Source organism: Ruditapes philippinarum, unplaced genomic scaffold, assembly GCF_026571515.1.
Source record: "Ruditapes philippinarum isolate M1 unplaced genomic scaffold, ASM2657151v2 ctg5503_1_1_1_1, whole genome shotgun sequence".
Taxonomy (NCBI): domain Eukaryota; kingdom Metazoa; phylum Mollusca; class Bivalvia; order Venerida; family Veneridae; genus Ruditapes; species Ruditapes philippinarum.
Window position 1 is genome coordinate 1 of NW_026852077.1, and position 72,089 is coordinate 72,089.

The window sequence follows — 72,089 nt, forward strand, 5'->3', positions numbered from 1 at the left end:
AAATATTTATCTATTTTAATCTAAGTATGTACATGTTTGCGACTACTTAAAATGTAATTTTTTACACATATTCTCATAAGCAAAAGTTTGTTTTGACCTTAAGGCCGATAGGAAATAAAGTGCAAACATGTATATTACAAGTTGGAAATTTTCGTTCAAGTATTAAACGAAATATTGAACGAAATATTTATAATAATAGTTCATAAAACTTAAATTCTGGTACGTTTTTAGGCAATAATACTAGTTATAGTAACAAACAAACGTTGTGGTACATAAGGGTATTTTTTATAGTTTAAATAAATTCGTAAAACAAGACATAATTAAAACACCTCTCCCCACGCACAAATGTCAAATATTGAAATGTGAGGCCAAAGAAAATAGGTCAGGTTCTTGTTTCCAACCCATAACAGAACATCTCTTTAGTTAATATATTTATCATAAACATACATTATATTTTTATTGTAATGAAAGGATTTCGAGAAAATCTGAGGGAAAAAAAACAATTAAAGTCTAGGGTCGAAAGTTAAAAAACGGTAAGTAGGGAGACCTGAAACAGAACTCTCTCTTGTGGCCTGACAGACGCATCAAGTAAGACCTCATTGTAATTTGATCAGAAAACATTCACTCCAGTCTTGAGTATTTCAACATATGTATTTGTGTCAGAAAACCCTAGAATTCTTATAAACACAGGCCAACTCATGGATTTTTAATGTTAAACTGTCATTTTCACAATAACTGACCATTTTGGCAGATTCTATTCACTAAGAAGAATTATGAATTAATGGTCACTATGGCAATAAGAGTCAACACTGATGACGTCACAGCTACCACAGAGAACACTTTGGTTGATCTGGATTCATATAGCTTCCAACTTTACAATTAAATGCCTCAGAAAACCCGTGCGAATTTCTCAACTCTCCTAGTACCCTGAAAATTGAAAATAATACCAGATTATTCTAATATCCCTATATTACAACAAATGCCTGTTACTTGTTAATAAAGGGTGTTATCCAGTTGTGCAAAATAAAATAATTTTTAGTTTTTGCCATGAACATTTTGCCGTAGAGAAAAACACAATGAATTGAAGACGAAGAAAGCGACACTAAATTGTGGCGTGTTGTTGCAAAGGGAAGGAACTCAAATAATACAAGAACGCAATAGTGTTCTACAGAACAACTGTGCATAATTTTGTCTTACTGCACTTTAATTCACACTGTAAATAACTCTATACAAGTGAGATAAGAAAGCTATGATGACCCTTGTCATTTATGCAACTATTTACATAATTTTAAAGAGCTATAACTTCCGGTGGCGTATTATGGCAAAGGGAGACAACATAAAGAGTACACAAGAACGCTATCATGTTCTACAGAACTGACAATATTTACCTGAACATTGGTAGACTATGAACACTAGTCAGAACACTTCTCCTGGCAGCTTCATCTGTGAACTTCGAACACCACAACTATCAAATAAAGAAAAGATTACTTTTAAAGATATCTTAGAAGCGGCAACAAATAAATGTCCACCGACTTTTCATAATATTTGCATTAAATTTTTGGGACATGTTCACTTAATAAAATAAAAAAGTACGTATATAAAGTATAACTTTTTTTCATGAACCGGTTGGATTTCTTGAAAACACAACACGCATTTAGCACGAATGTTTTTAAACATTTTCAAATAGCACACATTAAAATTTAATTTCAAATGTAATAGTTGTTACATATCAACATCTAGATTAATGTTCTTTGCAATAAAGTATATGAACTTACACTTTGAAATATGTATATGTTATATATTCCGCGAATAACAGTTTTCTTTATATCAAAGTTTATTCAAGTTTTTTTTTTAGATTCTATTTATTTGAACTCTAAAGCTTTATCTCCCTATTTGAACGTGTACAAAACAACATTAGACAACATACCTGTGCCGTGTTGATAAAGAACAATTGTTCATCGGAATATTTTGAAAGACCTGGTAGGCGTTTGTCGTTATTGTTGTTCTCCTTCAACCATAATTTGTAGGCCTGTAAGAAAAATTCCTTCCAGTTTTCTTTGTGGTTTTTTTTTTTACATTTTATCTTACTTAAGTATAAAATAACATTTGCTAAGTCTATCCTTAAATACCGGAATAATTTACAAAGATAAGTTGCAGTGATAGTTGAAGGCAGTATTTGTATGATTTATTATCTCAATTAAACACAATGTCATATTAAAATGTTGTATTATGTTGAAGCCGGTGCTACAGGGCGTTGACAGGTCATTGTTCTTACCACTACTCTCATTGATAAGCTTTATTTGTCTGTAAAACTTTTGATTTATTTATTTTTGCTGTTGTGAAACGTTTCAAGTGTCCATGTTGTCTATTTTAGTCATAATCAGCAATTACAATACAAAATAATGTCTAACTTTGCTTTGAGATTTAATTAAAATTATATATAACATGAACAAAATACTATAAAATATTCAATCACTTAAATGAATTCAAAAATCTGATAGAACTTTTGATTAGAATAACGAAGTACGAGAACAATGTTCTACGGCTTACCAGATGGCTCTGCTTGATACCTCCTATATCAGCGATATTTTCACTCAATGTCTTATTGCCGTTTATCTAAAATAAAAAGATAAATAAATAAATAAATAAATAAATAAAACTCACCATGTAGTTAAGAAATTTGATTATCAAACGGGCTCAAGTTAAAAGAGACTACTCATAAAAATCATATTCATTGTTTATACAATACTCTTTTTTGGTAATTTTACACAAATAAACATTTTCAAGAAAAAATACTTTAAATTGTTAAATATTAATAATATTAATGAAGCAATGGAAGAATGTATAAACATATATAAACAACTTTTTTTAAAATACATGTATATTGTTGTTTTAGACATATAAACACGAAACCCTTTAATGTTAAAAAAGTTCCGTTTATTTGTCATAATCTTATTACACAGGTATTATCTTGTTCTTGTGAAATAAGCAGAGACATTCGTTGTCTTCAGTCAAGTACGGTCAAATATGATCATCAAACAAAGTAAGTGACGCTTCTCTTTCAAACTGATATAGATTTATCAATTACAAAAGAAAACAAGGGGAGAGAACAAATGAATAAACTTATGGCAGGGAGATTTAGAATTTTGTAAGAAAGAACAACAAAACTTACATTCATATTAATGTTAGGAACTGTAAATAGACTGTAGTGGTTTATAACACAAGCTGCTTTCTCGTTATAATTCTCCAGGGAATAATTGCTCCACCAGTTATGAAGTAAACCTTTGGCGTCAAATGCGCGACCTGAATAATAGACGACAACGATGCAAAAAGGTAAGGTCAAAAACGTAATAAACATGGCACCGGTTATGTTGTTTCACACTTTGGTATTTTAGACTGGAACACTTTTAAAGATTTTTACCAAAGTACTCATGAAAAACAGTTTAAAAAATCAGATCAGATACTTTAAAAATGAAATCCGTGGGTGGGGTTTTGTCCTTAACATTTTTACTTACCAACAAAGCAAAATCATAAACTGTATGAAGTGCTCAGATGCAAAATGATACTAGTATGTTCTATTCCGAATGAGCGCTTTCAAAATTTATTGGCGACGCCGGTGAGCGGCGTCGTCTATTATGGAACGCTTTTTATTTTTGCCTATGGAAGGAGCTGTTATTATTAGCAGTTAATTTCATGTTGTGTTAATTATATTTATTTTGATTCGTAAAAATCAAGTAAACAAATATGTTGTTATATTTGTATTTAATAACTTTATATAAAAAGCATGTGCATTGTGATATTATTTTCACGAAATTGCAGGCTCTGATTAACAGCTTGTCCCTTTGTTTTATTGACAATGCTAAAACCCGGATTTCGAATATCGTTGTGGTCTACATTGATGTTCATTCATTTATATATTTTCAAAACTTTCTACAAGAAGAAAGTTCACCTGCAAATGAGTATTAGGATAGGTAATGGACTGTTGTAAACGATTATCCTATTGATTTTATCCATATTACGTTTATCTGTTGAACAGAATGGTTGTTTTTACAAAGTGTACCAGTATCCGGATGTTGACAGCTATCCGATTTTCTGCAATTACTGCTGTCACATGGCCATCTACTTTTTTATGAATACTTTACCATTAATTTGCATGGCATTATATAAATTAAAATGAGCCTGCAACATTTCTTAATTTTGATGTTTAGGGTGTTCTTTTGGGTTTCATGTTTTCTTTTATTTCAAGGGGAAGTGACTCATGTTTACTAAATTATTTGTTCTTTTCTGTCAATCTTAGGTATTACTTACAATTTTTGTTTTATAAAATTTACCAGTTGTAAGGTCATCAAAAGCATAGAGGCCCTGATGAGTGAATATTGATATATATATACTTTTACTGGCTTTATATAATCAATATTTCATATTTATTTAATAGAAACTTGGAATTATTAATGTTATGTGCATACATTTATATCTTAGTATATTGGTATGATGAGACTTACAATATTTCTGAATTTAAAGAGTTGCAGTTATGTCATTATTATTAAAGGGATGAGACTTTCATTTAAAGTTATAAATGATAATACATGTATTGATTGAAAATGTCCTGAAACTTGGATCAAGCAATATAATTGATAAAGCCTCAAAAAATCATGTTCTGAATAGTTATTCTAATTTTTTCTAACATGTGCATAGTTTGAAAAGGACAGCTTCTGCCTTATCTGTTTGTAATGGAGGGACACCGGTCTCAACCTCCAGGTCTCCTGAGTCAACCCGACAACAGACTTTTCATAGAGTAGATTGATACTTGTCCTTGAATAAATTTGTACACTAAATTTTATAGTGGGTGATTTGTGCCACATGAAAACCAACCAAGTACAAAAAGTAACCGGGCGCCAGATGAAAACATGAAAATACAATCTACCACAAAGTGGTTCGTTTGTTGCATTTTCATGTTTTCGCCCGGTGCCCTTGATGTAAAATACAAATCAGCCTTCATAATATTTCTTATAGATATTGTACATGTATTAGCACAGTTATATTCACTTTCAAATTGAACTGTTATAAATAATGGCATAACCAATAACTGTCTTAGCCCTTTTTAGTAAAAATAATTATACAATAATAATTATATAAATTGTTATTTTAATTAAGACTATGAGTATGTAAGGTTTTTTTCTCTTATTTATTAATTAAGAATTAATTATCTGTTAATTTAAAAATCTAAATATCTGTCACGGTTTAGAACTGTTCACTATTTAGGGGAGAAAATGTGTAAGCGGCCAGATAGCTCAATCGCTACAGCCGCGGTACATTATTCTGTGGGTCACAGGTTTGAGTTCTGGTCAAGCTGAAAGTTTTTCTCATCCTGTTACTGCAAATAACCATTAGCTTAATTTACTATGCTCTGTAATAATAAAACATCAGAAATTCAAGTACATGAATCAATATAGTGGGGAAAAAGGTTTAGGTTTAGAACTGTTTCATTATTATAGAGAAAATGTGTAGCCGGCCGGATAGCTCAGTTGGTCTTTTGAAAGTCATGGGTTCGAGTCATGGTCAGGCAGTTTCAGTCAGGGTTTAGAAGTGGTTTTTCAACTGACACATGTTTGATTCATTTAATAGATTGCATTTAATTTGAAATGGACAAAGGCAGTATTGCGTGATACTTTTAAATCTACAAAAAGCATTTGGTACAGTTGATCACACTATACTGCACACGAAGAAGTTCTTTTTTCTTCTTCTTCATGGAACTTCAAGCATCTGCCATATGTAATGACATTCTTGCATGGTTCAAGTCTTATCTCTGATAGCAGCTGGTGAATGTGGCTGGTACTCCTTCTCTCTGAATACCTGGTGTCCCCCTGATGTTTATTTTAGGTCCTCTTTTATGTCTAATATATGTCAATGACATGTCTGCAACCCTAAGCAATAAGCTTTTATTATATGCACAGGCACAAGTATCAGACCTGGGAAGAAAAAATATTACCAGATTGATAAAAAAAACTGTGTATATCTTAAAAGTGTCACAAACCAAAAAAAAATGTAAATGATGACCCCCTTTAAAAATATACTTAAAGTTAATAGTATATTTTTAAAGGGGGTCATTATTTACATTTTATTTTTTGGTTTTTGACACTTTTAAGATGAACACAGATTTTTTATTAATCTGGTCATATTTTTTCTTCCCAGGTGTGATACTTGTGCCTGTCATTATATGATGATGACTCAGGTATCCTTGTATCTGGTAAAGTAAATCTTAAGATTGTTTTATTGACTATAAATTGTCTTTGCATCTTGGCAAGACAGAGTCTATTCTTTTTGGTTTAAGTTTCAACATAAACTGGGCCAAGCCTCCAGGTCACATGAAATGGTACTGCTATAAAGTACACGTCTTTTGTTAAGTTATTAGGTGCAAACCTGGATCAAATTCTTTTGGCGTCGCCCTTTGATGCTTTGCATCAATGCTTTTCTTGTATATTTTGAAGTCATTATTTATCACCCTCAAGCGGCAGTTCAATTGATTTATGACTTTATAAATGGGAGAAAAAAAATGCTGAAATATTTTCTAGATTGATTTTCTGTCAACTTCTTCGCCTACATGCTACATATATTAATAAGTCTTACACCGCCAAGTTCTTATAGTGGATTTGCTAGAGAATACTGTTATTAAGCGTGTATAGGCCTAGAATTTGGTCAAAATGACAAAGACAAATATGGCTGACTACACCGGGAGTGTACACGAAGTACATGTAGTTAAAAATAAACATAATCTTACCGGAAGCATCGTAACCGTGCGTTATTTCGTGACCTATCACCAAACCTATACCGCCAAAGTTAATAGATCTGGAAAAAAATAAAGAAACTTGTAAAATAGTGATTGTGAAGAACCTCCCTTTTTCAACTCTTTTCCCCTTTTTCATGCCAAATCTAACGTCCAAATTAACAATGAATTTTGGTCTCTAGTAATTTCATAATTTCTTTCCTCTATTCTTCTGCTCTCATTTTTTTTATTCATTTTTCATTATTTTTTTATTTATTAATTTTCGTTCTTGAGACCGCCTTTGGAATGAGTTTATAATAAGTTACAGCAAAAGGGACAAACATAAAAGAATTCTTAAGAAGACACTTTAATTCATTTTCATAAAAATTTTATCATTTTCACTGGTTAAATTTTTATCTTCGGAACATCTGGAATCAGACGTCCTTCATTCCACGTTCCCTTTGTCGTAAATCTAATTTCTAACTCTGGAATGATTGTCAGATTTTAGTTCTAACAATGGATCAATCTTGTGACTTTATGAGGAAATTTGCAGCTGTAAATTTATAGAAAAATTTGAATGTATAAATATATTTTTTTCCCATGTTTAATATAAATTTTCCGCTACATCACCATACATTAGAAATCATAAATTTATCAAACACCTGATGCCTGTCCATCTCAATCATGTTCGTGTATTATTTATGCCTACCATATACCATCATACAAAAATAACTTTCCATACTACGCACTAAAATCATAGCTCGAAAAACAGATTTTTAAGATTACAGTTTTATTTTAAAAAATCCGTGTCGACATTATGATATTGATATACTTACGAGGGATAATTGATATCGTAATATGGGCTCTGCAAAATACCAGCAGGAAAGACTGAAATGAACAGAAACATGAATTTTAATCTCATTCAAGGGAAACAACTCGACTTAAAAGCTATTATACATTACTTTAAAAGTTGTATCCCTTACATATTTCGTATGTATAACAACTGTTAAAAAAATCTAAAACTTTGAAAATTATCTTTTTCAAATTTATTTTTTTTATATGACCCATGTTTAAAACGTATAAATCAGTGATATTGAACGTAATCTTTGTATGTAAGCGCTATGTTTATTGAGCCAGTGCTAGGGGGCGTGGATATATGAACAGTTTCACTCCCTACAACTAACCAATACTAGCATTTTCAATTCTGATACCTGCATGCCACAAGATGATCCAAATTAGTTCAAGCAAAATTAAACTTGTGAAAAATGAACTTAGATTTTAAAACAAGTAAAATGATTTAAGATTCAAGTAATAATTTACAAGTTATGTGCGATTGATGACTGGCATTGCAATATTCATCACCATATTTCTACTGCGTGACTAACGCAGTAATGGCTACTTTTGCATATTTTGTCTTCTTGTTGGTAATTTTCGTGGATTGTAAGAGCTATTTGCAAAGGGTAATTTTAAAATTACATTCTTTTTTCACTTCACAATATTTTTCTTTTTAATAAAATGTCTAAATATACATACCTATAGCATTAAGGCCACTGTGATAGTATGCATTCACAACAGCGGGTCTTTCTGGCCACCTGATAAATTAATATAATATAATATAATATAGATCTAATATGATATGATATGATATGATATGATATGATATGATATGATATGATATGATAAAATAAAATAAAATAATATAAAATAAAATAAAATATAATTTAAAATAATATAATATTATCATAATATTATATAATCATTATATTATATTTATAATATAATATAAAATATTGGCTTCCTTTCTTCTTACAAACGGAAAATGTCCCTTAATTTTTTTATTTGAATTACAAAAAGTATTTTTAGTCAGATTGAAAAAGACGTGTTAAGTGAATTTCTTTCAATGTTATAACAAAAAATTCATAAACATAGAAATAAAAAATCTTTACTTTTCTGACATATTCGTTGAATTTCTTTCCTCATTATTGTGTTAACTGATAGTTTAGAAAGTAAAATAAGTGCGAAAATTGAACAAATAAAATTTTCTCATCACATCAATATAAACAAATCCATTGATAGATAAGCATTATATATTGCAAATTAACATGCACTCAGACAAAAAATTTAACAATTCAACTTCGGATTAAAGAACAATGATATATAACTCTTTGTCGGCTGACAGCCACAGAATTTACCCACGTGACCACTGTAAACCATGGTTGGCTTGAACGTCTGTGCCGTTTAGTCTGCACTATTCGATATACAGTCAGTACATATGTTTTAAATTTTCAATCAAAATTATCAATGGAAATGTCCAGAATAATAGATGTATAAAATTTAAAATATTAAGTAAGGTAAGGATGGAATAGCTATCGTTAAAATTACAGTTTTTTAAATAACAACCTTTCATAACTGGGTTGACGAAGTTCTTCAAGTTGCTTCAAACCAACATGACGTCGGATACTTTTCAAGTTCTCAAAGAAATTGGTCGAGGAAACACTAACCTGTTCGAATAAAAACAAACATCAAACATATTCTGACAGTATTGTAGTATCTAATGTTTACGTGAACTTATTTTTGAAAATTGTCCATAAATAGATGACTTCCTACTAGAATAACAATGTATGCCTGGTCGCAAATAACTACGAAAAGCAAATATCAATTCAATATTCACGAAAAAAAACAACAGTTTCATTTTATCTTAATTGAATGATTATTGCTAAATTAAAATAAAGTCCATGATGACTTTCAAAGTCTGTCTTCATTAAAAATAACAAAATAACAAAAAATATCACTAAAAATATATCGTATACTTATCACTAGATGTTCTTAATGACTTTAAGGGTTAAATTCTTGAATTATTGAGATTTTTGAAAATTATACAATAAAATGAAATAATAAATTGCTTCTAATATAAATAAAACTGTAACTTTTCGCATGCAAACTTACATTAGAATAGGACTCCGTTAGTATGGTATCATTAAAGATAAAACTTGGGAATCCTATAAGAGCCTTCATTGCCTCTAACTGAAAATAAAGAAATATATACTTAAATACTATTTACTTATATTTGTTGCTTTGTCGTCGTTTTTGTAACGCAAAGGCATTAGCATGAAAGCGGTATAAATCAGTCACAATCTGATACAATGTATGTAAAATTAAACATCTGTGTTTTAAAAAATATAAAATATTGAAACAGAGACAAACATTGTGGCTTATATTTATCGCTTTCTTGCTATATCTTTTGCGCTACAAAAATGACAAAGCAACAAACATCCACCGTTACTCGAAAAAGTCACTTTAACGCTGAATATAATGGCGCGTTGTAAATGAATTGCATTTGTTGTGTCGCGTCAAACCGCTACGCAGTGGTCATTCTTTGCTTCCCCACGTAGCCATTCAAATCACTGTGAGGAGTTTGGTGTCGCGTAAGAGAAATTCGTAAAAACAACTTGTCTTGTTGTCGCGCGAGCGGCGACGCTTATAACGAGCAACAATAGGACATTTTTAGAAAGTATTATACATGTATGTTAATCTCTAAAACCAAAACAATATCTGGCAGAAAATTTAATGTATATACAACACTATTATCAAGAGATTCTTTTCATTAGTGGAAAACTCCTTCATATTGCACCAGTTATAACTAAAATGTTCCATCAAAATTCATTCACATACATGTGATGCATAGCGAAAATAATAAGACCTTTCATTTTTATCACACAATATCTATTCTAATACTCTAATGCAAGATTGTCAATGTTTTATAGGAGTTGAGAACAGTGGGGTAAATATAAGTCAAAATCATATTTTAAGACAATAACACGGGGGAAGTGTTACACGAGGGATGTAAAAGGTGGTGCACATATCGCAAGAAACACATTGGCAGTAACAAAATTTATCATGTATCACACGAACTCCGGGACATTTGAAAAATCGGGTATAAATTTGTAAGCCGGGGCTTTATGTTTGCAATTTTGTATTATCATTACGTAATCATGTATGGCAATGATGAAGACTTGAAATAAACAGGTCAATACTTGCGAATTAGCAAATTAATTTGAATTTTTTACACAAAACTATTAGATTTTAAGCAAAAGGCGATGAAAAATGGAATATGAATTAGTTTTTGACACATAATACAATATGTACAATTTAAGATCTTAGACGTTTATTTCACAATGGCACATTTTGTTTTATGTGATAAATCCAGCAATGATTATTCAACGGCTCAGCTTGCTTAGTGTAAAATTTGCTATGCAACAAATATTGCAATAGGCTAAAATTACAGCTTTAGCCGGTGCTAGGGGACGTAAGAGATGTATCTCTCATAAACAGGCTCAATCAAACTGAGTCTGCAATTTTGCCTTTTTAAAGTTTTTTTTATTTTTCTCGAAGGTTCTGCCCTGTCCCAAAATGATAAGGATACGACACGCTTTGACAATAGATAGAACCACACTTTAACAATGGAAAGAACCACACCTTCGCAATGGATAGAACTACACTTTGACAATGGATAGAACCACACTTTGACAATGAATAGAACCACACTTTGACAATGGATAGAACCACACTTTGACAATGGATAGAACTACACTTTGACAATGGATAGAACCACACTTTGACAATGGATAGAACTACACTTTGACAATGAATAGAACCACACTTTGACAATGGATAGAACCACACTTTGACAATGGATAGAACCACACTTTGACAATGGATAGAACCACACTTTGACAATGGATAGAACTACACTTTGACAATGGATAGAACCACACTTTGACAATGGATAGAACCACACTTTGACAATGGATAGAACTACACTTTGACAATGGATAGAACTACACTTTGACAATGAATAGAACCACACTTTGACAATGAATACAACCACACTTTGACAATGGATAGAACCACACTTTGACAATGGATAGAACCACACTTTGACAATGGATAGAACCACACTTTGACAATGGATAGAACTACACTTTGACAATGGATAGAACCACACTTTGACAATGGATAGAACCACACTTTGACAATGGATAGAACTACACTTTGACAATGGATAGAACTACACTTTGACAATGAATAGAACCACACTTTGACAATGAATAGAACCACACTTTGACAATGGATAGAACCACACTTTGACAATGGATAGAACCACACTTTGACAATGAATAGAACCACACTGGACAATGGATAGACCCACACTTAAACAATGGATAGAACCACACTTCGACAATGTTTAGAACCAACCTTTCACAATGGATAGAACAAAAGATATAAAAACGCACATTTTACGATTCCAGCTCTGTTGGAAGTTGAAATTTTATATTTTAAAGATGCAGATGCACGCTGTCCTTGATAACAATAATTTATGTGCTAAAGATTTAATACCGCGTAAGTCGGTGCTAGGGGGCATTGAGGACGTTGGACCTTTGATTTTCTCCAATAGCCGTAAGTCGGTGCTAGGGGACATGGCGACAGGGTTGCACATTTTTATTATCTCTCATCAACAGATAATATTACACCGAGTCTGGCGCTTTTATTTTGTTTCCATTTCTCTTCAAGGATCTCCCGTTTCACAAGAATTGTGATATATTTGCGTAATAACAAATAACAATTATTGTAGGCCTTCGTGAACCAATTTCTCAGAAAGTCGGTCGTTTTCATTATAACATAATCATATGATAAAATCTTACAAAATTCACACTAAAAACAAACGCTTGCACCAGGTAGGAGATTTATCATGTGTTTATATTCACCAGTAATGCATTTTACACAACTATGAAGATAATGATAATGTAAAAAACGTTATTTGTTTAGATAAAATGTTATGTTAATCAGCGACAATTATTATGTGTGATTTACAACTTGTGCTGTTAGAACACGGCAATGCTCGCATTTCTGAGACAGAAATTTCTGGGGAATTTGATTAATAAAAGAGGACAGGAATAGCGGACGCCCCAGTTCGTATCGTTAGTAAAGAATTCGTCCCGATTTGTAATCAGTTGAAAAAAGTACGAATGTCCATTAAAATGTTTACTTTTCTTTAAAACCCTTTTGGGAAAAAATTTTCGTAAATATTTTTTTTTTTATCACTTTACTTTTTGTGGCGTACATTTTCCCATTTTTTAATTCCCTTTGGAAAATGGTTTTTTTTAAAAAAATAAATTAAAAAAAAACCCAGTGGGAACCCTTTTTTCAATAATTTTTTGAAAAATAAACAAAATTTAACTATCATTTTCTTTTTTTTTTTTTTTAAATGTTTGGGACCCAACTTTGAAATTTATAAAAAAAGATTACGATTAAAAGTTGTAGCGTGTTATTTTTTTTTGATCTCATATTGTTTTACTTTCTACTGCACAAATCGTGATAATACAATCAATCATTTCACTATAAATACCGTTTTTATTTCTTTACGTGCTGATAGGTTTAGTGAAAGCATTTTAAAGCCAGTGAACGTTTCAAAACGAGGCAATGTTCTATACCAACCTACTTACCATCCTCAATCAGGCGAATTACAGCCGTATAAATATTGAAATGATTCAGAATCAACAGTATATTAACAGAACTCATTCCAGTATTGAAATGGCATTGTTTAATTAACGAACTGACACGTTCGTTTTGCAATGATTTGATGAAACTATACAATATTTAATTAACAAATTATTATTACAAATATGATTTTCTGTGAAGACATCTGTAGCGCCGATATATGTCCAAACGTCGAAAAATGTCCAAACGACGATAATTGTCCAAAAATTGACGATAAATGTCTCAATCGCCGAAAAATGTCCAAAACTCCTTTAACGGTAAATGTCCAAAAATTAACGAAAAATGTCGCAACAAATTAGGTGCTCATAAATGTCCAAATCGGTCAACGATAAATGTCTCAACTTTTCATATATTAATTGCACTCATTTCTATGATCAACAGTAACGCATCAGCCAGTTATAAAGGTTTCCATAGTGATTAAAAGTACCGATTAAAGAAGCGTTCTCACCAGCATCCCGGCAAAGCCCAGGACCACCCCAGACGATCCGGGATGAAAATATTATTGCAGTCTCAATAACCCAAGTAGCACTACGGCGATACCCAATGTCCATACTTATATCAACCAGGATGAAGTCCGGACCATCCATGCAGAGTCCATTTGAAACTATGGATAATGCAGATAGTAAGTGGACGACGGATGACCAACGTTGTTAAGTCTTCGATCAAAGAGATAATAAAAGCTGAGATCCATGCTAGCACAGCGCCAGATGATGTCAGCAGAGTCCCGGATGATCCCGGCAGAGCCCCGGTACGGTCAGATAGAGTGCCGACAATCACCGATAGAGCCCCGGCAGAGCCCTTGATCACCCCGGACGTTGCCGAAAGAGTTACGGACGTACCCCGGTCGTTCCTGGATCACCCGACCGACCACCGGGACTCTAGCGGGATGCTTGTGAGATTGTTAAAAAAAATTTTAAAAAATGTATTTGAAAATAAGTTGATTGTTGGATACAGTCTATCTCCCTAACTATTAAAAGGGAAAAAAATAAGTTAAACCGAGGTGCATTGTACTGGTGCTTTACACCGGGTACTTAAAAGAACCAGGGTCGCACAATCTTCAACAATCTTCAGGGGACGTTGGTCATATGGGCAACCGGTACCAACGATAAAAAAGTCAAATAAAATAAGTTATTATGCCCCCCTTCGAAGAAGTTGGCGAATATTGCTTTGCCCATGTCGGTCGGTCGGTCAGTCTGTAGACCATGCCATTTCCGCTCAATAACAAGACAATGCTTTGACTGATGATCCTCATATTTGGTGCGGAGGTTGGTCATGACTAGTAGATGACCTCTATTGATTTTGGGGTCAGTAGGTCAGTAGGGGTCAGTAGGTCAAAGGTAAAGGTCACAGTGACCTCACTATTAAAAGCTTGTTTTTAAAAGATATTTTGTGTGTAACTACAGGATTTACTCATTCATGGACCCATGGATCATATTGGTTCTGCCCCATGGCAATGAATATACATGTATTCCTTAGCAATTTTTCTATGCATTTTTATACACATTTAAAAATCTAATGTTATTATCTTAAATTGGCTTGTGTTTAGGGGGCATACATGTTTTACAAACATATCTTGTGAACATCTGCATTGCGCTACTCCACACTTATAGCTATATTCAGTGTAAATAATAGAATTTAGAATGGGCCAATCCTTGGTTTGCGACTTCGGTTATGTAACTGATTTATATTATTCATACCTCAATATATCCTTCAATGTAAAACTCCCATAGGCCTACAATGTGTTCTGATCGAATATCACCCTCCTAGAATATATTTCCCGGGGAATATTTCTTATATCACCCTGGGGTACATAACTCTTACATAACTATGTGTTATTTATATAATATTGCTAAGTTAATATTTGACATATAATTAATTTTTAAATGTACATGTTTGTATCCAACCAGCACAGCAAGAAAACATACTATTACGTCAAGTGTCTATTACGGTGGCACAGATATGGCACATGGGTGTCTTTTTTTATCTTGTTCACACGAGATATTATCATGTTCCCACAAGATATTATCGTGTTCCCACAAGATATTATCTTGTTCCCACGAAATAATCATCTTGTTCCCACGAGATAATATCTTGTCACTACGAAATAATTATCTTGTTCCCACGACATAATTATAGTCAATCAGAAGCTGTAAAATATAGCAGTTACTTCCCCTTATTAAGTTGAACATTTACTTGATTATTTATACATTATATTCATGTCACCATGTAGGTTGATCCTGAAAGTGCCACACTGTAGGGACATACAAAACCTTAACTGCCAATTACTGGTGTTTAATAGCGCACACCCTCATCTGGTGACGCATTTGCGTGCAAACTGATCTGGGTAGCACTGGAGGGATACATGTAAGTAGCCTTTCAAAACTCTGTATTTATAAGGCGGTGGCCCCGCAGTGGCGTTCAGTCCACCTCGCGCGAATGAGTAATAATCAAATACAAATGTCTTAAATCAATGTAGCATGAGAAGGACCGTCTTCGCAGCACTTAAGAGAAAAGTCACAAAACCCATTTAACACGTGTTGCGTATATGCTTATTACGACCATTGTCGAACCATATCCCCCGACAAGCAAATGCGTCATCCTGTCAAGGTCTGCACTGTTCGCTGTTGAATCAGTAGGTCAGATTTTAACTGTCAAAGCAGTTAACCCCTTGATTAGCTCACATGGTTTATACAGGTTAACTGCTTTGTTTGCCAGATAAAGTTGCATATTTTTCTTAACTTTTGACCACTTGGCAGTAAAGGAAAATGCAACTCTGTACACGCCCCTATACCGTTCACAAACTTTCGGGACGGACACTTAGATACTCGGACGGACAATGGCAACGCTATATGGGGCACAAAAATATTGAAGAACACAAACAATGCTAAAACGTATTGTTTCGGTGAGTTAAGAAGGCACATGCCCCCGCGCCCCATCCGGATCTGCAACTGGCCATGCACAATAATGTATGATACATTTTACGTCGGGGGTAAACCAGAGTGTTAAAATCACGGTTAGTTGGATAGACTGTTACAGTATCCAATACAATAAATTACAAAAATAACATATGAAAAATTAAGACATTTATCGTTAACCGATTTGGACATTTATGAGCACCTAATTTGTTGCGACATTTTTCGTTAATTTTTGGACATTTATCGTTAAAGGAGTTTTGGACATTTATCGGCGATTGAGACATTTATCGTCAATTTTTGGACATTTATCGTCGTTTGGACATTTATCGACGTTTGGACATATATCGGCGCTACAACATCATTTCAGCAGAAGAACATTTAAAAACATGTTTATTTTTTTATTTTAATTGTCACGTTTCTGTCATTCTTTGAGATCCTTATTCATTATGTTTGTATCAATTGATTGTATATTGTATTGTCGAGGCTATTTATAGCTTTTACTATGCTATTTATAGCTTTAACTATGCTATTTCTAGCTTTTAATATGCTATTTATAGCTTTTACTTTTCTATTAATAGCTTTAATTTTAATACTTTTACCTTTTTCAGAGCCTCTTCTTTGGTTATATCGTCCATCCAGTCTGCTTTGTTTACAATGTCTTTAAAAACTCGTCTTAGATAACTTATAAGCTCTAGCATCTGGTAATATATAAATAAACATTTATCTTTATATGTATCTTGTATAGCTAAATAATTGAAAATTTGAATATTGAAATTAATCTGTGTTTATCTATGAATCCTTTTTATCAATATTACATCATGAAGTTCAAATAAAATACTATTCATGTAAATATAGCAAACAGTGCAGAAAAAATGGTCGGAAATGATGATATCGCTCGTAATATAGATCTATTAATCTGGTTTTTACATTTCATGTTAAATTACCTATTTGAATCCACGAATTTTAAATGAAAAATTGGCTAGAATGGATATTTATTTTGAAATGATATCGATTGAATTAAAGAAACATTGTGCTCATTTTTTTCATTGTCAAGTTGAGTTAAATTGAACACATATTTCAAAAGATTGACTGTTATAATAGTGATTGGCCAACAGTTGATATTGGAAAATGTTGAGGATAAAATATATAAATATAAAAAGACAACCCCACTCTTTTAATAAATTGAACGTTACAGGTAAAGTCCAATGACTATTTATAGAAATTTATGGAAGTAAATCATAAAATTGAAAGGAATTCTGGCAAAATGATAACTTATTATGAATTATTATATGACCAATTCATCATACCTCAAATTTACAAAGATATAAATTTCCCATTTTGTTCAATTTGATTAACATATATTTAACATATAAAAGGAACTCACGTGATCTCGTTCTTTGGGTCCAAATATTTTTTCAGCATACATACGTCCAGTGGCATGGTCCAGATATTGATTAGTGGACTCAGAGCATCGCAGACCTCTCGGTTTTAACTCCTTCACACCCTCTGTACTCTAGAAATACAGTTTGTGATTGAGTATGATGTAGAAATTTTAATAAAATGCCAATGCAAAATGAAATTGCATTATTTTAAAACCACATATGATATATTGTCTTGCATTTTCGTAACAAATTTGGTAAATACTTTTCAATCAAATATGTTAATTGATATCTAAAGTGAAAGAAAAGATTTAATAAAATTTCTAAAAGTATGCCTTTTATATACGGCAAAATACTTATACCATATCATGTTAAGCGGATATAAATGATATTCGAGGACTTAATTTATAACCATTTTATTACATGATATAATGCGGGGTTGCTTTGTTGTTGCTCATTGTTTATTTACATCTTTCGGCTTTTTTATTTATAATTATGTACTTTTTTCTTTTATACCTTTTCAATTCCTAATACATTTGCAATAAGATGTTATTTATGATTGGCGTTGAAAGTACAGTGAACACCGTATTAAAAGACCAATTTCTAATAAAGACCATGAATGTCAATAAGTCGCTAAAACCCATATTGTTTTTCTACAAGAACTAGGTGAATGGCAAACTAAATTCCTTTGAACTACCAACGTTCAGCTTTACTCGTATTTATAGTCTAGTAATCATGTTTTGTTTTGTTCCATGTTTCCATTTTAAATTATGATATTTTAAAAACTTAAGATCATGGTAATTTTTCACAAGGTTTTTTTTGGTATGATGTATATTTCCTTGACTCGCTGTAAGTCTATTTCCATATTATGTCTGATTTCCATTATCATTATTATATCATTTATGTCTAATTACATGTTATGTCTGTATACCTTTCTAAACTGTAGGTTCATGAGACTAAATTTTCCCTCCATGGTGATAAATTGTGGTGTTATCAATCGCCAGACGATGTAATTTGCGATCGTTCTGAAATGGTTTGTATATATATAAATTAAAAGTATAGATGCACAAAGATAGTTTGACATTTTATGAAATTCCATATACGCAAAAAATCCAGTACCTGGATGCTATTTACTTTCTAGTGCGCTTGAGAAGTTTTAGAAGTTGTATAATAAACCCGGTAACCAGATTCAAGTTTCAAATAGAAAACATATACAAAATAAACTGCAATACTCTTTAGAAAATGTTTTACTTAATTTCCATATAAAAATGATTTTCAATATAAAAGACATTGTACACCTCAATTTCACTAAGTCAGTTAAAAATATTTTCATGAACGGAATAGAAAGATGACCTATGTGTTAATAAGCTGTATGAAAGTTTTGTTATTAAAACTGCCTGCTCTATGAGAGATAATTTAAGAATTTTCGAAAATAAAATTTACGAATAAAATATAACTGGATTAATAAATATGTAAATATTCACAATTCAAATGACTCATTGCACATCATTTATGAAAAATGTGACCGAATTAACTATTACCGCTATCGACATTGCAATTCTACACTTGTTACTCACGTCTAGGTGCTATTATTTTATATAAGAAAATTAAATTAAGTGTGTGTGTTTATCAATTTTTAATCTCTTTTATAAGTAAACATGACAAGTTTTACTTCTTCTTATTGTACAGATTTGAAGGAATGCTGCCTAAAAAGCGTGAGTTCAATCAAAAAAATATACAAATAAATAATGCCGAAAATTGTAATAATTGCAAGTATGCCCAAATTAACACATTACACCTATAGTCAATTACAAACATAAATAAACTTTTAAGAGATCAAGAATTAGATTAATTCAAACAAACAATTTTAAACATATATTAAAGATCAAAGGAAGATAACGTATCTTTCGTCTGCTGCTATCCCTGATTAAATATCGCGTACACAATAACAGCTAAAACATACTGTCTGCAATCAGATTGATATTGAAGATGAAGTTCATTGATTTCTTTAAGCTGTTCAAAATGGAGGGTAAAAATTTAACAAGGAAAATAATTATATTACTTTATAACCTTTCATCTAGGCAATTAAGAAATTTAATTCTGTCTGGTAATGAATAGAGGCATCCCAAATGTCTGATTTAATTCCGGTTTCAAACCGATGCGGCAGGAAGGGGTTGGGGGTTGGAGGAGAAAAAGTAACATTGTAAAGATGAGAAATCGGCATCCAATCGAAATTGAAAAAGTCGGAACATAAATACATGTATGTAAACTTTGTTAATCTACTTATCTAGTGATATCAAAGATCAGTTCATGGATAAACTCCTATAATATATTATACGTAATCACTGAGTTCCATTTTTTTGAGAAAGAACAATTGTGTATTCTTTTAGCATAGCATTTTAGAAGAGGACAAAATACAAAATATAAGATTTTCAACCGCTCCTATACTTGCCCATCTACTTAGTGTTAAGAAGCATATTTGCACCAATCAAACTGCTGTGGCCAAAAATGTTTGCTTACCAGTTTTGGTGGTTGAAAATGTATGCTTACCTTTGGTTGGTTGAAAGTGTATGCCTTTCATTTATAGTTGGTTGGAAAATATACTTACCTGTTTGGTTGGTTGAAAATGTATGCTTACCTATTTGCATGGTTGCAAGAAATTATGCTTAAATGATTGGTTGGTTAAAAGTGTATGCCTTCCATTTATAGTTGGTTGGAAAATTTACTTACCTGTTTGGTTGGTTGAAAATGTATGCTTACCTATTTGCATGGTTGCAAGAAATAATGCTTAAATGATTGGTTGGTTAAAAGTGTATGCCTTACATTTATAGTTGGTTGGAAAATATGCTTACCTGTTTGGTTGGTTGAAAATGAATGCTTACCTGTTTGCAGGAAATAATGCTTAAATGATTGGTTGGTTGAAAGTGTATGCTTTGCTGTTTGGTAGGTTGAAAAAAGTTTATTTACCTGTTTGGTTGAAAAAAAAACATGGTCATATTAACCTACCTGTTTGGAGTTTTTTCCAGTAAAGGGAACAACTGGTCATAATATGGTTTCATCCACAGAACAACGGGTTCGTTCGCTCCAATGGTAACAGTTGTGCCGCGGAATGTTGCTTTTAGGTAACGTAACCAGTCAAACTGTTAAGATAATTGTTCACATATTTATCAATGTTAATGATACATTTTACAGCTGTGTCTTTAAATGTTGTATGCCGGGCGCTTATTTTTTGTATGCCGGGCGCTTATTTTTTTGTATGCCGAACGCTTTTTTTAGGAAGTCATTACAGATAAGCCAAGAATGTTAAAATATTATATCATCTTAATGTTAACTTCAACAAAAAACCTTCTTATTATTCAAATATGCATCAATTGGTTATGTATAATACAATATGGTGGATGTATGTAACGTTTTTGTAAATTAGGGTGAAAATTTATTCATGTCAAAATAGCATTTATACTAATGACAGGAAGCGGAAATGCCCGATGTCTTCCGGTTATTTTGTTATCCCATAACCCTGTAATCTGAACATTTTTTATGTTTTACGGTATATTTTTGTATACCTTTGGGTACAAATTTGCCAGACTGGATACATTCATTCTTCTGTAATTGCCTTCCATATCTCGTCTGTCAGAAACTGCCACAGTAATCTGTAAGATAATATCAAATATATTGTATACATTAAATAGATCGTTTATAAATGAACCATTCAAGTAATAAATTTCAATTATACAAAGCGGTGGTTCAAAGCGATGGGAAATTTACACTGGAATCTTTAAAAAAAGTTATAGATCACGGTATTTCGTATTTTTGTTGGGTTTTACGTCTCACCAACACAGTAAAGATCATATAGCGACTTTCCAGCTTTACTGGTGGAGGAAGACATCAGGTGCCCCTCTATGCATTATTTTCAAGCACGAAGGGCACCGACGTTCCGTAAGCTAGCTTGATAACTTCCTCACATTAAAGAATCCAAAGTCCATTTCTGAGTATAGCCCCATTAGCGTATACCCAAATATAGAACGTACTGCTTATCTTTTGAATAGTTTATATTTGAATATGCAACTTATTCCGAATATCTGATACAATCTAAAGAACAGTTTTACAAACTAATACAACGATTGCAATAATTTTACTCATACATTTTCTCTGACCGGACATATCAAATATTGCCGAGAAACATTATGTCTTTTATTGTATGTTTTATGTATTGACTTCAGCACGTTTTTCACGACATTATACCAAGTACTGGCAATAGCATCATCACAATGATATATCTACTTAAATCGTTATTTAACTGTACTGTATACATGACACAGTGCTAATACTCCGTCCAAGTACTTGATAAACTGTATCTTTTATGTATTGGCTTGACTGTATTTTTTCGTATTTCATTAAGTGTATACGAAACCTTGAAACTTAAGTTCATCATACATGCACTGGGTACTGTCGTACGTTTTGCGTCAATTGTATTGCTCAAAACGCATTGCATGTAATTTTATAAATGTTACAATTGCAAAAGTAAAACACGATAATTTAACCAGAGATTTACAAAATGTGGGAGGCTTATACATTACTTTATGACGTTCAAATAAATTGTGGTATTAATCCCCCGAAGAACCCACTTAAACAGACACGAACTAAAAATTGACTCAATTTTCTTAGATGTATTAATGCATTGCTATAAATTATATCACTTAATGGAAAACCAAATCTTACAATTATATCTTAATGATTTAATGCACATCTATGATTCCGTTATCTCTCTTTATGTAATGGAAAGCTTCGGATATAGACCTCTTAATGGATCTAAAGATACTTGAAGATCTATTGAATAAAAAATACAACAGCAAATAGATCGTAAATGAAATAATGCATTTCCATTTGAACTGCTGGTTTAAAACAAGCACGCGATGAGATAGTAAATATGCTGAAAAAAGCTAGCCTAAATGTCGAAAATACTTTCAAAAACAATTAAATCGCAATGAGGTAATAATTTATAAAAGTTGTCAAAATGGACTTTAAGAAAGACTTTAATCCCTATGTTGTCTATTCAGTTTGTAGCTCATTGAACATAACATAATCATCGGTAATGCATATATTAAACTAATATCTTAGTCGTCTACATTTACATAATACCATCATCTATAACACATATACGTTATTGGTAGAACCCGAGTTATATAAATATTAATTAAACAGTGTCCCAGTTTGTTTGACACTGGACTTAAGGGTCAATATGGTCAGCTGTAGAGGTGTTTACCCCCTCCCTTTCCAACCTTTCCACAACTATTAAATGGTGTCAAATTAACCTGTTTTAATCAATATGATCTCCATTATCACGTTTAATTACAAAGCTTGCTCGTACTTATTTCACAACCGGCTGTCTGTTAATATTTTCATTAAACATTATTCAATATTTAAAAACTTATTTCATTATTTATTATTCAAATATTATCAATACCTTTGCAATTTGCTTTTCAAACTCTACAAGTTCTTTCATCTGTGTGGCAGCAACAGAAGGATCAGCACCTAGGGCTATAGCTATATCTGTTGTATACTTGATGTAGGCGGTGATCAGCTGGTCGTCCTGATACATGTCTCTTCCTTCCATTAACAATGACGGCTGATCTAACTGTTGAAACATTTCGTAAATTATAGGTCCAATGTTACACAAAAAACAACAATAATAACAAAAATAAAAATAAGCCGCGCCATGACAAAGCCAACATAGTCCATTTGCGACCAGCATGAATCCAGACCAGCTTGCGCAACCATGCAGTCTGATCAGGATCCATGATGTTCGCAGTTTCTCTACTTATAATAGAGTTTATAAGCGAACAGCATAGATCCTGATCAGACTGTGTGGATGCGCAGGCTGGTCTGGAGTCAACCTGGTCACAAACTCACCATGTTGGTTTTGTCATGGCGCGCTCAAATAATAAAAAAAACTTAAGAGTTTTCTGTGCCGTTTGCTATCAAAGATCTTTTACTACTCTTTCTTCTCCAAAAATACGTATTGTTAAATTTATTTATAAAATAGGTGAAACAAACTGAAGATAGGCCATGATTGTAAAATTGAAAACGTTGCAGACTCGATTCAATTGAGTCTGTTCATGGACGGTAGTGGCAAGCGCAAGCTACCGTCCATGCCCCCCTTGCACCGGTTTAAACAGAATTCAACATTTACAAATAATTACAGATTGATTGGGATACTTCTTCCTTTTATCAAAACAAGTTGTCAAATAAAGTATATAAAGTATGAAACGTTCTTATGTCAATTGAAAATACAATGAAAGAAAGACCATCTAAGTTAACAGTCTAGTGTAGCTTATGTATTTGAAATAAAATAATTAGGTGCCCAAAGTTTAAAACATTGTACTTACATAAAGCACGTGTTTTCCGTACACTTTATAATCGTTTAGTATGTTAAGACCCATCATTATACCATGCGGTATGGGCCACACAAAATTTGTCGTATACTGTCGTGCTGTGGCTATACTGTTTTCCAAGTCAAAGTTACTACCTTTCCATGATCTATTGAGGACAGGCCAACCACCAAGATCAGATATGAATTTTAACATATACTGATTTCCCTGGCTTTCTATAGATTCTGAAAGTAGAAACAAATTGCTTGTATTGCCATCTAAATAGGACCACATACAAACTAAAATCTAAAATGTTACTTTGCTCAAAATTGAGAATAGCAGACTCAAAAATACATTTGTTAGCATTTAAAATACCTGTTGTCGTGAATATTAAGGTTCTGGAAAGGGGAAATCCCGAAAAGCAATACAATAAAATTAATTGAATATTGAACAGAGGTTGTTTACAAGAGAGTTTGCACATTACAACATCCCTCCGGAGCAATCATTATTGCATACAATTAAGTGATAACTTGAATAAACATAGTGATAACTTAGTTTAAACATATTTATTCCCGAAAGTATATATAATGTACATACATACAAATATATAACAAACAAAACATTTTACACAATGGAAAAGGATGAGAATGAAAGAAAAGTCTTATAGAATTCTTCTCCTTTGGCGAACTATATGGTTTGTTTTAAATAAGTTTATAATTAGTATATACTAGACAAGGGAATAAGTATTAATTATACACACATAAAAATATATATTTATATATTAACTTTTATAGAATAGATTAACTACAAGTAGATGTCTAAAATGTAAGAATATATATAAAAGAAGAAAACAAAATAGTGGAAAAGAGAAGAAAAAGGGTGAGAGAGGATTATAGTCTCAATTAGAATGGATCTAAGTAAATCTTTTCGTTTTTTCTATATAATTTTGTACATTTGTAAATATAATAACGTTGTCCTGGTATGTAAGAGATGGGTCACCAAAGAGAAGTTTATGAAGGTTTATGCTGAAGTCTTGCAAGTTAAGGAGGAGTGTTCTGCGGACGGCATCGTATGCACAGCACTCGAAAAAGAAATGTTGGGTAGTTTCGATTTGCCCACAATTACACAAAGGGGTAAGAGAAATGTTTTTCAAAAACAGGTGGTGATTTAATGCGCTGCAGATCGTTCGAAGCCGAGTGTGAAGGACCTGCAGTTTACGACTACCTGTATAAAAGTATGTTGGTGTATATTTTCTGTCCTTGTTTAAGAAAGTTTTAAATGAAGATATTGTAGGGCTGTTTCGTATTATAACAGGCAAGTTGTTCCAATCACGAATAACTGATGGTGATAGTGATAACTTGAATTATCAATGTGATTACTTGAATTATCATAGCGATAACTTGAATTATGAAAGTGGTAACTTGAATTATCATATCATAGAAACTCAGTTCAAAATCATTATCGTTTTATTTTATCAAAATGGAAGAAAAACAAATATTGTACGAATTAAATACGAGAAAGCTTTGTTTAAAAGATCTTTTAATTGTTGTTGATTTTATATAACATACGTATGCCTATTTACATAAATACATTTAATAATGTTTTGGTTATTCGGTCTAATGATCGAACCTTTTTGTTGATTTATTCGTATCAATTGTTTTGACATCTGCTAATACATGTCTCAGATTACTTTTTTTATTACGATAACGCAACACGTGTGAGTTTTGCTTATTCTTTATAGTTCATTTATCGTATGTCATGGCATAACCAACATAGTCCGCGCAGTCTGATCAGGATCCATCCCGTTCGCTTACAAATCTTATTACAAGTATAAAAACTGATAGCGAATGTCGGCTCATTTATCATGTGTCATGGCAAAAATGTCACACGTTTAGTTTTATTAACTTGCATATGGAAGTGGTGTAATTTACAAGCTGTGCATAAAATCTACCTGATACAATTGATTTGATTGAACCAAAAGCACAGATGCATATCTGGATTCGGGAGAGAGCGTAATGATTCTACATTGTCAAAAGTGTTGAAAAAACAACACAAAGTAAATCCTTATTTAAATCGGCATTATATATGTTAATCAAGCATTTTTTATGTAGTCGATGGGTAAGAGTCGATGACTTCTAATCCAGTTACCTCTCTGGCGTGGGTTCGATCCCCGGGAGATGCTTTGGTAGTTTAGCGCGGAGGAAAGTAGTCTAGTACTGGTGTAACTCTCCAGGAACGCTGGTTAGGATATTACTAAAATACTGTTGGGAAAAGGCGTAAAATGAAACAAACAAACATGAGTGTGTCATAAAAATAGAAAAATATGATCAACCAAAAAGGCGGCGTTCAATGAACGCAAGCCCCACAAGACCCAGCAACACACGACTATCGTCAAGGAGCCACGCAGGACAACACACAAAAAACAGGACAGGGCACAGGACAAAGCACAGACGGGTCAACACAAAATCGGCAAGCTCACTATGATGTTCACTAAAATGATACGTTTTGCTATGTTAATGTGTTGTGTACCTTTGGTTCTTCGTCTCTACTTACAAAAATAAAATAAACTATTTACCTTTGTCCATACATGCTTTGTAGAATGTCTTGGCTTTCGTAATTGGCTCAATATCATTGTTGTCGGGAGAACTTAGGAGATCTGAAAAGAAAAAAGAAACAATGTCAGAGCATTAAAGAATGAGTGTAGTAGACAATTTATTGAGATGTGCCTTTAAAGATGGTATATAAAATTAAAATAAAAAACCGGAAGCCTTGAATTAAGATTTTTTCTTCAGTTTGTCTTAGAAAAAGAAGGCTTTAAGGATTATTGTGAAATTTTGAAATTCAGGATATGTCCTAAAAGATTTACCCACGTAAAAGCCATAACAAGTTGTTGTCTTGCAATCTTGTATTGGTTTTAGAAATTAGAAAATTTCTTTTAGTGGCTATCCATTTTGACCACTTCTACTTATCATTTTCAACAAAATATTTAAAAGAATTGTACTAGAAGTTTCATCCTGAAAACAAATTTTAATTTTTAAAAAAGATAGGAATGGAGTTTGTAAGCCATGCATTAACAGAGGCACAGTTAACATTTAATAGGTCTAGTGTCGTCAAGGTCAAATATATAAAAATGTTAATTATGATGCTCTTATTGATTATTTCGGCAAAGTTCCAAAAATAAATGTTTATTGTAATTGTTTATTATTTATTAAAGCTGTAATTGCTGATTTGTCTACTAATTTCTGCTGTATGATAATCCTTACTTCATTTATTTTTATTTATTTATAGAAAAAGAAAGGCTTAGTTATTGCAATTAGGATACAATCGAACCGTTTACCCTTAATTTAATAGAGTAATTCAATCGAAGTGAATGATTCAAAATGAGTTCGGTTTTAAATGTCGGTGAAATGAACAATATGGATATATATCAGCTTTATAAGGCAAACGTAGTTTTTATACAATAACATATTCACTTTAACACTACCCAAACTTAACAAGTTGTCAATTTTTTTATCAATATTCTTTAAATTAGACTTTATATTAGCACAACAAATAAACAGAGAAGAACAACAAATACCTGTTTTGAATATATAAGAACCAGTCTAAAATTAAAACACAATTTGAGTGGTCAATAGGATGTGAGGAGCTCTGCAATATGGAGTGGCTCTAAATTAACAGGTAGAAATTGACTCGATGAGTTGATTATTTAAAAAGAAAACAGTTTAACAAATGTTATTCATTGTAAGATTTACGAATATATTTTGAAAAATAAAAATATCCTCAAAGAAATGCATTTGAAGAATGTTAAAACGTTACATATCAGCAGTACTCACATGCCTCAGAATGATTTATTTATTTACTTGTAACATAGTGCTCAGATATTCAAAACATGGCATCCGAATTAATTAAATAAAGTATTTAAAGGTAAGATAAATAAAATATAAATTGGATTAAGATAATAATACATTTAGTATTTTATATTTATCTGATAATTATTTCATTAACTAATTATTTATATATATTTTACCATTATATCAGAGCTAGCCCGATTATATCATGACTTTTGTCGGTTTGAAATAGGTATGTTGTTAAGACGATATGTTTTATGTCATTCTTGACAGGGAATCTTATCTTAGTTTGATAAAAAGAATTATACTCTATTAGATAAATATATACACTTACATATTAAATACGTATTGCAATTTAGTTCAGCATAGTGATTTTGGTTCTGAATGTTTTAGAATGTTGCCTCTTAAACTCTTCAATTTTTTTCTGTTTTGTTTTGTATTGTTTTTAAATTACTACACTTAAATAACATATTTTCCTTAGCAATGTATATAAAAATGATCTTTCGGAATCAGCAAAAACAACAAATTTATATAGAAAATGCAGAGTTGGTTTTATTAAGTCTGTTAATGATTGATAAAAAGCAGGACATCTTTCAAGCCCCTTAGCACCGGTTAAAGCTGTATCCAAGACGGTGAACAAATCATAAACATTTTGACATCATCATTTTCATGCTTTGCTATCTGATATAGGTCCGGACATGTCGGTTATCTTTATCATGAGCATTTCGTTGGTTTTAAATAACTTTAAAGTAATTATATCTTTAAATTCTCGACTTTAAAGAACATTTTTCCTTTGCCAAATTTTGATTTTTTGTGAACGTAAGCCTTTTAAATGTTTCTTGTTCACTTTTAAACCTGTTGTACTACTTTCTTTAAACGATAATGTTTGTCTTTTATATTTAATGACGCTTGATTTGATTTAGATTTTCATAGTAATTTAAATACGTTTTATCTTTTATAGAGTCTATTTCAGAAGTAAATTACATTTATTGCTTTAGGAAGAGATATTATTTTCATTTCTTTCGGATTTGTTTTTCTTAACAACTATTTATAGCATATTAAAGTACTTGCTAAATCAAATCTTATCACTAGCTTTGTTCATATCTATCTTTTCATAAAAATGTAACTACATGTATTTAAATTTGCTCTTTCCATTATGTCAAATGTTCTTGCATTACTGGGTAGACATTAGTTTTGTCTCAATCGTAACTATTATTATACAATCATATCTAATTAAAATCACCTCCCAAATACGTACAACTCACTTCGCTTTATGATCTGACAGTCAGCAATAGGATGTCACCTCGGATGTTTAAGTCAATCAGTTGTCGTTAAAAGAAGGAATCACTTTCTCTGCTTTTACCAAAAACGTGTACGTGATTTTCACGACTTTTAAGTTTATTTTTATTGTTCTAGGTCTGCCTACTAGTATATTGGTTTCTTTGAACGTGATTTTTTTCTGTAACTCTGATATACGTAGTAGATGGAATAGTCTATAAATAGTTCATGTCATTACAAAAATCTAGTAACAAATTGATCCCTCGGAAGCATTAATCACAACAAAATTACATAAGAATTGCAGACTCGGTTTGATTGTGTCTGTACATGAGGGATAATTAATAAGTGCAACATCCCTCACGCCCCCTAGCACCGCCTTGAACAGTACAAGAACGTAATGCTTAAACAATCATCATTTAAAGACAAATATGAGAATAAATTGCATCTTTATTCTTCCATTTTTAGCTATAGACGACATTCATTGTAGCAACAAAATACAAAAAGAAAACAGCAAAACATTTGTTTAATAATCATGAAAGTAAATTGACCTTTTTACAATACGATTCTTCCACAGTAATGGATGTTTCATTACGTGCATGTGCATTCTGCGTAGGGCAAACATGCAATAACGAAAAACTGCAATTTATCATTAAAATACATTATTTCGAGTTATATCATCTAGAAAATAGTAATTTTGGAATGACTTAAAGCTGTCAGTATTTAAAACGTGAATTGATATATTGAGCCTGATTGGCTGTTTAAAAGATCACGAGAAGGTGACAACCTATTGGTGATCGTCAGATCCTAATGCGTAGGGTTATTTATGAGATGATTTTGATCAGATTGCAACGAACCGCGTCGTAAAAAGGTCTTTAGTAAAAATCAGATTAAAAAAACACCATTCTCGCTTTTATTTGACAAAATTATTATATTTGTGTCACAGCGGACGATCACAAGTTTTATATTAATTGCCGTAGGGTACTTTCCTTCTTAAAAGATGTAAATGAACTTTGCAATCTCACCAGATTAAGAATAAAAGGATCATATCATATATACCTTCTGGTCAAAAACTTTTTTATTCATGTGACGTTTTAGTGAAATTATTTAGCTATATGTATAATACGAGTACTTATAATCAATTACAGATTATCTATTTGATAATTATTCATAGAGTCATTTCATTGTTTATCAGATGCATATCATCCTTTGATTAACAAACACGTATGAAGAATTACTTAAAAGTATGTAAATTGTAAAGCAACGTTTCGGAATTGAACATTATTTCATATTTTAAGTTTAACCTTTGCTTAAGACGGTGCTAGGGAGCTTGAATTGTTATTGGCATTTACCTCTACTTTCTATGGACAGGCTACTATAACATTTCAATTTTGCATATAATAAATATATTGCCTTGTTCGGCTTTATTTACGGGTTTCCATTTATCTCTTTCAACATATGATTTAAACTGTATTATAGTTATTAACATCAAATGTACTGCCAAGGTATAACGAATAACTAAAATTTACGTGATAAAACGGTGATAAGTTTTATGTTCATCCCTTATTGTTATGAAAAACTGATACCTAAATAGAGATTTTGAAATGTACAGCAGCAACATGAACATGAAAAACAAAAACAACAACATAAACATCAACAACATTTACAGCAATAATAACATGAATAACAACAACATTTACAACAACATTAAAAACAACAAAAAAACAACAACAATTACAACATCATCAACAACAACAATAATAATAACAATAACATTTAAAACAACAATAGCAAGACCGACAATAACATAAAAATTAACTTAAACAACAACATTAACAGCATTACCGAAAACAACAACAGGACATTTACAACAATAAGCAAACCATCACATTATACATATTCTCATAACTTACATTATCAATTTTGAAATCATTTCATCATCACTTTAGAAATATTTATTTCAAAACTTATCAAAGTCAAAGAAAAAAATCAACTTAAAATGGCTCTGAAGTTTGCGACCAATAGGTTAATACTCGTCACAGAGGACAATTAAATGTTTTAAAGTAACCGCCTTTGGGAACTGTCCTGATTTCAGGACACACATATGACACTTGAGTAATACTATAACCGCTATATGAATATAAAAAAAATAATAATATTACACCTTTAGGATAACAGCTGGTTCATTTCTTTTCATCAACAGATCGAGTTAAGGTGAGATTAAAGACACACAATGAAATATAAATATCAACAATTATTAAGATAAAGTTGTCAATTATTGATATGGTCTTTTCTCTTTTGATCATACATGCCTTACTCTTTTTAATGTACAAATGTAATTTGTTGTTTGCCTATTATTGGTGTTGTTGCTGTTGTTGTTTTGTCCTTTGTTTGTTATTGTTGTTATTGTTGTTGTTTTTTGTTGTTGTTGTTGCTGTTTTTTCTTGGGACAGGGTATTTGGTGACGGGAATGAATGTATAGGTTTCTTTCGGGTTGGGGTGTGAACTGTTTTATTTTGGGGGAAGGGGTTTACTTGTATAAATTGTTTAATATTTTACCATCAGCCATTTATCACATTTGGTAAAATCATCAGTTGAGTAGGTTAAAACTTTTGCAAAAGTCGGATAAATGAAAAACAATTCACAAAGCGTTCACATTGCTAACTAACCGTCAGCATTTTAAGCTTCAGTTCAAACTCGCGACATTTGTGTGCTTTATCTACAGATTATTTTTAAAACAGTATAATATAACAGACAGTTCCTAAGATGAGCATAGTTCTCAAAAGCACGTGCATTGTCTCTGAGCCGTCCTGATTATATTTCTTTCTTGTATTGATTTTAATTTTAATTCAAACAAGATAAATTTTGTCTTGAAAATGATAGCTAGGGAAGTTTAAATTGTCGACATGTCCAACAAGATTTTCAATTTTGCCGTTTTGAGCGTTTGTGTGTGTATTTTTCCCCAATCAAAATATTGTAAGTACTGCCATTGTCTTAATCATCTAATGTCGTATTTAAATAATCAAATAACAAGTGTTCGATGCATAATGTTTTTTTCTTAAACACGATGGGCGCAACTAAATTATTAAAATGTGATACCATTAAGGAACAAACAAAAACACCAGTAAACCAGTATACATTATTTCAAGCACATTGTTTTTCATTGCTTCCGAGAATTCAACATTTCATATGACATGTCGGATTTTGGAAACATCCGCAGAGGTGTCCATACGGCGGTTATCATGGAACCTTCGTTGTGACACGTTAGTGCCATTCCATGAAATAGAAACGAGAAAACAATGGGCACAACTAAATTATTAAAATGTTATGCCATTAAGAAACACAACAACGAGTATGGTTTATTTCAAGCACATTGAATGCATATAGCTTAAGCCGGTGCTAGGGGGCGTAAGGGATTTTGCACTTTTCCAATATCCCCCAAGAACACACTTTATCAAACCGAGTCTGTAATTTTCATGTTATTTTGTTTTTTTTTTGTATTTCATCCGAGGAATAAACCCATTTCCAGATCCTTTTAAATAAACAATTACAATGAAACAAACTAAAATGATTGTTAGAAAGATCATATTTATAACTTGATATATAATAAGATAAATATCTTATTTAAATCAGTCTCAAGCCAATGTAGTTGCTTTTGCAACAAGAAGTCAAGAAGCAATGTGTTTCATTTAATTTAATATGTTTCCAAAGTGTTAAGACACCCGCCGAGTTTCAACCGTACCCGTTTCCATATCAACCTTACATACATTTTATGATATTGATATTAATGGTTTTTTATTTAAAACAAGTCAGTTTGATTTCCGTTGATTTACTGCATGTTTCATGATACCATTGAGTTGTGTTATGAATATGCCAGACAGTTGATAAATTATCTCTACTTATCATGAATGGTTGATTTATCATGTAAAAATATGAAGATTTATATTAAAGACACATTAAGCTTTAGAAAGAAATATTTTTTTACGCCTTTAGAACGGGCAAACATTAATTTTATATTATGTTTTAATAATAATGTGAGAAAATGTTAGATTCTTGTTACCTGAATAAAGTCGCGATAAATGTGAAATAATTTGTCATAAAAGTTGAAATAATTTGTCATAAAAGTAGCCAAATATAAACAAAGTAGTATTTTGACTTCCGTACAAAAAACAAATATTCACCATAACTGTACTTATTGTCATAAAGCAACATATGAAAAAGATGGTTCAGGTAATTGGCGCATGAAGAAGTTTCAAGAAACTTTAAAATACAATAAAAGTCCACAAAAATTAAAAACCTTTTGAGAACTACAGATTAAAGCATGTCTGAAGCATTATGGGCCTTTAATATTTTACTATCATTGCATTTCGAAATGGCTTCTGGAATAAGCTGACATTAATCTGTTTGTCCGTCAAACAAAATGGACAGGTATCATTTCACATTGTGAAGTATGATTAATGATTTGAAATAGGTATTTTATTCTTGTATCTTTAGGGAAAATATATATCCAAGGACAAAAATTGCATTGCTGTTAATTATACTATTATACCATTATACGTTTAATTATTTCTAACACAGTTTCCATTGTTTCGAGATATTATCTTCATGATTTGATTTTGTTACGATGTCTTTCAATAATCAGATAAAAGAAAATACACTTTGAAAGAGAACTGTGCCTACAATATAGTACATATTCTAGAGAAAACATTATATATCTGATAAAAGACAAAAGAATATTATAGGACCTGTATAAAGATGATTTTTAAGAGAAAGAATATTGTAAAAATATTAGTTTTATTTTCTACTCGTGCAAACCTATGTATATCTCATACCAGCACAAAGTGTTTCTAAACTGTTCTAAAAATATGTCTTCACGTCTTTATGTTCTTTTAAAAAATCAGATCATTCCACTTTTGTCTTAAACAAGCGTTTACTGGTAAAACATTTTTTCTTTTTTTAATCAACTGAACAATTGTTTCAACATTTCATAGTTCGTGTATTCTGTAATACCGTGCCTGATGCTGAAGTGTATCATCTTTATACAAATGCTTCACGGAATTACACAATATTTCTTAAAATACTAGTATAGAATGATATACAGTGTCTTTTCATAGATTGTTATATTGCGTTGCACGCACTTTGGAAATTTCAAATTTTAGACACATTATGAATGTCTTTAAACTTTTTTCCTTAATTCAAAATTATAGCATTTCATGTTAAATGTTGAATTTGGCTTAGCCGCTAGAAGGCATGGACGGTAACTTGTATTTTTCAGTTGCGTCCCTGAACAGGCTCATTTAAACTGAGCTTGCAATATTTTCAATGCGTTGTTTGGGGATTCTTTATTTCTCATAGAAAAAATCTTAAACGTATTGGTGTTAACATAAGTGTGTTGGCAGAAAAGATATTTCGGTCGATTAGAACATTTTCTCGTCAACTAAAATTGCTTATGTATAATGTTACATATCATCTGTAGTAATATAGAATTTCCTATGAAATGAAATTCTTTTCAAACTAAATTTGATATATATCGATCTCTTTTTTTAATTTATCTAAAACATTATAGTTGCGTATAGTTTTGTTTCTGATTGAAACGCTATCATTTGAATGATAATCTTTCAAAACACGATGATGTAAATCTATTACAATGAAGGTATTAAAACCAACCAACTTTATGTAACTACAACTGAGCTTGGAATTATTATTGGTATCATACGTACAAACGAAATATTTTCATTTTTAATATTACAATTTATTTAACGTTCGATTTGACACATCTTTATTATACATATATGTTCAGGATATAAATTTCAAGGCTCATTAAAAATAATAAAGAAAGATGTTATTGCCATATGTGTAATGTAAGGTATTAAGAAGACGAATATCATTTTCCAACGGATAATTTAAACGCATTATCTATCGAATCAAAATTGATTTTTTAACCATAAGTATCTTGACGCAGTAATTAGCGTTTACTGTAGTAACCTTATTTTGGGTAATCGAAGGAAACAAAATCCCTTTGAAAAAAACACAAAAAAACTTCAAACCTAATTATTTATGTACTAAAATATTTAAATTTTGTAGAAATGCATATATCTCGTATTCAGCATAATTGACGAAATGGATAAACATCATCAAATATATCGCAGTTCAAAAACGTCACATTTGCCTCAGCATCCTGAAGTATTGTTATTGATACATAACTGGAAGCTGGTGATAATGTAACATTGCCTAGTGGATGCTATAAATATTATACCCCGAGGATAAACGCTGTTCATTTCACATTCATCATCAAACCGATTTGTCTGGGATATTAGACTTGCAATGGTAAAAGCAAATAATTCACCCTCGGGTAAGATGGAAACTTATACGAAATAAATGTACTTATCCTCAATAATTACGATATGTGGAACATTAGTTTAAATGGTATGTGGTCATTCTTCTGTCCCTTCATATAGGTTACATGAATGTTATCCTTTAATTTATAAAAAAATAGAAAAATGATAGTTTAATTTTTTTCCTTTAAAAATTAAAGTTTGGGAAATAGGATTTATTAATTTAAATTTTAAAACCCACGTATAAAAATAGGCTGTCTTTTTCAATTCGACAAAAATTTTAAATCAGTTCGGGGTGAAAAAAAAAACTTTTAAAAAATTAAAACAGAGTGGAATAGTGCAAAACCTTTAAACGGGCCACAGTAGGGGTTTTTCACTGGGTTTGGGCATAATCTATTTCCAACCCAAGGGGGAAGGGTTAAACCTTGTGTGTCAATTCCTTTAAAATTACAAAAAATTTTTTGAGGGAAAAAAAGGGTTTTTGAAAATGTTTTCAATGTTCAGGGGTACTTAATCTAAAAACCCCATTTAAATTTTTGATTAAGGCCGAAAAATTTGTTTAAGTTATACATTACTTTTTAATTTCCCTTCCCAATTGCAATGACAATTTTATTTCAAACGTTTAATAATTGTTTGTATAAGTATATGTTTTCTAATACATTCTCTAAACTTGTCACAGTAATTATTTGCCGAAGGATTGTACAACATACAGGCGTCCTTGCTCTAAAGAATCCAACAGAGTGTTATAATCCTACCCGAAAATGAAAGGGCTGCAAGCTCAGTGGTATTTTCTGATCCCTGCAATCTAAATCGTACTGTATATCTGATTGTGTTTTCCTGTATAAGTTTATTTTATGTACTATAAGTCAGTCTTGCAGGGCACCAGAGTTTGATACATACGGAATTTTTTGCATAAACGATGTTTTATGTTAATTTTTTATGATGAGTCACACTTTATCCTTGCATATCGTGGCTATTTTCCTTAACAAAGACACTTAAAAAAAAAGAATTAAAAAATGTTGACTCGACTGCGATTTGAACTCCAGACCTCTCACACACTAAACGAGCGCGTTACCCCTGCACCACGGAGAAGTTTTAAAATCAAAAAGGCTGAATAAAATCAAGTGATTCTAAATTTAGAATTTCCATTGCATCTTTTCGGGTAAGGTAATTTCGAGGTATTTTGTTCAGGGTAAACCTGTTGTTTTAAAATTGAAGTAAATAATTTAGCAAAAATCTTCTCGCCCAAAAATTCCAAACATGTAGAAACTATATATTCAACTACTATCGGCAGCCAGATTTATTTGTGTATATTCGGAAAACGAAAAATCGTAAAAAAAATTTTTCCATTAAATTAAAAATCATATTCTTTTCCGCTTTGTGGGGTTGGGCGTTTTTTGGAAAACCCCTAAAACCCAAACGCTTTTTAAAATTTTAAAAGATTAGAATTTTTTGGCCCATTGTAACAAAAAATTGTTCTTTTTTTTTAAATTTGCTTTTTTTAAGCAGTTTTGAGTAAAGAACAAATTTTTGCGTTTTTAGGATTTTGGGAAAACTTTTTTGTTAAAGACCGGGGAAATTTGTATGTTTTTTTGATCTGCGTCAGAAAAAAACAAAAATTTTTTGCTTTAAGTGAATTTAGGTAGGATTTTAGAAATTTTTTTGTTTTTTGGGTTTTAAAATAACTATATTTTTAATGTTTATAAAATTATTTTGCAATTTGTTTTAAAATCAATTTTTTAAAATTTAAAAAATTGAAAAAAAATTTTAAAAGTAAAAATTCCCCTTTTCTAGTGAAAAGAAAATTGCTTGTAAGTCTTGTACTTTGTTTTTCCTTATTTTCCAAAAATTCCAAGGGAAGCTTTAAACGAGTAATCGTTTTCTTTCCAAAAAATACGAAAAAGATATTATTTCCCTTGTTTTAAAGCTTTTAAATTAAACAATCCCTTTTTTAATTTTTTATTTTTTTTCTGATCGAGAACAAAAATAAAAAAACTGACATTTCAGAAACAGCGTTCCCGAAACCAAAACAAAAAAAAATAGTTCTAAAAACCTTTTTAAACAGCGACCTAAAAAGGGAAAGGAATTTTTAAAAATTTTAAAAATTTTAAAATTTATAAAAATTATAAAAATTTTAATTAAAAGTTAAAAACAGGAAAAAAACAAAAGATATTGACTTTTGTTTAATTGCAAATTAAGAAAAAAAACCAAGAGCTTCACCCCTTTTTTTAATTGCGGACGGAACAGTCACGAGACTCCTGATTATTATTTAAAAAAAACATGCATGCATTAAAACAAATTGAAGATCTAAAATATGATTGAGACTAAAGGGCAGGTGAAATATCTGTATCACGGGAAGAGAATTATGGGATGATGCTTTTGAATGTTTGATTAATCAAACAATAATATTTCACTCAACTGCGTGGTAGAAAATTATACTAAAAGTTTGCCTCAAGCCAATGCTTTATCATTTATATGATGTTCGTATCATCATGTACCAGACGGAAAATTGCAATATTTCTTAAATAAATCACAAAATTTCCTTTTTTTGTCTACGAAAAAAGTGTAATTATTTTTACTAGAATGTGAATCATGTTTAATCTAAATCTCATTTTAATAAGTAAAACATAAATAGTTACAGTATTTGCTCCTGCACACATTGTTGGATTAAAACGCGACGTAAAGCGCAAACAACGACGTTTTCGTATGCCCTTTGAAAAAGGGCACCCTTTAATCTTTCTCTGTTTATAGCTTTCTTTGATAAACGGGGGTTATAATTTAAACAGAAATTTCATGACGGCAATATTTTAATTAAAAAAAAAAGAAAAATGGTATGGAACAAAAAAAATGGGTGTCTTTTTCTTTTTGTTTTTGTGACTATTTTTGTGGATACTCTCTCAAAATAAAATGTAGCGTCACATTTTTAAAAACTTCGTCTAAAAGTTCAAGAGATGGACAGACAATAGTAATGAGAAAGGATTCGCTAAAGCACTTCCCAAATCAAAGTTGTCAAACGAAATAGTTCAAGTAAATGTTTGTTTTTACATGTTCCTTCCCAATACACAATATCAACTTTTTTATCAAGTTTTAGATATATAATTACACATAGATTTATCTTACATTTTCATATTTAGATCAAAGGCTTATTTTTCTATTTTAATAAATACAGAGAAGTTGCAATATTTTCACAAAACTTTCGTAAAGTTTGTTGTCGACGATCTAGAACTTCTTTAAAGAATTATTGGTAAACGTTGAACATTCAGAGTTTTGAAGATTACACACCCATAGCCCCAGATTGCACACCCATATATTAATATTTGCAGAAACCGTAATTCAAACGCTTTACTTTACGTAAAACCCCAACGGCTTACCAAAATAAATGAAAAAATTTTAAATTTTTTTAGTTGTTGAAAAACCAAACCCCAGTTGGGATCTTCTATTTTTTTTGGTATCCGTTATTATAGCTGAATAAACATGGAAAATCCCGGCCCAAAATTAAGTAATATTTTAATTTCAAAAGGGTTTCAATTTACTTTAACTTTTGAAAAATTTTTTATTTCCACTATCTTATACTTTTTGTTTAACCCTTTTAAAACTTTAAAAAACCCCTTATCATGTAGAATCTTGTAGAAATATGCAAAACTTTCCTTGAAAATTTTTTCCAGCCTGTAACACGTTTTCCCAGGGTACCCAAAAAACCCCTTGTCCCCCGGGAAACCCTGGGAATCCCCCCTTTGGGGCCCACATGCAAATTTGGGGAAAAATTTTAAAGGGGATAAACCTAGTGGCCCCCATGATCCAAGTAAATTGGAAGCTTTAAAGAAAAAAAAAACCTTTTTAAATATATTGATTTTTTAAAATGGAAAACCAAAAAAAAAACAAAAAAAAAGTGACAGGTAGTTTGATTTGCCAAAATCTTTTATTTATCATAGCCCCCCGGGGAAATTGGTTTTTCCCAAATCAAATTTTTAAATCCTTTTTAAAGCCCCACTATGGGGGACAACCAAAATAGGATACCCGTAATGCGAGTTGTGTGGATTAATCCGAGCCATTTTTGGGGGGCAAATAAAAACCGCGGCAATACCCCCAAAGTAGGAAGATACTTAAAAAAATCGCTTCGCTTTCCCCTAAATGTCCCCCGGGGGGAGCCGGGGGTTTGAAAGTGACTGTTTTAAATTGGGGTTTTATATAAAAAAAATTATTAAAAATCTATATGAAAAATTTTTTTACTGAAATTTGGGGTTTTTTTTTGGTAGGGTTTTTGTACATGTTTGGGGAAAAAAAATTCTGTCTCCCAGTTTTTCTTGAATTTTTTTTAAAAATTAGATAAAAGTGAATTTTTTTTTAAAAACCTTTCCCAGTGCATTTTTTATTCGATCACCCAGTTAAATTTTTTGTATCTAATTAGTGATCTTTTCGATATATATTTTTTCTATCTTAAATTTTTTCTTAAATTTAAACTTACTTTTATATTTTTTCTTGAGGGGGATTAAGTTAAAAAAAACACGATAAAAAGCAATTTAAAAAAAGGGTGATAAACGATTTTTTTCATTTTTAAAAGAAATTAAAAAGAAATTTTACTTACCTGTTTTAATGCAGTAATTTATCATCGCAAAACTTTTATCTGAAATTTTGGAAAAAATGATTTCAAAAGGGTGATATTTGCAAATTTTATTTAAAAAAAATGAAACATTTTTTTCAATTTAAATTTTTTAAAAAAAAATTTACATTATCAACTTATACCTGTTTTTATATATGTCAAAACCTTATTTATTTACGTTCAAAGTTACAATAATAAGATATAATCATATAAGAAAGAAATGTTTGTCTTATTATGTTTTTTGGGTTGAAATAAATATAGAATACACTGTAGACATAAAATACTCATTGGAAAAATGGGTAACCAGGCTATGTATCAATGCTTGCAACGTCAATTTTAAAATGCACATGACAATAAAAATAAATATATTACAATTTTACAGTTTTACAGTTTTATTGCAAAAATGTACAAAATTAATTAAACAATTGGAATATCTTGAAAGCGCACATAGAAAAAAACAGTATATTACACATCTTTATCATTTGTTACAATTTTGCGTCAATGTTTGATTTGAAAGAAACTGCTTTGTCTTTTTGAATCTTTTTTGTTGATATATGATAGGAATCAGAACTTCTGTAAAAGCATATCATGAAAAATTAAAAGGTCTTTAAAAAAATTTAAAAAAAAAAAGTCCCTTAAAATTTGTGCAAAAATGTGTCTAAGTTGTTTTCCCTTATGGAGATTCCAAAAATTTTATCAAAACGTAGTCGTAGGCGGGAAAAAAGGTTTTGTACGCGGCAGCCGTGTAAATAGATTTCAAAATGTTAAAAAAATGTTAAGACTGTTAAAACATTCCTAGTTTCAAGTTTTCAGTTCTCCAGAAAAAAATTTTTATGATTTAAAAAATTGATTAGAGTAAAAAACTGGTTCCAAAATTTTTTCAATGGAAAAATGAATGCTTTTAGAAATAATTTTAAATTTTTTAAACCGCCAAATTTCCCTAATTTAACCCTCTGAATCAAACCCAAAAAAGAGGGGTAATTCAAAAAGTTTAAATTTTAATTAAAAATTAAGCATTGCATTTAGACTTTTTTCGTTTTTTTATATAATAAAAACGCGCCCTTTTTTATTAAAACGGGAATTTTTGTCGATTTTTTTATGCCCTTAAATACAAAACCAAAAATACTAAACTAAATAAACCCCTACCCTGAATTGAATTATAAAGAAAAAAAATTGTAATTTGGGGGTATTTGATTTTTATATTTTTGAAGGGTTTTTTTAACTTGGGGATCAATATTTTCTTGAAAAAATTTTTAAATTTAACATCTTGATTTACCCTTTCTTTTCCTTTTTGTATTAAAAAATTTTAAAGGGATAAACCCCATTCTTTTAGTAAAAAATTTTTTTGCCAGAAATTTTTTGAACCCCAAAAAAATTCCTGCTGAAAAATGACCCTTCAATAAAAAAATTTTAAAATGTAGGGAAAGTGGTTTCCCTTAAAAGGGTCAAATAAAAGATCGTTTTTTAAAAACGTAATTATTTTTAAAGAAAACCCCCTTTAAAATCTTTTGTACCCCTGCCCCCATAGGGTGTAGGATATATCCTAATTTGTGGTGAAAGTCCCCAAATTGGTTTTTATTTTTTTATAACAAAAAAACCCGGTTTTTAGAAATAATTTCTTTAAATATCCCCAAATTTTGGAGGTATCTTTTTGGGGAAAAAAGAAAAGAGAGTTTAAAATTTAAAAAAAAAAAAAAATGCCTTTTTAAAAATTTTTTTTTATTTGGGTTCTTTTGAAAAATATAATCATTTTTTGGTCAAGTTAAAAAATTTATTTTTGTTTGATTTAGATTTTCTAGTATTGTCCGTCTTTTCATTTTAAAATTTTCTTTTAAAATTTTACTTTTTCCTTTTTTACCAAAAATTTAACACCAATTATTGTAAACTTTTTTTTTTGTTAAAAAAGATGTTTTATATTAATTTTTTATTTTGTATACACCGGAAAGTTTTTGTTTTTTTTTTGGAAAGGGAATTAAATTTTTATTTGCTTTTTACAAATCAAAAAACGGCCTTAAAAAACTTTAAAAAATTTTGCGTTTTAAAGAATATGTTAATTATCCCTAGTTAAACACATTATTTTAAAATCTAAAGAATAAAAAAATATTAAAAAATTTTGTAAAGATTTATTTTTCCCATCTAGAAAAATGTAAAGAATGAAAGATATTGAAAAATAAAAATCTTCCCCAAGGGGGAAATCAAGGGTTGATACCCCCTATTTTTATAAACCCTTTTGGGAAAACTAACAGGTCGTAGGCGTAAAAAAGGGGGAGTGTTAAGAAAAAATCAATTTTTGGTTTTATTAATACTAAGTTTTGACTATGAAAAATGTAAATCTACAACCAATCTCCCGAAATTTAAAGAACTGATTTCATTGTAAACAAAAAACCCCGGGGCCATTTAATTTGGGGTATGATTTTTTGCACCATTTAAAATTCACAAATTGTGTTGCCCATTATAGCTTATTCATTGATTGTATTAGATATATTTATATGCAATGTCTGTCAACATACATGCTGTTTTGTTTTTTGTTGTTGTTTTTTTTGTATTTGTTTATTTATTTATTGTTGTTTTTTTCTTTTGTTTTTGTTGTTTTTTGTTCGTTATTGTCGTCATTTCACGTCCCTATTTAAAGGGGTTTCCCAAAATTAAATATTATTTTCAACATAGGTTTTTTTTGATGTGCCGACCCTTTTTTTAAATCTGAAAAAAGGGGGGAAAACCAACCCGCAAAGTAAATGAAAAAATTTTAGGGTTCGGTTTTAAAAGAGTCTGTTGATTAGGGGAAAAACGGAAAAATGGGAGCACTCTTCCCCCTTTCACCCATTAAGCAATTCAAAAAACTGTATTCAATTTTTTTTATTTAAAAATGGTAACAATGATCCAGAGGGCCATAAAAATATGACCCGAAAATAAGTTTCGGGGGAAATTTTTTATAAATTATTTAAAAAAGTTTTTAAAAAATTGAATAAAAGATGATGGAAAAATTGCCCCAACCCCTCGTTGAAGTTGGGAAAGTTCAATACATTTATCTTTTAAACAATTTAAAGCAGGCTGTGTGCCAATGATAAATCACATTTTGGATTTGTTAAAAAAGGGAATATCGCTGTAAAAAGTATGCCAATTTATAAACAATGTCTTACGAAGTCAATAAATACTTATAATAATGAAATCAAGTTTGGACAAAAAATGCCTACTGGTTACATTTTGAAATTAATGTATGACAAATGCATCTTGTTTACGATACATACATATATAATATACAAAATGTACTTATTTTATTTAAAATAACTGCAGTTTTTATCTGTAGCAAAATAAACCATTTCACGCAAACATTAAATTAAATTTGTCATTAATGAACAGCATATGCAAAAAAACATTAGAATTTTCCATACGAATTGTAACCTTTGATGTAAAAAAGTATGCCCGTACTCGTATCTGGTCAAAATAGAGAGGATAATTACTCAGGTTTAGCGTTTGCCTTTTTAACAAATTCAATCACTAAATGTATGGTACAAATAAAAGAAATGGAAAGTACATGCCATAACAAGGCCTATTCTGAATAAAGCCGGTAGGCTAGGGCGTGAATGGTTACTTGTACTTCTAGTTAACCGTCCATGAACAGGCCTCAATGGGAAACCCGAGTCTGCACCATTTTTCAATTTTGTCGTTTTGGGGCGTTCTTTAGGGATTCCGTTTTTCTCTATTCAACTACAACTACAACAACAAATATTTTATTTGCATTTTAAAAAACAACATGTTTCCATAAGCAATTACAATTTTCAATTACTATCTATCGGTACAGAAATGTTAAATTAACATAATTTTAAAGTATAAACATTGAGAACAACATATTGTTACATACACGGGCTGTTACAATGTTGTCATGCTTCATAAATCATAACCATCTGGTTTATGTTAGCGCATATGCGGGTTCCTATGTTTATCATTGTGACATAATTGTAAAATAGCTATATTGTATGCCTTATTTATAGCATATATTTTATACATTCTTTCTTGCATATCATACTTATACATTTCTTGCATATATTGTTATCACATTTATGGCATATATTGTATACATTTATAGCATATATTGATTATTACATTTATAAGCATGTTTTGTTATTAACATTTATAGCATATATTTGTTATACATTTCTTCCAATTTTCATAGTAATAAATTTGATTTATTTTTAAACATGTTTATTTCAAAAACAATGAAAACAACACCGGTAATAACTACATTTACACATAAATAGATACACCGGAATGAACCGAAAGCTATAAAGCTTATAAAGGAACTTCTATATATCTGTACCATGCAGTAAAAATTATTACAGTACATGTTTTTTGGGAATATTTTTGAAAAAATGAAGGGTTAAATTTTTAAAATATTGAAACATCAAGCAAAAAAAATTATGATATTACAAAAAATGGTTTTGAATTAAATTGGATGAAAAAAAAGTTTTTTAAAAAGGGCGGTGTTTACCGCTTTTAATGAAATTGTATTATAAAAAAATAATTAAAAAGGGCAAAAGTTAAAGTTAAATTTAAAAATTTAAAAAAGGAATTTTTAATTTTTTCCCCGTAATTTGATGTTCGTTTTTATTTTTAGTTTTTTTTTAAATTTAAAATTGGGGGTTTTTAAAAAACCCAAAAAAAATTTTTTTTGGGTTTTTAAAAATTTAATTTAATTTGTTTGGAAAAAGGGGGGTTTTTTTGTTAAATAAAATTTTTTTTTTATTGTTTTTTAAAATCCTAAAAAAAGGGCCCTTAAAAAAAACCCCCAAATACATAAATGCCCGAAATTTTTACGGCAAAATGTTACAATTCTTAAACATTTTTTTACTTGCTTCTTTGAATACTTTTGAAAGTTTTATGAGCAAATCTTCCCCAATGCAAAAGAATTTGCTAAAAATTTCAGGGGGAATTTTTAGTTGCAAAAAAAGGGGTGGGGGGTTTTTGGGTTATCCCAAGTATCTTAAAATAAACTCGTTTTTCTTGGAAATTCCCTATTATTTCAATTATTTTTCTTGCTTTTTAATTGATATATGAATTTGTCTTTTAAAAATTGTGAATTTTTTTTAATATATTTTAATAATTTTATAAATTTAAATAGGGAAAAAAATTGTAAATATCTAAAAAAAAATTTTTGATAAAATGAAATTTTTTGGGTTTTGGGTTTTCAGGCGAAGAAAACATTTAAGGTTTATTTTTTGGCCCAAAAGAAACTTTTGGGGTTTAAAAGCAAAAAATAGTGGGCAATATTACTCCATCTACTGTAAAGGTAAGAGATGCATAGACTACCCAAATTTGTTTTATCACCCCGGGGTAAGGGGCTTTCAACTTTTGCCCCAACCCTTTAAAACCCCCATTTTAAAATTTGGGTTGTTGGAAAAAATTCGTAATATTCTGGGTATAAAGGGGATGTTTTTTAAACATTTGTGAAATTTTTTTAAATTTCATTAAGTTTATGTTTGAAAATTTTATGTATTTATTATTCATTTTTTTAAAAAAATTGGGTGAGTTCATCATTTTTTAAAAAAATTCCAAAAATGGGGCCCCAAGTTTTGAACCTTTAAAAATTTCCCCAGTGATGTTTTTTGTGACAAGTTCGGCCCCCTAAATGGTCTTTATCTGTATTGCGAGAAATCATACTCAAAATGTTTTCCCTTTTAAAACCCTGGACAACTATACAATAACAAAAAAGCAAATGACGCTATGTGTCAAGGCTGATATAGAAGCCATTGGCAGAAGAGTGAGAAACATTTCAAAAAAACAATAAATTTGAAATGTCCCAAAAAAAAAGGAAATTAAATTTTTTTTCCTAAAAGGGTTTTCATTTTTCAGTGCAGTTTATTCTGGAAAAAAAATTTAAAAAAAAATCCCAAAAATTTTAACCTTAAGGGTATTTAAACATTTAAAATTTAAGAAAATTTTCTATGAAGTCCCCTTTTGGATTCCCCGGGTTTTGAGCCAGAAGAGGGGGTGAAAAATATTATAAAAGGGGTAAAAGGGTCACTAAAAAACTATGATCGAATGGGCGACGTTTTTATATGTTTAATATCCCCGAAAATAATAAAACATCGTTTAATTTAAATGTACTAATTAATTAAATAAATTTATAAAAAATTTATTTTTTTATAAATCAAAAAATTGGGGAAAAAATGTACAAATGAAAAGCAAAATTTTTTTTTTCCGTATTTTTATGTAAAAAAAATTTTTTAGTTTAAAAATATTTTTCCCTAAGTTACTGTGACTTGACAGACCATTTCCTTCTTAATTCAACAAATACACATAATTAAAGTGGAAGTCTTTGGAATCATAAGGTAAAAAGGGAGAAGTGAAAAATGTATATAACATATATATTTTTTCTATAAATACGTTTTTTCTTTATTTTTCTTTCTTTCTTTTTTTTTTTCTTTTTTCATTTCGTGGTATGGAAATGATCATATTTATTCATATTTACTTCATATCTTATTTTTGAAAGTAACTCCCGTATTTACAGGGTAAAACTTGAATAACATCTTGAATAACATCCCGGCCATCATTATGGCCTTAAATGCATTGCATGTTTAAAAATATTTTCATCAATGTTAGATGGTGTTTAACAAGAACAAGCTTTAAGCTTTCCTTCTAAAACATTTAATGTTTTTGATTGTATTGATGTAATGTATATACAATATATGACTGAAATAATATATACATGAAGTTTAAACAAAAAGAGTATTTCATTTCTTAAAAGAAAAACTCAAAAGAAGGGGGAAAACTTTAGAACAGATGGGGTAAAAAAGAAAAAAACCCTTTGTCCCTGCCACAAGTAGTTTTTTGTTTTACGATTAACAAAAAAAGTTTTTTTTTTTGCCCTTTTTAAAAAAAATAAAAGGGGAAATTTCCCTGAAATTTAAAAAAAAATAAAACGTTAAACACAAATGTAAGGGCCCAAAATTGTATTTCATATTTTCAAAAAAAAATGAAAATTTTTTTTCAGAGGATTTGTTATTTCTATTAACCGAGAAAATGGTAAAGCGAAAATCCACGTATGAAATATATACGTAGAAAGCCTTTTGTAAAGAAATGTACTTCAATACAATATAGGACTGTCTTTCGAAACAAAAGATAATGTGATGGCGTTTTGTAAATCTTTTTGGGTTTTTTTTTTTTTTGTTTTTTTTTTTTTGTTGTTTTTTTTAGGGGGAAGGCGGGTTAACATAATAACTGTGGGCTATTCTTTCTAAGAAACCATGTGAGAAACAGACTGGAATTGTAAAGTTGATGAAATGTCATATTTTTTTCAATCCATAAATAATATATGATTTATTTCCCAGTGATATTTCATGTCATAAAATATATGAGATAATCAAATCATGGATGTCAGTCAGTATCAAGATTGCTGTGCATAAGATAAAGCCAATTTTTTTCCCGTTCCTTCGTGATCATTTTAGTGCCTTTTAGTTCTGGAAACTGATAACAGGAACCCTATGCCAAAACTGGTGGTACAATTGTAACAAGATGATTTCGTGACAAATCTTTTGGTTTATATTATTGTAACATTTATAACATTAATTAAAACTAGACAAATGCTACAGCATTACTTATACAGATTTAGATGCTTGTAAAGTTATTTCCTGTCTCACTGATCAAGAAAACAACAATGATAATAATAAAGACATAAAGAAGTTTAACGAATAATATTCTAGATATGTAAAATGGTGAAATTTCTGTTTTCCTTATGTCTCTTAAATGGTTTAAACTGCTTTGTGTTTTTTCTGCAGCCATATTAGGAAAGATATATACATGTACATGTAGTTTATAGATATAACAAAAATATACAAAATGTAAGACATCAAGATAAAAAAAAGTTCTACAAATGCCACCTCTATGCCACCGTACTCGTATAATTAGTAGTAAAATATTTTTTTCAAAAGGACACGTGGTCAGAAGAGAAATGCCAATGATGGTTAGGTCAGTTCCGTTCATGAAAGTAACTTTGTAACATGCCCGATGTCCATTAGCACCTTAATATGAAATATTAATCTAATTTTCTGTGGAAAAAATAAGTATAAAGTAAAAGGACCACAACATGTTGCAACAGTCAGAGTGAATGAATGACTTTTCATTATTTTCTCACTCATCACATATTGTGTGACGATAGATTAACAACTGAAATGTCAGACTTTGAATAAAACTAGGAACTAGGAAAAGGAGAGGAATAAGAAACAATTTAGCATGCAATAACCCAACTCATAGTTGCACGGAAAATGAAGCAGGCTTAATTTAACCAGGGAATGGATATGATGATCGCGAATTCTCGGTCGTCAACGTTTTCAGCGAGATTTCCATTACACCCGGATTTAACTAAGTTTTTTAAGCAATGGCAATAAGGAATCATAAATAAATGAATCTTATCCAAAACACAATAGCAACAATAACAATTGGTTAATCACAATACAATAATTGTAAATACTAAAATGTTCTAGTCCATTCATAAAATAGAGAACAACGGAATCTATATACAACGCCAAAAAGACAACATTGAAAATGTTGAGCCTGTTCATAAAGTCATTCTGTAAATGAAAAACAACCAGGAAGTGTATTTCATACCATACGCCAAAAAGAGCCCAACGGCATGTTGCGTGTGTTGTAAGGCAGACAACGTAATAACAAAACAAACCCTCACGTTGAGATGCAAATATAAATTTATACAATAAATTGTTCTATTTGCTCAAAGAACTTCACAATACGTATCATCCATGTTTATATTAAAAGTGAATAGGTTCATACTGGAAGGTCTGTAGTACCGTACATAATTATGTTGATAGTATTTAGTATGAAAACATGACAATAAAGCACAAAAGAAATATATGTGGACAATTTTGTAAATATGAGATACATGATACGTTGTCACAGTTCTATATATAGCAACAGTAAACTTTTCTAAAACAAATCATCATCGTATAAATGTTCTTACTGGATCATTAGATTTTTTTTTTCAAGAAACTTTTTATAAGAATATCCAAATGATACATGTCCACTTTTAAAGCGGTTTTCAGCTTTTCTAAAGGTTGAATATGTTATGTTTTAGACAAATCGTTTCCTAAAATTGTCAAATCAAAAGAAGTAAGGTGGAAAATGAAATTTGCTAACGATATTATACATAAACAAGGAAACCCCTCGCTACCTTAATTTATCGTTCTGCTCACTATATCTTAATTAGTATTAAAAGCGGACGATCATCTATTTTTAGAACACAGCGTCCCTGTCGCGTTATAAATAGCTCTCGGAACGCTGATTTAAAGAATTTCAAGGCTTATAGGTAATATGATGCACTTTTCCAAGATGAAAATACTGAAATATTTGAAAAGAAACAACCAGAATTGTTTTTCCAACAGAAAATAAAATTTGAAGGCCGCTTTAAAGTATGTGATAATCTGAACATATTTTATAGATATAATCAGTTCTAATGAAAAGAGCAAATTCATGATATTACCTAAATTCCATTTCTTCCTCCTCATCCATGTTAATACCTCTTTTTAAGTCGCACATAAATTATGAACAAACAATTATTTGTTTTACACGTATTCTCAGCAAAAGCTATTCTCAACGTTAATAAACCAACTAATTTAAAATCCTGTATTCTGTTGTTTTGCACTAATTACAACGAGCTGACACCTGCATTGCTATATGTATACTTTCATTTCATTGCAGACGAACTCTAAACATACATGTAGCATTTTAATATATAGCACGCAGTTAATTAAAAACAAAAAATATAACAAAAAACTCGTGTTTAACATCATAAAAATGTTTTAAAAATAGATATAATATATGAAATGATCTGTTAATTCATTTTGTAAATTTATATGTTAAACACACAATCTCTTTGAAGCATTTGTTTCAAACGTGCAAAAGAGATTACAAGTAATCCATATTTATGTTTTTACACAACATCTTTCTTTCTATTATTTAAAGCATGCGTGCATTTTGTATTAACGTACATCTAGTAAAAAGCGAATATAATCCGTTTCAATTAGAGTAGAGAAAAAAATCTATCATAGCAAATTTATTGCACGTTTGTATTATAATATTTTACTCCATCGCGTGCGAAATTATTGTTGCAACAACCGAAAGCACGTAAAAGTGACGAAAGAAATAGTTTTAACAAAGTAATTTACATTCAATTTGTTCAATAAAGGTAAACTATAGATTACGTGTTTCATGGTTCAACAGGTGTTGTTTAAAACTTATTTTAGTTAACATACGATTGTTTGCATCCCGACTAAACAAAAGATAATATCGCCCAAAATATATCACAATTAAATATCAAACGTGAACCTGGTAAATTTTCGTTCATAGATCGATTTTGATTATCCGAGCAATGTAAAAGTTGATTAAATAATTCAAAGACCGTTAAATAAAACTAAGAAGTACGAACGTGAAAATTGAAAATGTTGTAGGCAACTGTTAAATGGGCGACAGTGGCATATGTAAGTACCGTTTATATGCTCTTTGGCACTGGCTTTTGCAAAAGCAAATGAGAATCTAAAGTTGATTAAAAAATTCAAAAACCCTTAAAAACTAAAAGTAGGAACGAGAAAATTGAAAATGTTGTAGGCGACTGTTAAATGTCCGGAAGTGGCACATGTTAAGTACCGTTCATGCTCCTTGGCACTGGCTTTAACAGAGTTCAAACTTAAATATGACAATTGTGTTCCAAATTTATAATGTATCCATTCAGTCTCTGGGACGTTCAGTGTGACATTTTCGTGAAGTTTCGTGGGAATCATACGCATTCTTATTAATTTACCAAATATGGAATATTTCAAATAACTATTTTTGTATGCAGAATAAATATCTCATATTGGTAGACCTTGTTACAACATCTAAATAGTTGTGCATTATACGATAAAAAAACACGGCTTAATTTGAATAGATGTAATCTAAAAAAAACATAATTTTCACTTAAAATATTGAAAGCTTCACAGGGAAAGAATATTTTTATCGACAGTTTACATGGATTATTTTTCAAAACAATTGACTGGTTAAAGAAGAACGTGATTTTTGAATAACATGATAAGGAATCCTCTGGACACACAAAATGGCTAAAATTGAAATTTGTTGCAGACTCGATTTGATTGATTATGTCAAATGTGTACGATTTCCAAAGTCATATATGTATAATTGTATAACAATATGTTTGTCGTGATAAAAGTGTTATTACAAAATAAAATGTAGATAAGACAATGCTTTATACGTTTGAGATAAGTATCAAATAACTTGTAAATAAAACAAATAAACACAACACAGTTGATTATGACAAAGTTATCCCAATTTATCGTCATATAGTATTCCTATATTTAGATGATATCTAGTATATTTCACTGAATAACAAGAGCTGTCAATTGGACAACGTGCTCGACTTCTCTCAGTAATTTATAAAAAGGCAAGAGTCTGGATAATGTAGATTTTCAGGTTTAATGTTGAATTATTCAAATGGGACGATAATTCTGTCAAAATTCATGTAATAGTTATGGATATTGGACAGTGACCTCTTATTATGCCTTCAAATAAGTTTGTAATTTTTTAACCCCATTCCCTATAGTAGTTTTGGAGATACCAACTTCGCGTAAAATAAACCCAAAGTGTTACGGTGATGCCAACACTGACACCTTACATAGAACAATAGCTCTCCCTATTCTTCGAATAGTCGAGCTGAAAATAAGATATGGGACATTATGATTATATATGTCAGAAGTCGAGACGAAAATGTAATCGGTTTGACCTAAATCAGGCGGAGTCATGGGGGTAATTGGGACATATATAATAGACAAGATATGAAAATGTTATTACGCTTACATGGCAAATCATAATGTGTATGGTCTCACAATGTTTTGCAATGTGTCATAAACTACTAATGGTGTTTTTTCCGTTATCAATCAAAATACGTCTGTCACCGTTACCATAACAAATCATAGTAACAAATGTACACAGAAGTCATCGCAAGATGTTACTTTACTTGAATACAATAATAGGAATAATGTTTATATCATTGAGTAAGACAATAAAGGAACTTGTTTTTCTATAGCATAGAATATTGTCCATTTGTCATAACAATTAACTTAGATAACCAGACTTTCATTGTCTCATTTTTATTTTTGAAAGATGTATCCATATTTCTGGCAAAATCGTTTACTTCTTGTTTGTCCGCATGAAAGACATCTTAAAATATTTGTTTTAAACCATATATATACTGTTTGCCAAACATGATTAAATTTGATATCATTTTATCAACCTCTGCCGTAATAAACATTATAAGATTTGTCAAAATATTTGTATGCGCAAATATTTTTATTTCTTGAAACATTTGTATTTATATGTAAAAGTTATGTAAGAAAATCTAGGTATGTATGGACATCTGATTGTCATAATAGAACAGGTTAATTAACTTCGTATTTTATTGAAGTAATCTGAATTTTCATACTGAGTGATTAAATAAGTTATTTTTGCTCTAGACCACTTTATTATCTACTATATATAAATATGTCATATCAGAACCAACAACATCCCTAACTCTTTAGTAGTTTATTGTCACGTACAATGCTATAATTATACTATCAACAAACATAATGGTTTATGGTATTGCGTACCTTCCATTATGGAACGATCACGCCCGCATTTTACTTTCTGTTTTGATATGTTTTGATATTTAAAATACAAATCTTCATTAGATTTTATTTGTATAGACACGCGTGCTGGGAATTAAAAGTATTTCGTATCTAACATGATTTAAACAAATAGGATCAGCTTCATTTTTATAAAGTCATTAATTTGTTAAAGTACAGTGACAGACTATATGGCAAGCGAAAAAACTGCTTCAATATCATGATAGATAGTTTAAGTTAAAATGAAATTCATTGCATTATCGTGATAACTGAAAGTGTAACCAAAAAAAAACTTTCTTGTTGTGAGAGTGTCATGAAAAAAATGCTTGCAAAACACAACTTGACAGTACTTCTTAAGTGCTCGTGACAATGCATTTTGACTATAACTAGATGGTTTCAAAATTTCGTAAAAGTATCTTATTATTGTTTTAATTGAACTTGATAAATGATTAGCTGTCCGGAAATAATGGCAAAAAAATGACATAACTGCTGAGATAAGTGAAAATGTAATTATCTTGATTCACTCTTTTCATACGAAAATTAAAAGATGAAAAAATTACATCCTTAAAATTATGTACAACCGGTGACATATCTTTTGAAAATCTAATTGAAAAAAAATATTACATTGATTGCAGCTCCTTTAACATTTTAATTATATAAACAAGTTTGAAGTGAAAACTACTGTTGTGTGCAATTAGTTAACAAATGCACGATTGTGAAATCGTGCCATTTTCAAAAGAAAATAAACTGAGTAATAAAAATCTTTACAGTAGCTTAGTCGTTTTGTTATTTTTTTCCATTTTCTCGTCAATGAATTCTAAGTAGTAAGTATGATATGCTAAATATTGTATGAACAAAATCCGTCCACAAACAAGCAATTTATACTGAAAAATGTAAGTGTCGGGTCATAAGTGCCTCTGTGTTTATATGAATATATATATCAAAATGAAGTCATTTAACATATAAAACTTCTATAACAAGTGGGTGGCGGGGAGCAGGCTCGGGGGTAGAATGTCTGCTGGTCAACCCCTGGAATCTTGGTTAAAGCTTGTTTGGGTCACGTCCAGGGAGCAGATTCAAAAGTGATTAAAACTAGTCTTAATAACTTTGATAGATTAAGTTTACGCTCAGTATTATAAATGAATTATAGGTAAATGAAGAAAATTTCCTGGTTTATGTTGTTTTTTTCCAGACTTTGGAAGATAATAACAATACATTTAAAACGAAGATTTATATTCATTCAAAACACATCTAGAATTCTCGTGAGAAAGTGATCTACATAAACACACAAAGCTCCTACCTAAATTTCACATCATCACTCATACTGGCACAGCGTTAATTAAGTCAGCGTGTAAAACTGAAAAAAAAAATCCTGAAAACCCGTCTAAATAATTGTCTAAATAATCGTATTGTTGTGTTGAACAGAACTCCCGTCCAGATTATCCAAAGATCAAAGGGGTGTAGACCTATTCTTATGCTAAAAAATCTGATTGTTATGCACTAATTATCGCTAATTATTCTTTTGACACTTTCTTAATTATTTCAATGTTTTTAAATGTCTACCGCACAATATACATCTCCCAGCATGAAAGTGTCAGTTGTATAATTTTGTACATCCACCAGTTTTTTTTTAATTTTCTTCAAAACTCTGTTGATGTACTCCGTAAATCTATTTTAATTTATTAATTGAAATATAAAAATTGTTCCATATATTTTGTACAACATCTGTTATATATTGTAAATCGACGGCATAATGATCTTTATTAATGCAATAGTAGTAACTATAGATCCAAAATTATACACTCATTATCACCATACTATATTTTGATATTTAACAATTCTAAATATATCACACATGTGCAATATTAACATTTAACTGTATCAAGGAATTCCCACTGTGTAATATCTCCTTTATTCACTAAGCTCTCATAGATCGTAAGCCAATCGTTCGTACCAATGAAGTTCTAAGGAACAATGCATTTACATCCCTCACGTGCTAGAATTATGTTTGCAACCACCGACGCACTGTTTTAGTGCATAGTATCTACAATAATAAAAAGTGATGGAAAGAAATAATTCGCCTCGTCTGTATTGAATGCAAATAGCTTGCGAGGCCAAAGCTATTTGTTTATCGGTTGAGTAGATATGTATGTAAAATCATATATTTACTCATGTTATGATAAAATATTAAGAGATACATGTCTGTACACATTTAATTATTTATAAAGAGATTTTTAATAAAACTTGTATAGTAAATTTCGGAAGACATATGATAATTTATGTTACAAGTACATGTAATCATTTCTCATAGTCAGACATATATAGTTACTTGCATCATGCTAAACTAGAGAAAAAGAGAATCCCTAAAGAAAGCCCAACACGGCAAAATTGACAATGCTGCAGACTCAATTTGATTAAGCCTGTTCATGGACGGTACTCGAAAGTGCAAGTTACTGTCCACGCCCCCTAGCACCGGCTTAAGTAGAATTCAACATTTAAAAAATGGTGAAATTTTGAAATTATAAACATTCGCAGATGACATGTTCATACGGCGTTTATCATAGAACCTTCAATGTGACACTTCCGTGAATACTTATTACCCATTTAACTGCTATGCTACATCAATGAATAACGATGTGAATTTCGGCTTATTCCGGGTAATATCGTAATTAACCCGAAGCCACTTTCGCTTTCTTCCCGCACATTCCGTTATACATGTATTTCTGCTCGAAAATGTGTTTCTTCTGTGAAGTCAGTTGTTTTAGAAAATGCCAATATGGCGACTTGCACACAATTTACTATACTCAACTCATGATATTTATGGTTAAAGGCACATTAATCCTCAAAAAAGAATGCATTTTCTCTTCTGTAGAAAGGACAAATATGTGTTTGATAAAAAAAGTAATAAAATGTGAGAAGCTTGTCACTTGCAGAAAAAAAGTGTTGAAAGAAAAATAATTATTGATAAAGTTAACAAAAGGTAAACAAAGTGGTATTTTGACTTCTGTACTTGTAAAACTGCTAAATTTGAATAAATGTACAATTTCCAAATTGCAAAAGAAGCAAAAGATGGCTCAGGTATACAGCCAATGTGTACATCTTTGGAAACTGTAACACGACATAAAAATCTTTTGAAGAAAAAAAAAGAATGATAGCATTGTTTAGGCTTTATGGGTCTTTAAAATTGCATTATAACATTAACGCTGAAAAGTCTATTGTGTACGACATTGTTCTGTTCGCATGAACATTTCTTGGGGAACATGATGTAAATTCTTGGGATAAGATAAGTATCTAGTTCTAAAAAAATAGGTTGAGAAAATTACGTGAAATAATTAGAATTTCTTCACACGAGCATGAATTTTTTATCACAGGAAACACATTATAATTATTTACAAGACAACGATTAACCTCTCCCTGCCTAACAGTGTCGTTAAAATATTAAAACAGAACAGAAATATTTTATAAACGTGATAATTATTTTGTTTATCAATTAATTTTTTAAATTTCAATTCCATATATTACAAGGAAATAATGCAATTTGCACGAAGTTCGAGAGTTCTTTGCTTATTAATCAAGCACTTATTTTTCGTGTCTGACGTTCAATTCAAATGCAGTAAAATGTATTGCAATAATTGCATAGCAACTGCATTTTAAATCATCGCCACACGCAGCCACATATATTTTTGTCTTATCAATCATAGGTAATCGGCGCGTTGATTGGTCACTACCCCCGCACCCCCCTCCCCCCACACCCACTCTACAGCCCTCCTACCTCTCAAAACCATGTAAAATACAGTATTTTTCATTTGAAACATGTTTTAATATTTGGTTTATGCTTTTAATTCAATAACCTTCATTTCCTACAAAAAATAAAAAATTGATACATATATATATTTAGTAAAGGTATGCAACTCGCCGCTCAATTTTCAGCACTCATCTTAATATGAACTCCATAACTTCAACATTTTTTCACCAATTTTCAATATTTTGGTACCAAATGGTAGGGAATTGATTACTCTTAAAGGAATTAAAGTTGTCATTACAATCATTTCAAGTTATAAGAAGATATGTAATCTCGAAGTCACCGCAAGTGTAACTCGACAGTGATCTGACCGCTGGGCTTTCTTCAAAATTACCCGACTAAACGGCAGTTTAGTCGAAATGAATGCATATTTCATTGTATTGCGCATATAAATATGATCAAATTATATTATTATTTGTGATAACTGTTCATTCAAAACAGCTTATAAAACTATAACAAACCCTTTTTCCGATTGCCAAATTCTCCAATCCAAAATGAAAGTACACATGTATAAACGGAAGTATTCGTATGGAGTATTTTCATTGGTCGTATGAAAACCTTAGACCAATGAAAATACTCCGTACAAAAAATGAAGGGGAGAGCACTCTGTAGAACTATTAATTGCATTATAATTTGGAATTTAACATATCGGAAAAAAGGTTTGTTATAGTTTTATAAAATGTTTTGATTGAACAGTTATCACAAATAATAATATAATTTGATCATATTTATATGCGCAATACAATGAAATATGCATTCATTTCGAATAAACTGCCGTTTAGTCGGGTAATTTTGAAGAAAACCCAGCGGTCAGATCACTGTCGAGTTACATTTGCGGTGACTTCGAGATTATATATCTTCTTATAACTTGAAATGATTGTAATGACAACTTTAATTCCTTTAAGAGTAATCAATTCCCTACCATTTGGTACCAAAATATTGAAAATTGGTGAAAAAATGTTGAAGTTATGGAGTTCATATTAAGATGAGTGCTGAAAATTGAGCGGCGAGTTGCATACCTTTACTAAATATATGAGTATCAATTTTTTATTTTTTGTAGGAAATGAAGGTTATTGAATTAAAAGCATAAACCAAATATTAAAACATGTTTCAAATGAAAAATACTGTATTTTACATGGTTTTGAGAGGTAGGAGGGCTGTAGAGTGGGTGTGGGGGGGGGGGGGAGGCGGGGTGCGGGGTAGTGACCAATCAACGCGCCGATTACCTATGTTATCAATTACCACCCAAGTTACAAGAACCTGATTGCTTTGGCCTAAATCACGCGGCGTCACGGGGGGATAATTGGGACACTTATGCGAGAAGGGGAATATGAAAATGCCATTACGTTTGTAGGGCAATTGTTTTGCGTTTATTCCCACAATGTTTTGTAATATGTTAAACACGACTAATGGTATTTTCCAGTTATCAATCAAAACAGACATGTCATAAACATATAAACAATTCTTTCAGCAATTGTAAACATTAATTGAGTACATTCTTTTTTGGTACAATTATAGTAAATATAAATATGCATGTGCTTAGAGTTTACATAATTTCTTGGCTTGAAAATATATTGTACTTTCTGATAGAGATAGACAAACGAGAGTATGAATATTAAACAAACTGTGTGAATGAAAATATAATTTTTACATCGTACAATTCAAGTATTGTTACGTTATCTTTTTGCATCTAAATACGGGGAATGAGTGTTTTCCATTTTCTAATTGAATGTGCGAGTAGATTATCAACAAAAATTATATTTCATTATTTTATTTTTCAAAACAAACATTTTCCTATATACATATGTATATAAATATAGTAAATCCGACAAGCCTTTCTGTATAATAAAAGGGGTAGACAACCGTTCAATGCGTCGACATTCGTACATAATTGACAGACGGTATGTATGTAAATCAATGTTATGGATTCATAGTCAACATCCAATGGAGCCTGCTAACACACTTCTGGTCCTGTGCAAGCTTTACTTTAAGTGAATTTTTATTAAAAACCGATGACATTCGACTTTTATTTTAATGTTCACAAAAACTTATGTGTTCTCATGATTAAGATACGATTCGTAAACGTCAGCAATTTGTCATTAATATTCCAAACCATACCTTCAAAATGTTTTTCTTTTAAAGATAGGGTATTTAAGTTTGGTTGTCTTCAAAAGTTGAATTATGAACACATGTAGAATTAATACATTTTTACCCAACACACATGCGCACGCACGCGCGCATACTAACTAACTAATAATCATACTTCCAATCAATTGATATGCTGTAAAATAAATCATTTTATATGGTGGACAATTAAAAAATTATTGAAATGTAGATAGATTTCGTAAGCATGAGGTCCATTAGAAAGTACCACGAATTAATGTATATTTCAAATGAACAAAAACGTTTAACTGTTTCCTAAAAACTATAGAACAAAAGTCCTAAAAATTGTTTTGTTGAACGATTTTCAGCGTTATTCATTCTTGCTGATGAGTGGATGTCAATGATATCATTAAATAGTGGTGAACGGTTGATTACGTTTCTCAAATTTGAAGACATTCAGACTTAAATACCCAATATCTTTAAAAGAAAGACATTTTTGAAGGTATAGTTTGGAATATTTAAAAACAAGATATTGACGTTTACGAATCGTATCTTAAAATGATTTATAATCCTTTGACTATATTTTTGTGACTTTTTTTTAATTTTTCATAGGACTGAAAAAAAATTCAGTTAGAATGATCTTTCCTGATAATATTGAAACTAGCTCAAAGGGAAGTTTTTGATGCTAAAAATAGAGTCAGTTACAGTGATCTCCCCACGAAAACATTACAAATGACGTAAGGGTTGAAAGGGGTGTAACTTTAAGGCTCAAAATCGAGTGAGTCGGAGTGACCTCCCCTGATAACATTGCATATGGTGACAAGTTCAAAGGGAAGTTTCTGTTGCGCTCAAAATAAAGTTGGTAAGAGTGATTTCCCCTGATAAAATTGCAAATGGGGTAAGGGTTCAAAAGGGAGGCTACTGTTGCACTTAAAAATCGCGATGGTAACAGTGACTTCCCCTGATAACATTTCAAATGGCGTAAGGGCTCAAAAGGGAGGTAACTGTTGCACTCAAAATCGAGCGAATACGAGTGACATCCTCTGATAACATTGCAAATGGTGAATAGGTTCAAAGGGACATTACTGTTGCGCTAAAAATAAAGTCGATAAGAGTGACTTCCCCTGATAACATTGCAAATGGGGTAAGGGTTCAAAAGGGAGGTTATTTTTGCACTTAAAATTGAGTCGGTAAGAGTGACCTTTGATAACATTGTAAATGGCGTAATGGTTCAAAAGAGAGGTAACTTTAGCACTCAAAATCGAGTGAGTTAGTGTGACTTCCCCTGATAATATTGCAAATGGTGAAAGGGTTCAATGGGTGGTTACTGTTGCGCTCAAAATAAAGTCGGTAACAGTGACTTCCCTTGATAACATCGCAAATGGTGTAAGGGTTCAAAAGGGAGGGTATTTTTGCACTTAAAACCGAGTCGTTAAGAGTGACCTATGATAACATTGTAAATGACGTAAGGGTTCAAAAGAGAGGTGACTTAAGCACTCAAAATCGAGTGAGTTAGAGTGACTTCACCTGATAATATTGCAAATGGTGAAAGGGTTCATTAAGAGGTTACTGTTGCGCTCAAAATAAAGTCGGTAAGAGTGACTTCCCTTGATAACATTGCAAATAGGGTAAGGGTTCAAAAGGGAGGATATTTTTGCACTTAAAATATATAAATAGTGCAAAACTAGATATATACTTTTAAAGAAGATACCTTAAGAATCTTTTAAAAAATGAATGCCAATTATTTTCTTCGATAAACAACCGTTAGTAAGGGTAACCTGTAAATTAAATTAATGAATATGCACAACAGTCGCATTAATAACATGTATTAAGCAATGATAGTTTGATTAACGGTAACATTAGGTTCCTTTTAACCTCAAATAACAATAAATACTAAGTGTATACCTATTAGTTCTACTCACATATACCTTAACAAAAATTGCTATGACCTAATACTTTATTAGAAAAAAATACTAATTAACCTTTTATTTAATCATTTCAAATACTGATATTATGTGTATTGTTAAATGAAGCTTTAATATACACTACAAAATTCATCACAGTATATACATGACTTTATATCATTTGTTAATGTGAATTGCAAAATGTTTGTTTTAAATTAGATTTAGCTGTAGTATATCAAATGCAAAGTTCAGAAAGAAAACAAAATATTTTATATTTATTGCACGGGGAAATTCACTTTTAATGAAAGCTTATAGGTCAAGATTGGAAAAACTAGTGTAAAAAAGAAAATTTATACATTTACAACTATTTATTAAATATTCGATTTTTCTTCAATTCTTTGGTATTTTTACAAATGTAAAAAAATGACACTGTTATTTGCAATAAAATACTAAATGAAATAAAGTTATATATTACAATATGAATGAAGCAGGGAGTAACATCCACCAAAAGCAGTCCCAAACAGAATAGAACACGGTTATTAAACACGGTTACATGGCAGTTCAAAAAACAACATAAACAACATTTTTAAATAAATAAACAATTATTAAAGAGGAAAAACTTTGTTTAAAAGAGAATAAAACAAAAATAAAAAACAGATAGTGTTAGGAGTTAATGATTGTGTTTCTCAACGATAAAGATTATTGGATATATTTTTATAACTTTAATGAAAACAGTTTTATTTTGTGTTGTATGTAGGGCTATAAATTGAACATAGATGATCTAACTTTTAAGTAGACTATACAAAAAAGCATACACACATAACATGATATTCATCTTCTATGTCAAATGTACTGCAACATAAACAATACTGGTGAATTCACGAAATGTATTATTTCTATTCTATCTCCCAGTCTATATAGTGTCCATATAATCTAAATCTAAAAATAAATATCTATTTTTACGAGGCAAAATATCAAGATTGGTTACACGACAAAAATTTAGCTTAAAATATTATTGTAACTTAACAGAACAGGTTTACGTATATTAACACACCAATGTGAACGCAACTCTTTGGAAATTGTAACAGGACACGCAAAAAAAAATAAAAAAAAATAGGGGACACATTTTCATGAACAAAAAGAACATGATCATCGGAAAGATACACGACCAGGCAAATTTCACACATCTCAAATGTCGTATATATTATATTCTCATGGAAACAAAGTTAACTCCATTCATAACATACATTTCAATGCTCTTCAATCATAATTCATATAAATTTCAACCTAATTTTAGACATTTGTGGGAGAAAAGCATTTCATCAAAGTGGATCATTTGAAAAAACATCCATATGCGCATGTAGCGTATCATGCTTTATAAAATTGGTGGCAATATATCTACTGGATGTAAGAAATTCATTAATTAATGTTCTGTAATATCACTTTTCATTACTTTGTTCATATCTATAATTATCATTACATTGTTCTATTGTATATAGTTTTCATTAATTTGTCCAGATATTTACTGTTGTTATTTTGTTTAGATTAATGAATCTTTTACATAGTCCAGCTATATAAGAATTTTATTGATACAAACCAACGCACATTTCTTATCATGTAAATATATATTAAGGATGAAATTCAAAGACATTCAAGGCTTATATCAAAATATTTAAAGGCCAAACTAAATATATCCTCTTTTTAAATAAGCGTTAAAAAGAAATTAAGCTACTATTCATAGGAAGTTGTTTTTATATTATCGTTTATGATCATAAATTCTGTAATAGTATCTGATAATTTTTCATAGAAAAAGTATATTTTAATTTATTACAAATAAGAATTGTATTGAGAAATATATATGATTTTCATTAAGGTGTGACCCCCAATAATAGGCACTATACTGAACTAAAAAAATGACCATATGCCTTACGGACACCTGTAAGCACAATTTAAACCAAAACCGTATACGAATTACAAGTTATGGACACTTTCCACAACTAAAGCTTGGGTATTAAACGGGTTCTTTTTTCAGAAATGAAGAAAATCTAAATAATCTACAATATCATCCTTATGAATTTTTTTGATAAGTATTCGTAATTTCGCCAGTAACAAACGATACATATTTACCGCTCATGAAACAATACATGAGCGGTTACAATGAATATGTATAATTCAATCATATATCTATCATGTATATAATTATTAGGGACAAATGTGATTATGCAAATTGCCGAAGGAGCATTAGCTGCTGAGAAATAACTCGGGAGACGTAGTTTTTCCTGACCTTAGAATACTTACATACATCAAAACTAAAAATTTAAAAAGCTTACAATGTACTTCTTACATAGAATCTGAAAATCAGTGTTGCTTAAACGCTGTGCTTGGAAGGGCAGACGCTCTCCCGAGATGCTCTCACATTCGACACGAAGGAACCAAACCTTAGTTAGTGTACGAATTTCGACTAGTCGTTGTTGCAATAAATACTGATGATGTAAGAATACATAATTCTACATTTTGGTGATGGTCTAGGCCATGTTAGTCAAACACCGTGAACTACTAATGAACTATTGGTAGACTAAGTATGTGACACTATCACGAGTTTATTCAGGACAATACAGTACAGTATATCTATCTGTAAGTAAATTACAATCGAATTTCAAAGTATCTTGACAAATGCACTTACATGATATTTTACCACGATTCTTATTTCATATGAAATACATGTTTTAAAAAAAGCAAAACATACATCGTAGATTATCAGAAAGATGGACAAAACCCCACACGTCAAAACCCAACACCTAAAAATTTTGTCCACACTTTAAAATTCATGTGTAGTATTTTGTCCACTCTATAAAATATTTTCGTGTTGGGTTTTGTCCTTCATTCAGATTACCAAGCTAACACAAAACAGTGGAAATATTGCACATTGTAGTCGCCAATAGAAACCATTTTTTCTACGTTAGTATGTTTTCAAGAATAGTTAAATATCAAGAAGTGATCGGTGCAGAGGATGTTTTTGTGTAAAACTGGACATTGGTCAACAAGCCTCAACCGAAAGTCCATATTGGTAATGTTTGCCGGAGTGACGGTATTTCGATTAGGCCTCAGAACCACGCTTCCGCTCTATTGTAAAATATTCTATTGTAATGAAATACTCCCCTATAAGTAGATTAAATTATTCAGCGTTTATCAAATAAAGTAACTGATTCTGCAAATATATCTGCAGGACTACAGTATATATTTCGTTTAATGAATTCTACAAATTGTAAGGTCGTGAATTTATAGATTTGCAAAGAACTTCTAAGATCGTAGATCCAATACAAAATCATTAACGCTGATATAGCGAAAGTTTGTGCAACGACAAACCATCTTTAAAATATGTACTGGTATAACATCATCGTTTGATATCCACGGTCGAACCATTAACATTCATCATTACAAGTTAATCAACCGAGGGTGTCCGACGAAAGTAAAAATATCTGAAGAATGGGATATTCTTTGATAGCACTGAAAATGAAAATTACTGACTCGGTTTCTTTGAGTCTGTTCAAGAGAGATAATAACGTAAAGTGCAACATTTTCCACGCCCCCTAGCACCGGTTAAAGCAGTAATGAATCGTATCAAAGTAAAATATTGGAATCAATGATCCCGGGGGAAGAAAAATATAACAACACTGAATTGTAACATTTTGCAACTGGTATGCAGCACATGAGACCTGCAGCTGCTGGAAAAGGGCAGATTCTTCGGGATCACACGCACCCTAGCACAGCCTTGAACAAAAGTTACATTGCAGAAAAAAACTTGCTCTTCGAAAATGTATATTATTTTTGGTGACGATCGATGCAGTAAATTACTATTACAAATTAGACTAACAGTAATAAGTTTAAATTGCATTGTTGAAATATGATAAATAAGATCAACAAGGAAAGGTGGCGTTCAATGTTTATGGTATGATAATATTGTAATGAATAAGAAACGATAATAACTCGGCAATCGTCACTATTATGTTTTATATGATACGTAATGTATCTGTTCGCAATCATGTTTATGCTAAATCGATTTCAATATAATGCAAAAGTGCAATTATTCGGAGTGACCCACTACGGAAATATAGGGGGTTCTTTGGGAGTATATTGAGCCTAGATGATAGCAATAACTGACAAGGGAACTAATGCTTGTCGTCATTAAAAATGCGCCCGTAAAAGCCAACATACTACTTTTGTATGGATAGCATGCATAAAGCAGTTCTGTTAATTAAATACAAATAAGGATGACCACTATTCTGATGAGAAGGACACAATGTCATACAACTTATTCGTGCCAGTTTTTTTCCAAATATTAATATTTAGTACTTCAGGCCTAGAGACATCCGTGCCCGAGTGATTTAGTTCGTTGACGTCGAACAACTTATCCCTAACCTCATCGCTGCGGGTTCGAATCCCGCCAGATACTCAGAATTCTTTCATTTGAGGTAGCTATCCTGTTAGCTTAAGGGACGTTCTACTCAGGTGTCAGTTTGTGCCTGAAATAAAGCACAGAGGGGCACCTGCTGTCTATCTCGACCAACACCAACACTTAATTAAAGTTGTGAAATGTCCATGTTACCTCTTTTGTGTTGGTGTGGCGTAAAATCAAACCAAATAAAATAGTGAATTATGATAAATTTTATATAGCTATTTTAATTGTTGTTCATAAAATACTTGAATTCGACTCAACTTTATTAGGCAATCGTCATTTTACATAGACATTCAATGCAAATGGCCAAAACATGGGAGACAAGATGAAGCATGGTGAAGACATGATAACTACGGAATGCCGTTAGGGCCATTGCCTATGAATGTGTTGATCTGAAACGCGATAGTCGATAGTACGATGGTGAAAACGCGAAATCACGAAACTACGATGGTGAAAACGCGAAAGTACGATGATGAAAACGCGAAAGTACGATGATGAAAACGCGACAGTACGATACAACGATGATGAAAACGCGATAAACTATCGTGTTTTCACTATCGTACTGTCGCGTTTTCACCATCGTAGTTTCGTGATTTCGTGTTTTCATCATCGTACTGTCGTGTTTTCATCATCGTACTATCGCGTTTTCACCATCGTACTATCGCGTTTTCATCATCGTACTGTCGTGTTTTCATCATCGTACTATCGCGTTTTCACCATCGTACTGTCGTGTTTTCATCATCGTACTATCGCGTTTTCATCATCGTACTATCGCGTTTTCATCATCGTACTATCGTGTTTTCACCATCGTAGTTTCGTGATTTCGTGCTTTCACCATCGTACTATCGACTATCGCGTTTCAGATTAACACATTCATAGGCGATGGCCCTAACGGCATTCCGGAATGCCGTTAGGGCCATCGCCTATCAATGGTTTGATCTGAAACGCGATACTCGACAGTACGATGATGAAAACGCGAAATCACGAAACTACGATGATGAAAACGCGACAGTACGATGGTGAAAACACGATAGTTTATCTCGTTTTCATCATCGTAGTATCGTACTGTCGCGTTTTCATCATCGTACTATCGCGTTTTCATCATCGTACTTTCGCGTTTTCACCATCGTAGTTTCGTGATTTCGCGTTTTCACCATCGTACTATCGACTATCGCGTTTCAGATCAACACATTCATAGGCGATGGCCCTAACGGCATTCCGTAGATAACTGCAAGAAATTTACGTTATAGCGTTGCATATAGTATTTCCCGCCTACAAAGTTGTAACATAGAAAGGTCTGTCGGTGTTTTATGGCATAATTATTGTTGTTACTACTATGTTGCTTTTATTACTGCGTAAAATGTATTGTTCATGGCGAATTATCGTTCAAAGCGCTAGCCAGTCTTGGTTGGAAATCACTAATAGTTTCTGACAGATCAACCATCTGCAGGCGATAATCCTTTTGACTTGGATCATTAGCAGAGCAGATTATCAAAAGCAATCAATATCAATTAGTGAAATATCTGCACTTTTCGGTATGTCCGATGAACTTTCCGGTAAAAGGCACTGTCAGTATCAATTAGCTACTGTCTCATACGTCACGTGTCAGGTAACAGACATAATTTGCGCTCATTGTCCACTAATAACCAGGAGTAATAAAGTTTCCTTTTAAAAGGAAAGGCTTGCTCATTTGTGCCATCATCCCATCCCTTTAAAATTGTTTTTTTTTGTTTCAATTTATTATCACACTTTTTTTTTTGAGTTACGGTATTTGTACATCATAAAGGGCCGGTTTATTTAGTTTTGTTTTTTTTTCTCGAAAAAAAAAGGTTCACTTTTAAAGGAATAGGTAGGGTAAGCCCAAGACTGGACGAGCACCTGTGCCCATTTGTTTGAGCACCAGTGTTATGCGTGCAAATTTGGACCAAAGAGGGACCAGAAGTCCACTGATTATAACTGAACGGGAACATGCTAACGATAACAGTAGCAACTTTTTTTTTGTAAAAACGAATAGTTTTTTGTCAAAAAAGATTCGAAATCTATTCTCTTTTGTATAAAACTAATAAAGAAAATAAGCAATCGTAAAAATACTAACATTGGCTCTCACGTGGAGATCTATCTATCTATCATACTGAAGGGAAACAAGTGTGCACATTTTATTTCCACTTTTTTCGCAGAGAGAGTCATTCGTTTTGGCAGTTGCTAATTTCATTTATATAGCAGCTTTAGAGACAAGTAAATGCACTAAAAGACTTCGTTACGTGGTACCAATTAATAAGCATGCATCAACTATGTTACACCTAAACTATCTATGATCACAGATATACCGACAACACAGGAGATCATCACGTGGTAAGGATAATGATATGCATAGGCTATTTTAAGAGTCGGTAGATCTTAATATAACTTGATCATGCACTAATATTCTGAGTGATTCGGTCACGATCTCTTGGTAAGCAGGACAGCCCTTTGGAGACGGAACACTACTACAGTAACCATTCTCTATTGTATAAAACTAATAAAGACAAAAACCAATTATAAAAGAAATTATTAACTTTTGCGTCTTGAGAAAGAATTGAAACGGAACAATTTCGATAAATCAAGTAAAAATAGAAATCCTATTTATATAAACAAACTGGGATTACCGAAGTAACTAAAATAGCTTAGATTTCCGTAATATTACTTCGTCTGATTCCGCAGTATGACGGAATCGCCCGAATTATCACGATTGCAATCAATCGGAAATCCTCGGGCGACTTCAAGAACTTGACGGAGATTGCCGAGTTGTTACGATTGGATTGCAATGGGAACTACCTCGGCTATTATCTTTAATTCGAGGAGTGACGGAAAGGGCCGAAAAGTTGCGATTGGCACGATTGGTTCAATCATGCGCAGGAAACCACCTAACCGGAACAACTGTTCCAAAACAAATGGCTTGCGGCTGCAAGCCAAAAACTATAGGGTGCTTAAATGAGATACAGATGTTTTGTACTCCTTACATAATTGAAAATAAAAATGTATCACTAAGATAGATAAGCTTTTATCTTTGAACAGTTTAATATTTACATTTGATGTTTGCCTTTCAAACGTTTTTTATTAATAATATTTTAATTTTTACAGATTTATATCTTCAAACGTACGATATCAGTTATGTTGATTATGATTGATTGACGGGAGGATTGGCACGCTGACTCCGGTGTCTGCCTCTCAAGTCGGTGATCATGGGTTCGAGTCCTACTTGTTTCACACTCACGTTTTGATACTGGTTAGTGCCATGAAGCAGACTCAAGGGTGGTTGAATCAGCCTGTCTTAATGTTTGGACTTGAGAAATTAATTTTTAAAGGAACTCCACTGAGGTAAAAAAAAGCCTAACAACATAAAATTTGAAATTCTTACAGAGGTAAGCAGGGGGTGTACTTAAAACAGAAAGATATGCAAATGATAATTAGAACTTTTCGAAGAAATTTGTGTTGGAATGATTTTAAATTTTTGGTCATTTTCACAATTAGAATACAATAAGTGATTCATACTATGAGTGATTTATGAGCTAGATATTTTAAGAGAAATTATTTGAAAGTGTCACGAAAAAATGGTGCTGTGTTACAACCTTTAATCTATTATAAATGTAAAAAAATGCAATGTGTTTATAAAATCATTATAATTAGTTACTCGTATTGTTTACACATGTGTTAAATTAGCGATAGTCAGTAATTAGTGATCATAAAATAGCACCCATGCTGGCCAGCATATAGGTTCATTTAATCACCAGGAGTCCGTCTTCAGACTGCATAATTACTGAAAATAACCATATATCATGCGATTTTGCCCACATAACTGATTGGATTTTGCCACTTGCCCAAACATGTGAACATAATTCTTACAAAAATAAATAAATAGATAAATAAATAAATAAATAAATAAATAAATAAATAAATAAATAGATAAATAAATCAATCAATCAATCAATCAATCAATCAATCAATAAAAGCACAACCAATGCCTTTACCACGTGTATTTTTGTGATCTGCATGGGACAGAAATCCAATACAAAAGAAGGCAAAATAATATTTTCTGTCCTAACTTTAATAATTAATATGTCATTAATTATAATGGGATAATTAAGGTGTAGAGCCCGGAGCCCAAAAATAAAATTTGCATAGAGTAACACTAGATATAACTTGTTTATATCTCATATCGATAACAGCCTCAAAACTTTTATAATTACCTGTAAATAATTTATTACATCTTATGAAAATGTTTCTATATTCTCAAAGGTACATAACTCTGTAAATTCTTGAACCTGAAAACGTACGAATTATTTCCCTTAACACGTCTACTCGTCTCGATTTGTCGAGTTTTTAGGTGTTTTTTTAAACAGTGAAATCATTTCTGTTAGAATTACTGATCAGTTTATTCAAAGTTGACAAACTTCTGTGTATGATTCCAGTAAATGTCTAAATTATAGATTTTTTAAAAACTGAATGCGGTTTTGAAAATACATGTACTTACAGTAAACCTTTTACCATCGGATTTAGCTAAACCGTTTGTCAAATTTAGATGTATGGACCATAAAATGACAATTGAAACAGGTATGTTAGAAGCCTTAAGAGTTTGTGGTTATGTTCTGATAATCAGTTTCTATTCCTTTTTTTCACGATCTGAAAAATACATATTTAGACAATCCGTTTATTTCTATAAACCGAACATTCTTAAATTTTCAAAGTTAAAGCAAATATGTTTTACTTAATCTAGCAATCCTCTGTAAAAAAATGTTTTGTTCTTAAATCCCCATTACACTGTCCCGGTTTGTCGTCCCGGTTTGCCACGGTTTTAGTCCACCGGGATCAACCGTGCCTAACCGGCGTAGGACCGTATCGATTCCGTCAAGTACCGACAAAGCGGGGGATCGCCACGGTTGTATTAAAATGTTTAATACAGCCGTGGCTCACCGGCACTCACCGAGAAGGAAGCCCAGAACCGTGCTCTATCGGCTTAGCACCGGGAATCGCCTGGGAATCACCGTATTTATTCCGCATCCATACCGTGACAAACCGTAGTAAACCGGGACGCGTTTTAATCAATGTCCACACGGCAAAGCCCCGGTCATGACTCGATGTCGCCACGGTAAAAAAAGGCAAACCGGCAGAGCCAGGGTGGTAGAGCCAGGGTACATTGTGGATATTGGCGACAACGCTCCGGTTGGACCCGGTTATGTCCAGAATATTGCCGGTTATACAAAGTTAATAGACGGTGGCGTCACGAGCTCATGCCGATAACAGGCATTAAAGAACAGGTATGTAAAATTGTGCTACTTTGGATCATTTTGTTAAGTGAAGGAACATAAGCATGGCAACCTTTCCTAACTGTCTGGCTGTGCTATCTGTGGGAGTCGTTTCTAAAGGTACCTCAACCTCTGTAGGCGTTGTAGGCACAGGTTTTCAACTTCCCCTTTCCTTGGGTGGCATCTCTGCTGTCGTTTTACAAAATGACTGATGTCAACTTGGTCAAGCAGTTTTATTCTCATAAACTTGAACCGGGAAGCATCGGCGCATTACCGGAACAGTAGCGGCATCACCCGTAGCGTTTCCGGGGCGAAATCGGTAATGGTCGGATGGGCCGTGATGAAACCGTGTCTTGTCGCGTCCAACCGGCATCGGCACTTACCGTATATATCCGGTGCTATATCGGGAAAGACGGGAATACACCTGGGCTCTGTCGGGGATGTGTAAACGCAATTTTCAGGAAAAAAACACCACGAATAACCCGGTTCAGCGGCTTAAGACACCGTAGCAATACCGTGGCCATTAGACAGTGAGAAAGGGTCTCATTTTCCAATTGTATTAGCCGATGCTAGGGGGACTTTGACGATAGCTTGCGTAGCCTTCCGCAAACAGGTCCCCTTAAAACTGACCTTGGAGGAACAGTTTTGGCGACAATGAAGATCAAATTTTCAATATTTTACAGTCTTTAATTAATTAAAGGTGTTTAATTGCCAAGTCTAAGTTTTTTTTATCTGTAACACCACGTACAGAGCTTTATTTAAAATTGTAATATAATTATCTGGTATCATGATTTTCATATATTAACATGTATCTTATCGAGTTGCTGCCAAGATCGTTTTCAAGTTGACTAAGATAAGATGTGATCATCTTTACATTCAGTTACAATAAACATAATAACAATAGATCTAGCTATAAAAGCTATTTTCCGAAATATATAACAGACTATCCAAATGTATCTATAAAAGAAAATTAAACAATTGTTCATCTATGATAAAAGCTGTAACAATATCAAGGGATACACAAATACAATCGTACAATTATCTCCAGTATTTTTTATTTTAAATATTATCATTAGCACGGATTTATATTAATATAAATCATATAAATCCGTGTCATTAGTAAGGTATTATTACAGATGTCATTTACGTAATAGTTATAGTACATGAAACCAGTTAGCCTAATTAATTTGGCGTGAACGGTTTGACCTATTTTACAGACTTTTTTTTTTTACTGTCATACCGTTGGAAAAAGACAGCGCCCGTCCAAAATTATCTCGGTGTCTCTTTGACAAGTCTAATTAGTTGGACTATCAGCGGATGTACCTTTTTGATTAAATGAGAGTAAATTTCATTTCATTAATTATCTTTGTTTATATTTTTCATTGTATTTATTTTATTTTATTGATTCCATTTTTTTTGCTACTGGGAATGTTCGTTACCATTGCCCCATTAGAGCCTCTGTGAAAAAACTACATTGATATACAAGGTGCGAAAAAAACTCAACCGTTATAAATCAGTTCGAGGTTTTTCCTATACATGTATGAAGCAATGGAAAAAAAAACTGTACTGTTATATATCCATACAGTTTTCAAATGCTAATTGAAGTGTACTGAGTATAATAACCAGGCGAAAACTGTAAGAATTTGGTTTCCGATCGTGATTACTTTTCAAACATTGTACTAGTGCGGTTTGTTATGTAAATGACAGTTTTCACGACGTGCTTATTTTACGGTAAACCGTTTCAGAAAAAAAGACAACAACAAAACGCAGAAACAAAGGTCTTTGTTATTTACTTTGTCAATTTTAATTCAAGAACGGATATTTTTCTTTTCCTCAAGA

At 31.3% G+C, this 72,089-nt stretch overlaps 2 protein-coding genes across 2 annotated transcripts in view; one reads left to right on the forward strand and one right to left on the reverse strand.

Moving 5' to 3' along the window:
- Positions 1–21: 21 nt before the first annotated feature.
- On the reverse strand, positions 22–26,683 carry LOC132748576 (neprilysin-1-like). The gene is made up of 18 exons (XM_060738184.1): positions 26,559–26,683; positions 24,002–24,228; positions 23,080–23,250; positions 21,179–21,265; positions 20,622–20,755; positions 18,547–18,640; positions 17,621–17,749; positions 16,836–16,934; positions 9,710–9,787; positions 9,164–9,264; positions 8,297–8,355; positions 7,600–7,651; positions 6,779–6,846; positions 3,173–3,303; positions 2,551–2,616; positions 1,928–2,029; positions 1,389–1,465; positions 22–927 (listed from the first exon to the last, which is right to left on the reverse strand). Exons 1-18 carry the CDS (start codon positions 26,566–26,568, stop codon positions 825–827), a joined length of 1,788 nt encoding a protein of 595 aa, XP_060594167.1. The 5' UTR covers positions 26,569–26,683; the 3' UTR covers positions 22–824.
- Positions 26,684–71,969: 45,286 nt separating this feature from the next.
- LOC132748580 (protein dispatched homolog 3-like) overlaps positions 71,970–72,089 on the forward strand; it is a gene marked incomplete at its 3' end in the record, with an annotated part of 31,090 nt that continues 30,970 nt past the window's right edge. The window contains exon 1 of the mRNA XM_060738199.1: positions 71,970–72,089. This exon is cut by the window's right edge and continues 41 nt beyond it.

Excerpts from the sequence above, each read along its gene's own strand:
- LOC132748576 (XM_060738184.1), bottom strand. Across the intron at positions 7,652-8,296 it reads CAGTGGCCTTAATGCTATAG|TCTTTCCTGCTGGTATTTTG; the intron begins GTATGTATATTT and ends TGTTCATTTCAG. Across the intron at positions 1,466-1,927 it reads TCTTTATCAACACGGCACAG|TTGTGGTGTTCGAAGTTCAC; the intron begins GTATGTTGTCTA and ends TTTATTTGATAG.